Source organism: Crotalus tigris, unplaced genomic scaffold (assembly GCF_016545835.1).
Source record: "Crotalus tigris isolate CLP2741 ecotype Arizona unplaced genomic scaffold, ASM1654583v1 scf7180000020264.354078, whole genome shotgun sequence".
NCBI lineage: Eukaryota > Metazoa > Chordata > Lepidosauria > Squamata > Viperidae > Crotalus > Crotalus tigris.
The window spans coordinates 192,140-264,228 of NW_024097935.1; the positions used below are offsets into that span (position 1 = coordinate 192,140).

At 36.3% G+C, this 72,089-nt stretch overlaps 1 protein-coding gene across 3 annotated transcripts; it reads left to right on the plus strand.

Annotated features, from left to right (window-relative positions):
- Positions 1-821: 821 nt before the first annotated feature.
- Positions 822-45,962, plus strand: TRIM36 (tripartite motif containing 36). 3 transcript variants are annotated; one of them, XM_039366329.1, is made up of 11 exons: positions 17,341-17,615; positions 19,970-20,035; positions 22,399-22,636; positions 27,661-27,986; positions 31,448-31,594; positions 34,822-34,917; positions 36,290-36,543; positions 37,125-37,249; positions 39,207-39,500; positions 41,141-41,438; positions 43,918-45,962. In XM_039366329.1, the coding sequence occupies exons 3-11, from the start codon at positions 22,591-22,593 to the stop codon at positions 44,282-44,284; spliced, it is 1,953 nt and encodes a 650-aa protein (XP_039222263.1). In that variant the 5' UTR covers positions 17,341-17,615; positions 19,970-20,035; positions 22,399-22,590; the 3' UTR covers positions 44,285-45,962. The 3 variants fall into 3 exon arrangements, with proteins under 3 accessions (XP_039222261.1, XP_039222263.1, XP_039222262.1); XM_039366327.1 differs by lacking the exons at positions 17,341-17,615; positions 19,970-20,035 and adding an exon at positions 822-1,038; XM_039366328.1 differs by lacking the exon at positions 19,970-20,035.
- Positions 45,963-72,089: the final 26,127 nt, after the last annotated feature.

Sequence of the window (72,089 nt, forward strand, 5' to 3'; positions counted from 1 at the left end):
GAGATGACAGTGAATGTACTAAGTTGAGCTGTTTATGTATGTTTTTATTTTGGGATGTTTGTTTACCCAAACACCACGGTGTGTCTTAAGTACTTTTTGTTAAAATTAAAAAACCAATAAAATATATATTTTTAAAAAAGAGTCCTACTAACATTCAATGAGTACTTATTTTGGAGTGGGCCCCAATTTCAGTAGGATTTTTGATGGTGCTGTAGGTATGAATATGGGGAGACCAGATATCTCTTTTGCCCTCATACACACACAAGACCAACACTTTTATATGTTCTTCCTCCAGTAGGACAAATGCCACCATCTAGCAGCAACAATCCTCTGGATTCTATAGGAAAAACAGGACAAGAACGATTAATGGCACAAGTCTGCCATTAGGATTTAAAATATGAACAAAAGAGCATTTCCACTTTCTAGGCTGTATAATTTGTCAAATGGGAAAGGTGCTATCAGCCTCCTGAATTTATGGCTTTGGCTTATAACTGTCCTAAGAGTAAACATGGCCCTTTCCCTCTCCTGCTTAAATCATCTTGGCTTTGGGTCCATTTGACCCCACTAGATCAGAGCTATTCGCTAGAGAGGGAGTGAGGGTAAAACCTTTGCCTCCTCTAGGGAATGGGACTGTCCGGAGACGGAGATCAGCTACTCATCATTTCACATCTGGGCAGCTTCTTCTCTCTTTCTGGTTCGCTCACCTTTTCCTTGACCTGCTATCAAACAGAATTCATTACGGCAGCGCGTCTTTATTTCCGCCCTCCCCCTCTGCCCCCACCGCGGCGGTTCTACTCAGCGCCCGCGGTTTTCTTGGCACGGCCATTTCCGACCGAGGGCAGTCGAGGAGGAAGGCGAGGATGGTCCTCATCTCTTCGGAGTTCTGCTGCTTCGACGCCGGGGCTTGACTGACGCTCCTGGGGGGCGTGGAGCCAGCGGGGAAAAGGGGCTTGCCTCCCCAGGCCTTTCTTGACGATGTCCAAGTCGGAGGAAGAGAGCGCGTTCGGTTACATAGTGGAGTTATTAGCAAAAGGCAAGGTAAAGTGAAGCCGTCCCGCCTCCCCGCGAAACTCCCTTGCGCGTTTTTCGCCGGGAATTCGGCGTTCAATACTAGGTGCGCTTCCCGTGTGCATTGCTTGCAGATGCAAAGCAACTTCAGCTCAGAGTTGTGGGAATAACCGACCAGCCGCGAGAAAGGAGTTTCCGAGGCGGCGGAAGCAGGCAGGCTGCGCGAGGGGAGCGACGGGACGGGCGGCTTGTCTGCCCTCTGGGATAAAGTGTGAGTTGCGTGTGAGTCATAAGCCGCTACTCCGGGAGTCTAAGCTAGAGCACGCCGGGTTCTTGCTTATTTAACAGATCCAACGGCCGAGCTGGATTTCAAATCCTCCAGCGATTCTCTCTCCCCAGCCTACATTTAGGACTACCTCCCTAACTATCTTCGCATGGCATAGTAAGACACGGAGTAGCCAATCGCGCCTTGCGTAAGGTGTTATGCGAACTCAGCCGTGTACTTCACGGTTCAGCGAGTGTGGCATATAAAGCCTGACATCTGGGTTAAACTATGGTTCAGATAACTGGTAAGTAGGACATGCGAAAACGTCTACTAGTATTTGAAATAAGTGTCTCTTTCCTTCGTATTAACAATTATACAAGTTGTTAAGCCAAGGTTTTAAATGAATCACAATTGGCCCGGCTTATAAGGTACACTAAACCATGATGGAAAAACCAAGCAAGATATTTTTATGCAGTGCAGAGTTTGGTTAAGCACGTGGTGAACTCAGTATGGTTAGCAATTCTTGTCAGAACTCAACAAGTACTAGAGACAAAAGATTTTGATTAATGAATGGTGTCATTAATTTGTTCTGAATTAGTTTTCATTACTATAATTTCATGATCTGGGAATTAAAATAATAAAAATTAGAATGAAAACCAATATAAAGTTTGTGCTCCATGGTGATGTTCTGACTTACAGCAATTCCACAGGATAGCCCTTGAAACCTACAGCTCAAAGTGTAATATAGATAATTAATTGCAACATCCCTGTCCCAGGCTTTTACAGCTGAGCTATCACTACAGCTGAAGCATCTCTATTGATTACAACCATGTTGTTTTAATCTTTGTTTTTAATATTTTTTTTCTATGTCACTTGGAGATATTGTTGAAAGCAAAGATTTTAAAATTGTGTAAATTAGATTTAGGAGTACAACACACTGAATGCAGTAAGAATTATTTCTGAATGATCATGAGAACTATCTGATTTAGGAAGTAGAAGTTCTTCTGGATAAATGTATCTTGCACAGGAAGGCAAGATCTTATACAGTGGAGCTGTCTTCCAAAAGTGTTGTGCAGTAACTCACATTCTGCCTTTTTCAGCATAAACTATCATTGTAATGCAACACACATTAGGGGTATACATTTGAAGAAGGAAGTGATAGATCCCTTGTACTGAATCTTGCCTGAATAACTTATGTTAAGAACACCTGGTATTTCTCATGGAAACTATGATAGGATCCCATTAGTGATAAGTATCACTTGTTGTGATTGCCTCTAAAATGGCTAGGGTATGCTAAAACACAATATAAATCATTGATAAGGATCTTGAATGTGGGCATTTTAACAGCCATGTTAAAATGTTTTCCATCCTTGTGAGTAGTAGGAAAGTACAAATTGTGCTGTTGTCATTGCTGATCCTATTGTGCCTCAGTGATGAGGCTAGTGAGTAGTGTTGCCCTTACTGTTTTAAAATGGGATAAGGAAAATAGTAGATTTCCCCTGGCTTTATTCCTTCTTATTACCTGTGAGTAGGAAGATTACTCTCCTTAATGTCAGGTGGAATGGTTGAGTGATGCATCTGTCAAGTCGCTCAACTTATAACTCATAAGCATCACATGCCAAACCTATTATCAATCAGGCTATTTCTGAATATGGGTCTAGTGTTCTTCTCAAAGAGTGCTAAACTCATGTCCAAAGGTAGAATTTTAAGTCGCAGACAAAGAGTGAAAGGTGAAGAAATAAGTCCATCCTCAGTGCTGCAAATAAATAGCATTCTGCTATAAGTGGCCATGACCATCAGCATCCAGAAGCAGCTTGGGGAATAAAGCAGCATGGTTCTGCCCCCTCCCAATTAATAAAAATTAAGTGCAAAACCATTGTCAACAGAATTAGCATAAAAACTGTAATGCAGTGTCTCTTTGGTAATAGAACCCAGCTCTGTTGCCCAGTTTAAATCATTCTTTGTGCAACATGTTGAGGTAAGCATTGGTCTTTTTTTAAACAGAAGCCTAGTGTTCCTTCAAAAGAACACTAAAGCCATGTTTAAAAAATAGGACTAGTAAAACCCTATAATAAGATCAAGTTAATTTCACAATCGAATTCACTTTCTCATCAAAGAAAGTTTGGTGGCAATCAGGGGCTCCTTTTATGAGATGGATTGTAAATATTTATATTGTTGGGCTATAAGGATAAACTGGGAATTCTGGTTCAGTTTTGGGTTTTATGAGGCAAAAAAGGCCATTCCTGACCTCCTTGACTATATTTGTCTGATCTTACAATCTTCATAGCTTATGATGTTTGGTGATTTCAATTTCAAAGTCTTGGGGTGAGGTTCAAGCTGAGTTCAGGACTTTTTGGTCTTCCTTACAACCACGGGTTTGTCAAAAGTAATTTATATTAGATATAATTTTCACCTCATAGCAGTGCTAAAGAGCCGAGGTGGCGCAGCAGTTAGAGTGCAGTACTGCAGGCCACTTTAGCTGATTGTGTTCAACAGGTCAGCGGTTCAAATCTCACCGGCTCAAGGTTGACTCAGCCTTCCATCCTTCCGAGGTAGGTAAACTGAGGACCCAGATTGTTGGGGGCAATGTAAATATATACATACATTGCTTACTGGTGTACACCGCTTCGAGAGTGCTTGCACTTAAAGCGGTATATAAGTCTCATAAATAAATAAATAAATAATAAATAAAAAGATAAAAGTAATTATTTAAACTTATTTGTATAGCCAACCATCTCACATAGTAATTGTAGTTATTAGTCCGTTCCTATTATTTAGTTCACCTGGAGTTCGTTGCTCTGGAAAAATCTGTAATGGTGGAAAAGGTGTAAAAAAGAAAAGACGATGACCAGCAGTAAGATGGATGGACTCAGTTACAGTTGTGATGAGAGGATTTTTAGGGAGAATTGAAAGAATAGGTTACAAATAGGTCGTCATGGCAAAATCTATGCTAGCTGAAAACAATTCAATGGCACATAAACAGTGATTTTTCCAATGGATGTTATTTGTTCAGTGCACATGTTTCTGGTTGGGAAATTCCAAATTTTCCCCCATGTGAAATTCAAGGAAACGCAAGAACATCTTGTTTTTCAATAGAGGCCTTTTCTAGGGACCATCATTTTACAAAATCTGGATAATCTCCCTATCTTTAGAAAGATCTTGAAAACTGACCTGTTTAGAAAGATTTTTAATTAAGATTTGCCACTGCATGTTCATTATAATTTAACTTGATTATAGTAATGTTTAAAGGACTTGACAGATTTAAAAATTATTTTTTAACTATGAGTTGGACATAATTAGTTTGGTTATAATTATAACTCTTATGAATGTGGCAATAAAGTCAATCAATACATTTGTTATTCCTTGGAGCACCAGTCATTGGAAGGAAAGAGGAATACAAGTTCCAAAAAATAATAAATGTGGAGGATTCAGTACCTTTGCTTAAGATTGAACAGAAGAAAGAGTTCAGTAGAATGCTGATATGAAATTAATACAACTTGGGAACTGATACAACTTTTTCAGTTAGTTAACATTCTGTCCTGTTTATATGCTGGTCTCTGACAACAAAGAGTCTGGTACTTAGCATTCCAACTAGACCAGTGTTTTTCCAACTTGGCAACTTTAAGATGTGTGGACTTCAGCTCTCAGAATTCTCCAACCATCATGGGAGATGAAAAATAATGAACTAGAAGTTAATTATGACCATTTGGAGGAATAAGCAGTAGTTTCAAGTTACTAAGTGCTAAAAATGTTTTCTTTTGCAGTGATAACAATAAGGGCTATAATAGGAAAAACTGTCTTTCAGGAAATGATTCAGGACTTATCAGTGTGTTTCTTTCTAATTATATTCTTCTTGAAAGTCTGAAAACTTGCATTCTTTTTAGTATAACTTTATTTATTGTGGCAATAAACTTTATTTCTCATTGTGGTGCTGATGTTTTGCAATCTCCAAACAGCATATTATTGGGGGTGAGATGGGTGGGAGACAGACTGTTGAAGTACCTAATAAGTTAGAGATGGCTTTATTAGCATTTCCACTGGGGCTTCCTATTGATCCCAAGCACCTTCTTTGTAAATATTACTATGCCCTTCTTCTTATTGATTGAGTCTACTTTTGAATAACTCAATAACAGCCTTTATCAAGGCAATGCATAATTGGACTGTTTAAAATAATATTTTCAAACTTGGCAACTTTTAAGATGTTGGCAATTTTAAGAATTCTTGGAGTTGAAGTCCACACATCTTAAAAGTTTGAAATCATCTTTGAAAGACTGCCTTAGTTAGGCAAATCTTTAATCAGATCAATATATAAAATCTTTGAAGGTAAGTAGTTGATGCTTGGTTTACCCCAGAGGTCCTCAACCTTTTGCGCACCAGGGACCAGTTACATAGAGAGAGGTTTTTCCATGGACGGGAGGGGGTATGGTTTTGTGTGCTGCCTGCATCCTGCAAATGGGGCTTTGCTTGTTTGTGTGGCCCAGTTGCTGGCATGCTGTGGCCCGGTACCGGTCCACGGACTGGGGGTTTGGGACCCCTGGTTTACCCTGTCTAGTTGTGACTGACTCTAGCAGTGCTCATCTCAGTTTTTTTAGCTGAGGCAGACAGCTTTGTCTGAACACACTCCTGTGGTCATGTGGCTAGCATGACTGTATGCTGAGGCACTCGGAATGCTGTTATCTTCCCACCAAAGTGGTACCTATTTATCTACTTGCATTGGCATGCTTTTGAGTTGCTAGATTTACAGCTCACCACATCACATAGCACTTGGGTCTTGAACTGGGCTCTCAGTTTTCCAACTGACCAGGTCAGCATCTTAAACCGCAAAGCTATCATGCCCCCTTGACACTTGTTAGGATTATTCTTTTCAGTAGTCTATCATTCCTGCTATTTTCATGTCATTCTGCAACAAAATGAAATAGGTTTTTTTTATAGCCCAGAACATTTTTAAAAATCTAATCTTGAAGGAGCTTGATGTTAATTAGTTTGTCCTCATACCTCAAACTGAACTTCTCCATTTAAGACTCATAAACTACCCGGGATCTTTATGTAATCATAGCTACTCTTGACGACCAGATAGCTCTGTGGCCCAGAGGGCCTTTCCACAGGTTTATCTTGTGCAAGGGTGTGCCCTTTCCTCAATCAAAAAAACTTTCAGACAGTTATTCATAGTCATCTGTTGACTAGATTATTGCAGTGTTCCTACATGGAGCTGCCCTTGAAGACTATCCAGAAACTAAACTTATTTCAAAATACAGTGGTGTGAGCAGTAAAGTGCACCTGTTGGCATGCCAATGCATCATTACTGCCACACAAGCTATACTGGTTATTAGTTGGCTTCTGAGTGCAATTCCCTATCATATTGGCTGGAGAATTCTTGGGAGTTGAAATTCACACGTCTTAAAATTGTCAAGATTGAGAAACACTGATCCAGAACATATAGTATATGTGCATGGGGGAGCGTCAGGGAGACATAGAAGATTATAAGTAGAAGGGAATGTACCATTGTACAAGATGTTGTCGATCAGTTTCATGTGTTACCAATTTTTTTTTAAATAATGTTAAACATTTCCCTTAATGGCCATTTCTGTTGACTCACTAAAGGAAACCTACTTCCATCTTTCATTGTTTGCTTTTATGCTGCATGTCTATAATAAAAAATGTTCAAGATGGGAGGGACTTCAGGTGGTGTCGCGATGTTGATGGCGGCTATTTTTTAGCCGTCCTTCTGAGATAGCGTTAAAACTGCCGAGGATAGCAGATATCAGCTGTTCCACGGTTTAAAACCTCCTTCCTGGGCTAAAGGAGGGAAGGGAGTTTTACTCTGAATAGTGGTAGAGCCTCTGAAACCCCCCCCCAAAAGTTTTTTGGGGGGCGAAAAGAATGCTCCCACGGAGTTCAGGGAATCTCTGCTTCTCAGCTGTCTTTGTTCCTTGTCATTCGGGACAAAGCAAGACGCCGCTCCCACCTCCGCGATTAAAGAGAACTGGTGAGTTATTTTAAAACAAGCGGACAGAGCTGATCGGGGAATCTTACTTTTTGGATTTATTTGGACTTTAATTTTAAAGAATTATTTTTATTTTCTCTTTTTTTTGTTGAGAGGGAAAGTAAAATGGCGATGTGAGGCTTTTTTTTTTTGAGTGCTTGAAAGGAAACGGAACGGAATTTGGTTACTTTGTTACTTTTTCTTTTTTCATTTCTTTTGCTTTTTATTATTATGGTTTTTTGAAAGAGACTTGGATTTAGTTATTTTCCTTCTCTTTTGTTTATCTTTCTATTTTTTCTTGGGATCTCTTTGTACTTTTTTTTTTTTTAAGAAGGAGGAAAAAAGAAATTTTTTTTCTTTTGTCTAAAATGGCTTCAAAGTGTCAAGTTTCCACAGTACCTAAGGTGGCTTCTTCTCTGGCGATATTACCAGCCCAACAACCACCTTCTCCTATACAACCACTCATGGTAAAAGATCTGCAAGATGTTATGGGAAATGTTATATCTCAAATTAGAGGAGAAGTGAAGGAGATTTTAGTGGAGAATAATAATATTTTGAGGCAAGATATAGTTCTGGCCCTAAAAGGACTTGCTTCTGTTGTTAAAAAGTTGGATTCTTGTGTTGAAGAAGTAGCAGATAAAGTGGATATATTGGAGGAAAAATTTGAAGGAATGGAAAAAAAGATGGAAATTTCACAAGATGAAATTGTTATGTCTCAATACAGAGAGATGGAGTATGCTTTAAGAATCAGAGGCTTGAGGGAAAATATGCAAGAAAACTTGAGAGAGATGGTGGCAAATGACTTTGCTGTGATTTTGGACAGAGAAAAGGAGGAAATACTTGGAGAAATTGAAAAAATATTTAGAGTTAATTCTTGGGTGGCAAAACAGAGAAATTTGCCAAGAGATGTGGTAATTTATTTTGGGAAAAGATCTTTACGCAATGAAATTATACAAGCTTTTTATAACAAGAGATTTCAGATTGCTGCACAAGATGTAATAATTTTAAAGGAGATCCCATCTAAAATTCTAAGAAGAAGAAAAGAGTTTGCTTTTTTAGCAGATGAACTTAAAAAGAGGCAGATGCCATTCAGATGGGATATTCCGACTGGAATTGTGGTGAGTCACGCAGGGACACATTATAGACTTAATACTGTTCTCAAAGCAAGAGAGTTTTATACTTCGGTCCTGGGAGCGCGCTCATCACCACCTATAATGTTGAAAGTTTTGGAAGAAAAGGAGGTAGAACAGCAGTCTGAAGAAGCTGTATTGATGAAAGCTGGGAAAATACAGGCTGAGTGGTACCAACAAGCTGAGATGAAGGAGCAGAGAATGACTCGAACAGCACATAAGCGTAAGGAAAAGGAACAACAGAAGAAGGAGGTTAAAGAAGTTTTACAAGAATTTGTTTCTGAGCCTGTGGGAGGAGCAAGACCTAAGAGATCATCGGTGCAATCCTCGATGGCAGTTCTCCAAGTAGTCTTCTCTAGGCTAATGGATGGAGGAGATGGCAAAGCTCCTGACCTGGAATGTTAACGGCCTTAATTCTCCACAGAAAAGGAAGAAAATATTTCATTATTTGAAGCAACATAATAATGATATTATTTGTTTGCAGGAAACCCATATTATTTTTAAAGACCAAAAATATTAATTAATGCCTGATTGGGATCTCATTTTATATCCTTTGCTTCTGGGAAAAAAGGGGGTGTAGTTATTTATGTTAAGCAAAATTTATCAGCTTCTTTACTAGATTCCGATCCTCAAGGGAGATATCTAATGATTGAAGTGGGAATGTATGGTAAAAAAAATACTTATAGTGGGTTTGTATGCTCCAAATCAACAAGAACAATTTTACAGGCTTTTACACCAAAAATTGATTTTATTGGATTATAGATATGTTATATTGATGGGAGATTGGAATGGAGTTTTGGATACACATAGAGATAAAAAAAGGACTTTCTACTTCTTTTAAGCAGGCTAAATTACCTAAGGCCTTTTTTGATTTGAAAGAGGACTGGGAGTTGCAAGACTACTGGTGAGAACATAATATGGAAGAGAGAGATTTTACTTTTTTTTCTGATAGACACCAATCTTTTTCAAGAATTGATTTTTTTTTATCACAACGGATTTATATTTTAGGGTAAAGAATGTAAAGATTTTTCCAAGGACATTGACAGATCATAGTCCTGTGTGGATGGAGTTAGCCATGGAAAAAGAGGAGAGAAGATCCTGGAGGCTGAACGAGAATTTATTTAGACAAGAAATGAATGTTCAGAAACTTAAAGACTATTTAAAGGAATATTTTATTTTAAATATGTATAAGGGAACTCCAATGTCAATAGTATGGGATGCAAGTAAAGCTTATATGCATGGGGTTCTGATACAAATGAATAAGGCTTATAGGCAAAAACAGATGCAAAAACGTAAGGAGTTGGAAGATGAGATTAAATTAAAAGAAAAAGTTTTAATTTTGAATCCTTCAGATGAGAAGGCAAAGGTAGCTATAAATTTATTTAAATCACAGTTTAATATGTTAATGGCCGACCAGACTGCAACCAATTTGCTTTATATGAAACATAACACATTTTGCAATGCCAATGAGCCAGGGAGATGACTGGCTTACCAATTGCGGAAGAAACAGAGGTTGAGAATTATAGATAAAATAAATTATAATGGTAAATTGGTTTTTCAGAAGGAATTGATTAAAAAATTTTTTTTAGATTATTATACAAAATTATATATGGGCAAGAAAGTACAGGGTTTAGATATAGATAAATATTTACAAGATACTCATTTTCCTAAATTAACAGAAAATCAGAAACAAGAGATTAATGGACTTATTACTACAGATGAAATTATTATGGCAATTAGACAATTAAAACTAGGTAAAGCACCGGGCACTGATGGATTGACATCAATTTATTATAAAACTTTGATAGATGAGTTGATAGAACCTTTAAAGGAACTTTTTAATAAGATATTACAGGGAACAGAGACCCCCCCCCCGTCTTGGGGTAGGGCTTTTATATCTTTGATTCCAAAAGAGGATCAAGATCTTATTTTACCAAAAAACTATAGACCTATATCTCTTTTGAATGTAGATTATAAAATTTTTTCAAAAATTTTAGCTAATAGACTTATGATTGTATTGAATCAAGTAATACACATGGATCAAACAGGTTTCATAACCGGAAGATATATGAAGAATAATGTTAGACAAATTATCAATTTAATAGAATATTTGGATAAGAACAATCAGATCTCTGCAGGATTGATTTTTCTAGATGCTGAGAAAGCCTTTGATCAGGTAAATTGGCAATTTATGTTGAAGATTGATTGAGGAAATGAATTTTGGAGATAAAATTTTACAGGCTCTTCGAGCAATTTATCAAAGATAAACAGCATAACTTATAGTTAATGGAGGTTTATCTGAGGTATTTCAAATTGAAAAGGGGACTAGACAGGGTTGTCCATTGTCGCCTTTGTTGTTTGTTTTAACTTTGGAAATCTTGTTGATTAAAATTTGTGAATCATCTAAAATAAAAGGAATAGAGATTAATAAGAATAATTATAAATTAAGGGCCTTTGCAGATGATTTGGTTGTTACTTTGTCTCAACCAACTTACTCAGTAAGTAAGTTACAATTGATAAATCAATTTGGACAAGTCTCTGGTTTTAAAGTTAATAATAATAAGACTAAAATATTGCCAAAAAATATGACTAATTTGGATAAGGAGACTTTAATTAGATTGACAGGTTTTGAAATTGTTAATAAGGTAAAATATTTGGGGGTATTTTTATCCGCTTCCAATGCAAAACTGTATAAAAATAATTATGAAAGGTTGTGGCTCAAAGTACAAAAGGATTTAAATGATTGGAAAAAGTTGCAATTATCTTTGTTGGGGAGAATAGCAGCGGTCAAAATGAATGTTTTGCCAAAGTTTCTTTTTTTTATTTCAAATGATACCTATTTTGAAGAACGAGGCAAGTTTAGATGAATGGCAGAAAGGTATTAATAAATTTAGTTGGGCAGGGAAAAAAACCAAGAGTAAAATTTAAAATTATACAAGATGTACGAGAGAGAGGTGGACTCAAGGTACCGAATTTCAAATTGTATTATGATTCTGTGGTTTTAACACTGATTAGTGATTGGATTAATTTAACAAATGTAGATATACTCCTTTTGGAGGGGTGGGATTTATTATATGGATGGCATGCCTATTTAATTTATAATAAGAAGGTGGATAGGGCTTTTAAGTCTCATATTTTAAGAATTTCTCTACTTCGAGTTTGGAAGAAATATTATAGAATAGACTTAAGAATTCCATTATGGGCTATCCCGGGGCATGCAATAGAAGGAATAAGGAAAGGAGTGAAGATGGACAGTATTTCTTATAAACAATTACTTAATTGGGATGGGAAGACTTGGCAATTAAAACATATAGATCAGTGGTTCTCAACGTTTGTGTGACGGCGACCGCGTCACACAAACGTTCTGCGCATGTACGGCGGCGCCCCCATGCGTGGCGGTGCCCCCATGCGTGCCCCCATGCGCGGCGGTGCCCCCATGCGTGCCTCCATGCACAGTGCAGCCCCCATGCGCGCCCCCATGCACGGCGGCGCCCCCATGCATGCCCCCATGCGTGGCGCCGCCCCTTGCGTGCCCCCATGCGTGGTGCCGCCCCATGTGCGGCGCCCCCCATGCGCGGTGCCACCCCCATGTGCGGCGCGCATGGGCGGTGCCGGCCCCATGCGCGGTGCGCATGCGCGGCGCCGGCCCCGGAGGGGAGAAAATGGCAGATCGCCGCCTTTGGCGACCCCCGAAAAATGGTCGATCGACCCCAAATGGGGTCGCGACCCATAGGTTGAGAACCGCTGATATAGATGAATTAGCACAAGAAAATATTATTTATTCGTGGTTTCAGTATAGACAATTATTGGAAAGGTGGAAGATAGATTATAAAGTGGGTTTGATTAGAGAGGATGAAAATTTGTTGAAACAAATTAAAAATCAAAGTCGATCTCATATAAAAAGAATTTATGATGTATTAGTGGAATTGGATTCAGAAACAGAATTAGTTAAAGATTGCATGGTCAAATGGGCTCAAAATTTTGATGAGCCAGTTTTATTAGAAACATGGGAGATAATTTGGGTGAGGAATGTTAAATTCACGCAAGCTCAAAATTTACGGGAAAATTTTTATAAAATATTTTATAGATGGCATCTTGATCCACAAAAGATGTCTCGTATGTATTCAAATTTGCAACCTAAATGTTAGAGATGTGGTTGTTTGGATGCAACGTATTATCATATTTGGTGGTCATGTAAAAGTATAAAAGCTTTTTGGATAAAGATATGGTGGAATATTCAAATTTTTTTAAAGAGAAGGATAAAATCCACTCCACAATTGTTTTTGTTAGGTATTATTGTTGATTGTGATGATAAAGAAATTATTTTAATGTTAAATTTAATTACAGTGGCAAGGTTGTTGATAGGATAATATTGGAAGAAGGAATTTTTGCCTACCTTGGAGGAATGGTTTTTGAAAGTTTCTTATTTATCGGAAATGGCAAAAATTTCGGCTTATTTGAAAGATCAATTGCAAGAGAAATATCTCTTCGTGTGGAAAAGATGGATAAACTTTATACAGTATAAGTATGATATTAAAAGATATTATTTAGCTTTCGAATAATTTATGTTTAAAGTTTAAAGTTTAAGATAATAAGTATTTTTTATTATATATATATATATATTGGACTTTTTATTATATATATATATATATTGGATTTTTTTTAATGTATTTTGTTTGAGGTTTACTTAAGTTTAAATGTTTTGTATTCTTAGTTCTAGTTAACCCTGTATTCAGCTCTGGGAAGAGGGGGGGGGGGTTTGGGAGGGTAGGGAGGTAGTGGGAGAGGGATTTTATTGTAAACTTGCAAAAACTTTTAATAAAAAAAAATGTTCAAAATGGTCCACAATAATCATAGTCATTGTCACTGGTTCCAAATAAGAATGCATTCTGATAACTTGCACACCTGAATAATAATGGATTGGTAAAGTATCTAATTCAGTCTTTTTGTGAAAAGTCTAGTTTCTGTGCAAAAGAATAATTCTACTCTCCTGAGGCCTATTGATTTTTGTAGTAGAAGCATGTTCTGCTAAAAGATATTGAATAGGACTGAATCTTTGACATATGTTAATTCAATTCTTGGGGAATGAGCCTCATTCAATACAATGTATCTTAATTTTTGAATAAAAATGGGGAGACTGGGCAGTCACATATCTGCCCTGAAAGTGGCTACAGTCTGTGGTTTCCTGTATTTGGTAGGCCAGAAGAGCACTTAGTCTCTTTTCTTTGCTAACAGACAAAAATACTCTTGCTGTAATGCATTCATTTCAACAAAGTCAATTAGTGTACATCTTCAAGAGCTTTGCTGAGTCAGAGCCACTTTGTTCTAATATAGATTACATGAAGAAATGAATAAAGTGTTGCTCTTATAGTTAGATGTATAGTGTTAATATCCTTGCTGTATTTTGCTGCCAATATGTGGTTGCTTGTTAAAAATATTGCACTAATTGTATAGTTTTGGTATATTTGTTCTAAAGAATGGTATATATCTATTTCCTAATAAATATGATGCATTTTGATATTCTATACAGTGCTAGAGTTTCTGTCTAATTCCATTCAGTTTGGATCTCTAGCCAAAATGATCTCTCATTTTCTGGCAGCCTACTGTGTAATTTGGATGGGAAATGGGGAAGGGGAGAAGTAGGGAATATCAGAAAAAGAAAAAAAAAGGGTAGTGGCAGAAAGAGATTGATTATTCCTACATCAAGCTATGGTCCCACTCAGGCAATGCCTCCCCCCAAAACGAGATTCCAGGAGAACATGTTTCTCAAAGAAAATAGGCATGTGATTGAAACCAATTATTGTTTCAGAAGATTATTGTAATCTGTTAATTAAAATGATTTCAAATAACAGCAATGTTACTGCACTGTGTACTGCACTGTCAATGTGTACTGCATTGTTATAATGCCCTTCCAGCTTTGAGCTAAAGTGGGTGAAGAATGGCACCTGGTCTAAGGTGCAAATCTGGATTCCAATGTCACCCAGCAGCTCCATGTTACCAGTGTTCCTGTAGTGTATACAATGCCAGCTACTTGGTTGTGCCGTTCAGTGTATGCTTGTCCTGCCTGCAACTTACACCCTGCCTCTATGTGTTCCATTGTCTCTGATGCTCTCTCTGCATAGCCAGCACCTTGGGATGTCCTGGCCTGTCTTGTTTGGTAGATCTCTATTCCTATAAATGTGGTGCTTAATGCCTGTTCTTATGCTGCTATGATGAGTGCTGTCTTTTAATGCACCTCTTTCCAATCACTGGTAGGATTTCCCAATGTCTGCCACCTCAGGTATCTGTCAATTGTACATCCCTTGCAGGATCTTGTCTTGCCATGGCACTACTTCTGCTTGATCTTTCTCCCACATGTGCTGCTGCCTCAGGCATTCTCTCAGCAGCTCATTATTGATGTGTGTGTGTGTGTGTGTGTGTGTGTGTATTTGCAAGGAATGTTGAAGTTTTATAATCTCATTTTATTGCAAAGAATGTTGAAATTTTATGATGAGCCCCAAAGGTGCTTTTCCCAAAGGCAACTAGACTTTGTTTTTTCTTTGAAAAATGTTTCTCTTTTCATTCAAAAAGATTCTTCAGTTCAAAACTGAAGAAGCTTCTTGGATGAGAAGCAAAATATTTAAAAAAAAAAAACCAACCAAAAAAGTCCAGTTGCCTTTGGGAAAAGCACCTTTGGGACAACTATAATCTGGATGATTGAGAATCGCCATAGACTTTTATGATGAGCCCATTTTATATTTATCTGTGGATCCATATATTCTTCCTAGTGTTTTCCTGCAAGTATAGGAGTCTGCTTTTTGTTGTTGTTGTTGTTGTTGTTCAACTGAGTATTGTTCCATTGGTTGTGTGAGGAATTGACCATCTGGCTTGTCACCTTAGCTGGCATTGTGGCCCAGAATCATCCAGCTAGCATTTCTAGTCTTGTATTAAAAATAAAAATGTTATCACCAATGCGAGATGCTAAATTATTTTTAATTCACTATTCTTATTTTCTTATTAACAATGGTAGAATCACTTTTGATTATGTTTGTGATGAAAGATTTTCCCTTAAAGATATCTGAATGCAGCATAAATGTAGCCAAACATCATTTTTGCTTTTGTTTGTAGTATATGTATTATTTATCTTCATTGTGTTTCTAGTTCAAGGTCAGATAGCTTTCCTTTGATGTATATGATGGATATTTTTCCTCTTTTCAGAAGCATTGGAAGGCAATCTCAAAGTTATAACCTAATTTAAATATTGTCATCTTGGAAGGAAGTCAGGATTGCCTGACTTGAAGCAGGTTAGGGATTAGCAATGGACAGAATATCTTTTACATTGGCATATTTTCTGCTGACTCAGGGATGGAAATCAGCCTCATAGTGATGAATGGCCCTAAGATATGTCTGTGTGTGTGTGTGTGTGTGTGTGTGTGTGTGTGTGTAGCTGAATACAGGAAAAGAAAAGAAAAATGGTTTTAAACAAAGCTTTAGGTCAGATTCTTTGTTTTAATCAAATTTTTCTTTAAAAAAAAAGTGAATTGAAAACATTTGATGTAAAAGGAATTAATTTGAAGATATTTACTTTCCCAAAGTATTTATCTAGTCAGATGGAAGACTGGCGTCTATCTACAACTTCCCTCTACATCAGTTCCTAGCATCACAAACCAATGTGTATACCAGTGTTTTCCAATTCCCAAAATTCAATTCCCAAAATTCACTAGTCAGTTATAATGGTGGAGGAATTGAAGTTTACTTCTTAGGGTTGCCAAGGTTGAGTATATGTGGTATGCACCATTGCCTTCAGGCTGTGAAGATAACTTTGTCTCAATTTAAAAACCCGTTAAAGTATGGGAAGTCATAAGCATTTTATAATAAACCTCTCCAATAAGTGATATTTCAGGAGGGAAGTATATTTTGTTTCTTAATGCTATTTCACTAAGTTCACACTTTGCACCAAGCATGTGGTTTGGCTTAGGTATAATGTATTTGTAAATCATACCTTATGGCCAGCGTAGATCCCCAGCCACTGGGTGACTTTGGCACAGTCATTCTCAGCCCAACCTTCCTTATAAATTGTTTTTATGGAGAAAAATGGGTTCGGGACTGTGTTTAAATATATTTAAATATCAAATGTACACCGCACAAGCTTGTGCAGCTATTAAGAGTTAACACTGCATGCACTGAACATGCTCCAGTTAGTTATCAAAGCAGATATTTTCAGAGGTAATTTCCCCAGTTTAGTGTAATTCTTAAATTCTTCTATTAGGCTAGGGAAACTCCTCATAAAGGAGTGGAATCGAAACTAAGAAAAGAATGGCTTGAGAAACCCTAGGCGTGCAAAGTGTAACCGATCTGCGCTAATTCTCATAATTTGCTTTAGAAAAGCATCAACGAGTTAAGATTAGGGCTTTTTCCAATTCTGCCAAAAGAAAAATTATACCGGTGCTCGGAAAATTGTAAAATGCGTTAATTCTTTCTGTAACTGTCGTTTCTAAAACAAAAGTCCTATTTGCCTTGAAAACAATGTGAAAACCACGTCCTTTTCCTCCTTTCTCCCCCTCTCTCGTCCTTTTGACCGTTGAGACAGAAATACAGTTATGTGCAGTCCTTCTGGTAACGGCCATTGCGGACTTCCTTGGAGATTCCGTTAGGCTGGAAATGGGTGGCAGCGATTTTAATTCGAGCCCGACTGAAAAGCATGGCCATCCCGATGCTCTTCCCGAGAGGAGTTATAATCTCCTCCTCCTCCTCCTGGTTCTCCCACACTGCGATGTGTGAGGGAGGGAGCTCGTTCTATAGGTTCCGCCCTCCCCCGCTCCCTTCCTTGAAAGAGAAAGGTGGAGAAAACATCCTAACCGCGGCTCAACAAAGGTGCCAGGTGGCGCTGACGCTCCGCCCTCACTGTGACGCGAAGGCTGTTGCCAGGCAGGCCCCGCCCCTCTCCCCTTGCCCCACCTCTTTTCCCCCACCCGTCCACCCGACCGGTCTCGGAGTTTCCTAGGGGCAGCAGTGGCAGCTGCTGGGCGCCTCGTAGCCGCTTCGCGCGTGCTCTCTTGCTCCCTTCCCTCGCGCCGCGCTCTCGGGGAGGGGGGGAAGGGCGGACTCGACCGGTTCCGAGAGTCTGCGAAGAGGGCGAGAGAACCAGACTCGCGCGTCCCGGCCACCCTCGGCTCAACAGTCCGGGACCAAAAGCGGCGTCAGTGGTAGTGACGATTCCAGGATGGAAGGGGACCGGCTGGAACCCGTCGTGAGTGTTCCCGAGAGGGAAATTTCAAGCTGAGGAGACGGGAGGGTCCCCCGAGGTGGGGCTTTGACATGGAGGTCGTCATTTGGGAAGGAAGGAGGGGAAGAACTGAGGTTTTCTCCCGTCCTGTGGGGCTGACCGTGTCTTCCTCCCGACCGGTGGGGAGGAAGGGAGCCCTATCTCCTTTGGTTTCTCCCCACGGCTCGGCTGCAAAAGCAGAACTCCGTGGCAGCCTTTTCCGCTCGCCTCTCTGAAGCGACTGTAATTGCTTTTTCAGCAGCTGGCTGGCCAAATAGCCTCGCCCGTCCTTCACTTGAAGGCTGACTCTTCTCCCACCCCCTTGTTTGCTTTGAGACATAAGCTTGGAGCCTGGGGTGTGCTCTCACCAAAGCGCTTTGTGCAAAGTCAGTGTGTGTAATCCCAAGGAGGAGCTGTCAGCTATTTCAGGCTTTGACCACGATTTGTTTCAGATCTTTCAGGAATATCTGCATTGTTGCAGATGTGGTAGGAACACTTTATTGGAGCTTGTGTAAGAGATCAAGTGAGTATGCCAATCCTTCATATTCTCTTGATCTAGGCTGGGTAGGTGCAGTCCATCTTCCAGCTTTAAACTGTGTGTCTTAAAGTATTGATTAGACAGAGGGAATTAGTCATTCACTCATGAATTGCTTTGCACAAGCAAACAAGATGATTTCAGCCTTGGTTTCTAAAGCATATATGGAGCAAAGTAAATGAATTTGGGAAAATGAGAGGCAAAAGAAGACGAGGTTCTGCATGGTTACTCAAATTTGCATTACTGCAGCAGGTTTCTCAAACAAAGATAACCAATGCAAATCAGAATATTGGATTACACTCTAATTTGCATGAAAACAGGTTGTGGGCAACTGAAGGGAAAGTTGTTAGTAAACAAATGAAGTTGGAAAAAAAGTCACCTGGATTAGTGAACCCAAAGACAATACCTAGTTATTCACTGCAACTCCTTTAGGATTTATTTTCCAAATTGCTTTTGTATAAATAGTTTTTCAGTATGTAATGATTATTTAGTCTATCTTCACCTATGTAGAGAGCTTCCTTGAAGCCCTTAACTAATAATTTTCCAGAGATTAGTAGATGCAAAAGAGGTTGGATTGTTGATGGTATCTTAGATCAAGCCTTCCAGTAATTTCTCAGAGCTTATTTACATAAATTTTGAAAAGCATAAATAAGAGTAACTTAAGGTATTGTAAAGGCCATAACAAAAGCCTAGATATCAAAAGTCAGTGTAATGCATTCCAATACAATTTTCTGAGAACAGTTTTCTGCTGTAATATCATATTTCCCAAATAGTATTCTGGAGAAGTGATCCAGGTGGATACTATGCCCAATGGTCTCAATGATTCAGGGTGACAAACAAAACAATACTTTCCCTATTAGCTTGCAATATCTATTCTCACTCTGAGTCATGGTTTCAAAAATTCAGTTGAAAGAAGGATGAAATATTCATATTCAAATCCAAAACCGAAGATGGAAGATCACCACTTGGTGATTTATCTTTACATAAAATGCTACATTTGACGTTGAATGTCAGATGTTCAGCTCTATAGCATACAAGGTAGATTTTAAAAAGGTATTTACTGTATGTTCCAAAGTGGCAGATAACTTATTGTTCAAGAAAAACTTTATATAATCCAACATTTAATTCATTTTGTCTGCTTTCAGAAGAATAAGATTATCATTTAGGATACCGGTTCTCAACCTTTTCTAGACCGAGCACCCTTAGAATGCTTCTGACATATTCTCGCACCCCTTACAAAAGTTTGAAATAATGGCAATGAATTATGCATATACACTATAATTTTGAAACTTCTAACTTCTAAACTCGCACCCCCTGGAATATCATCTCGCACCCCTGGTTGGGAACCCCTGATTTAGAATATAAACGTTAAATCTTAATTTGCAAGCATACTGTCATTGTTCATATTGTCAAGCTATAGAAAGTAAAAGGGAGAGTCAGTATCATAGGTCTTTAAGAAATTTAAATTTAAATTATCAGTGGAAATTGATGTTTAAACAGTGGAAAATAACATAATTTTTTATTGAGTGAATTTGATATATGCAGAAGTGGTAGTTTGTTTCTATATTTTGCTTATGTCAGAGCAAATACGTTTTGATTGTGATACTTCAAAATTCCTTTGACAAAATAACTGTGACAAAAATGCATCTATCTCTCTATTATCACATTTTCAGTTTACCTGAAAAAATACTGTGTCACTAGTCAATATATTACAGACTAACACAGAAAACTATTTCTTTCATTTCCCTGTTTTCTTTGGATAAGTGGAAAGTGATTTTTTTTGTTTTGATTTTTTTTTCTGAAGAATGAACAATGATTATCCCACACTAAATCTTTGGTGGCTGAATTTGCAAATTGCCATTCCCAAAAGGTGAAGTACTGAATGTTGCAGAATATATCTCTTGATTTATTCAACCAACTTATAACTTATTCTGACTGAACTATAACTGGGACAAGCATCTTTTCTATCCATGTGCTTTCTTTTTAAAATCATTTTGGAAAGGAGGCAAAGAAAATTGCCATATGCTTACTTAATGTCTATTTAAAACACAGGCACTTCAATCTATGTAGTACTATTTTTAGAACTAGAAAATACAATAATAAATTGGATGGGATTTTCATTCTTTTGTTAAATATTTAGGCTAAAATAGATTTCTAACAAATCACATTAATTCTCATGTCTAAAGTGGTTTGATAACCTCTTAAGGATTTTACTGCCATACCATGGTATCAATATGAAAGTGCAACTCTCAAAATCAAACATTTTAATATTGTTTTTGGTATTTGTTCTCTAGTCTTTTATTTTTTTTTTCTACAAGAGGTAAAAAACATAATATAGTCAAAATAATTTATCAATTTTAGATTTTCTTTATCCCTTGTTTGTTTTCAACTCATTTATTTATTAAACTTTTATGAAGCCCATCTTGCCTAGAGGCAATTCTTGGTGACTTACATTCAGTAAATACAAGATTAAACATTAAAACAATAAATATAACATATATAACATATAACTAAAATCAATTTCAAATTTACAAAGATTTCAAAATGATTTGATTGATTTCAAATTGACAAGGGGGCAAGCTGCATATGGAAAGGAGGTGAGGTCTTTTCTTAATCTATTAACCACCTCCACAATTACAAGGCCTCACTGGGGCTCCAGGCCAATTGGCAGAGCCTATTTGGGTGGGTGCAGATCTCACCTTGCGGGGGGCACAATGTTCCAGAAAACAGGACCCGTAGCAGAAAAGACTTTTGTTCCCTACCAGTTGGAGTTCCTTGATTGACAGGGTCTGCATGCCCCTTCTGCCAGTGTGGGTGGGGAAGGCCAATCCCATTCGGGTGAGATGGTTTCTGAGATAACCTGGAGACATGCCATGAAGGACTTTAAAGATGAGAACACCTTGAATTGGATCCAGAAGCAAACTAGTAACCAATGCAATTCATGGAACAGTGGTATAACATGGGCCAACCTAGGGACCCCAAGGACTATCTGCATGGCTGCATTCTGCTCCAACTGTGAGTTCAGAATACTTCTCAAGGCTAGTCCCATATAGAGTGGTTTGCAGTAGTGCAAGTATGGGATGATCAGGGCCTGAATGACTGAGTGCTCTGGGACTTTAGAATTCAAGCAGACAGACAATTGCTTCATAACACCCCAGACTTAACAGTTGTCAATAAGAAAGACAAAAAAGTCTGGGTATGGACATGGCAGTACCTGGAGACAGCAGAATAGAAGAGAAAGAATTGGAGAAGATAATAAAATGCAAATACCTGCAAATAGAAATAGAATGACTGTGGCAAAAGCAAGCAAAGGTAATACCAATAGTAATAGGAGATTTGGGTGCAATCCCAAAACAACTGAAGCACCACTTGAACCATGTGATTCACCATCAGTCAGTTGCAAAAGGCAGCTTTACTCAGAACAGCTTACATCCTGCGACAATATCTGTAATGCTATCTAATATCTATTGAGTCCTTGGAAGGATTCAGTAGGTAGACAAAAATGCCAAATCCAGTCTGAACATATGGCTAATTCTACAATGAACCATAATTATATACTAGCTTGGATCATAAGATTAAAGTAGTCAACACATATAGTAAATTAAACCTAGAAAAAATAGTATAGACTTATATATGTTTAGTCAGTATAACTCTTAAGTAAGTAAGAATGTAATATTAACAGTACAAATGAATTACAAATAGCCTTTTGACATATAATTCAATTACTTTTCCTTTTTTCCTTTCAGTTTAGCTGTAGTTATACATCTACTTTAAATAAACATATAATACATCATGGTTTCTGCAGAGCATTTCCCTCGCTCAAAGTAATTTTTCACTAAGCTCAAAAAATCACCCTTCCTTTCAAGGCAGTTAATACACTTCCATATCCTCTACCTTATTTGGTCATATTTTATATATTCTTTTCCATTTCATTTTTATCTTCTTGCTCTTATTAAATGTATTAATTTAGTATTTCATTTTTGACTGCTCTTAATCTCTCAATCAAAACAGTAATCTTTAGTTATTAATCTTGCTGTCTTCTGTTATTGTATGAACAACTGTTTGCAATGGAAATTATAGGTTATCTGGATTGTTGAATGTCAAAATAGCAAAATGCAGCATATTTATATTTTAATTTCTTTAAAATTACCTGACTGAAATAATGTTATTTTTTTTTACTGTCTGTAACCATCATGGCATTTCTTATCAGTTTCTCATTTCTTTTTGTTATAGGTTACCATTAAGAATATTGAACGAGAGCTCATCTGCCCAGCATGCAAGGAGTTATTTACCCATCCACTTATTCTCCCTTGTCAACATAGTATCTGCCACAAATGTGTAAAAGAAATTCTATACTTAACATTTGAAGATTCGTTCAATGATGCTGCCTCAGAAACTTCCAATCACAGTAGCCCTCGCAGTAGAATGAATTCCCCTAGCTTGGATAAAATTGACAGGGTTAATAGATCAGGTATGTAAAAAAAAGTTATTTTTTAAATTCTTCTTTAACATGATAACTTACAAAACAATGAATAATAAATAATAACACCATATCAAAGTACAATATTAAAACCTTTCATGATAGCCACACCCAGTTAGGTCAAAATGCTTGAGCAGTAAAGAGGCTTTGGTTGAACACTAGAAATGATATAATCTCTTGATTAGTATCATGTGAATTGCACAGTGTATTAAATAACCAATGAATTAAAAGTAGTATAAAATGATGCTTTCTTGCTACATTGTCAAGATGGGGTTAGGGTATTAATGTTTAACAAAATAGGTTTTATGTTTTATATATGCACATATATGTAGCATTATGAAATTAGTGGTCTCTAGCATTTAGAGTAGAGCAAAGCTTAATTGTTTACTTGAATACAATGCTTGATTACTTCATAGTATGTGCATCTTTTCTTTTCTAAGAATATGCCATTCTTTTGTGCTGATTTAATTTCCAGGTCCTTGCATCTGTAAAAAGTTACTAAATTAATGCAATCCTAGGAAGACTGGCTGAGATCATGGTGTTGATTTATCCACTTGTTTCTCTGCTCAGCTGTATTTGATTTCATCTGCATATATGATAATGGCATTTTTCACAAACCCAGCCAAAATTGTGAAATGTTTTCATCAACTTGACAACCTATTCATCTAGTCCAGAGCTGTTTATTTTGACTAGAAATATGTGATACACATGACCTCTGCCCTAGACTCTTAGGGCAGAGGTCATGTGTATCATGTATTTCCTTCTTTTAAATATGGGTACCAAGAGGATGAACCTATCACCTTTTGCATATAAAACATATTCATTGGTGATTGAGTTATGGTCATTTTCATGTTAGTGCAGTCTTTCTGGTATTATCCGAGATGATAGATTGTTATCAACTAATGGATCTTTGAATCATTTTCATTAGATTACAAATATTTTTTGATTCTCAATAATTTTAGCAATTGTAAATGGAATTGAAAATTAAAAATCAGTGAGTCATGGATAACTTCCTACTGATCATAAAGTGTATAAAATATGAATATTAATTGGTTGCCTTCAACCAAGAGTTCATAGGCTCTAGTACCAAATCCCCTCATTGTTTTAGACCTTTAGTTAATACAGATTCAGCAAGTTTCATATTGCTTTAATTTAGTACAGATAGTCTTGATTTACGACTGGTCATTTAGCAAGTGTTTGAAGTTTAGTGGACCCCTTGAAAGAAATTTATGACCTGAATCCAGAGTTCTGATGACTGCTGTGCCCTTCTTGCATTCACATGACTGCATTTTTGATGTTCAGCAATAAGCCCATATTTATGGCCATTTGCAGTGTACCACAGTCATGTGACTGCAATTTACAACATTTTTGCTGAAAACTAGGATTTACTTCTTGTTTTTAGCAAAAATGCTCCATAGCAAACAATGGGTTTCCTTAACCCATTGTGGTGATTGCTTAACGACTGTGGTGGTTACTTAATGACCACAACGGTCCAGTCATTTAACAGCTGCTTAAAAGGCCATAATAGTGGGTCTGGTCATGGGGTGATCACTTTATGGCCATAGTGAGTTATGTAATGGGCAGGCTGCTAGCCAAGGATTACCTATAATGAAATAATGTTTTCAAACTACCCTGTAATTTTTTTGTCTAAATATTTAGAGAGATGGTGTTATTGGTGTTAAAGAACCACAGATGTGAGGTTAAGAATTTAGGGTTCTCAGGCTAAGTTGATATATGTTTGATTAGATTTATTAATAAAATAAATAACATTTTAAGGAAAAATGCTTGAAATCTTAGCAATTCTACAGTTAAAAGCATAAATAAAGTATGTTCTAATATAATTCTATCTTTCAGATATAGATGGTAATAGAATTTTTTTCTTCCCTCTGATACTTGCTTATTCAAATGTCAATCCCATTAATCATCAGTGGAACTTCCAAATAAATGTGCATGGCTTTAAACTTAACCAAGTTGCTGTTATGAAATGCTATATTATCTCCAGCATACCACTGTAAACCAGTACAAGAATCCTTCATTTTCAGCTTCTAAAAATGCTTCTCTGTTCACTGTTTACAGCCTCACAGAGGAGGCCTCATGGGTTGAGAGGTAGAAATGTTTGCTTTTATATGGCTGTAAATAAAACTTGGTAGAACATGGATCTTATTATATTAAGTTTAGAATAATTATTTTAAGTATCAGTGGTCAAGTCCAAAATTATCAGTTGGGCAATATTGCAAACAAAAAATACTTACATTTTGCTAATGCATATAGAGGTCACTGGATTCAGATGGGTAATATTAGATGACATAAACATGAATTAAATATTAACTTTAGAAGTAATAAATGATGTTTTGGATTTTGATCTAGTGATTCTGATGCTACCAAGATGTGTTGTGAAAAGTTTCATTAGTTTTGATATTCTAAGTTCTCCTTTGACACAAATAAATTTTGAAAAAATATAGATGTCAGTTGCAATATCTAAATTTATTAGTAAAAGAATTTCAGTCTCTTTCTATTGTAAAGGAAGTAAATAATGGTAAAAGTAAGATGTATTCCACACATTGATTTTTGTTACCAGATTTGTATTTTCATTATTTTCATAATGAGGATTGAATGCCCCAAAAGAATGAATGAAATCAAAAAGTCTTCCAGTGTGAGGATAATAGATTTTAGATATTATTATTCTAATTAGATCCAGTCACCTCTGTTCAAAAATTCTTATTCCCAAGCTGTGATTTAGTTTCCAGTTTTAGTTCCCAGTTCAATCTTTGTCTTTCTCTAATAATCTTAAAATATTATATCAATAGATAGAAAGACCATTGTTGCTGTAGGAAGAGCATTGTTAGTGTCAAAATATGAATCCAGCTGACTTACGTTTGCTGAGTGTTTGTTAAATACACTCCCTGAACGGATTCTTTTTATTTTTCATATGATATGCTAGTATACTGTTGATTCAGATTTCTACAATAAATTAAGGGTGTATTATCCCTTTTCTAATTTATCATGTGGTATTGTGAATTATTTGTGAATCCATTAGAATATTGAATAAAATAATTTCTCTCCCCCTGAGTAGTAGAAGCTCTGTTACATTACATGCATTGATACAAGAACTTTCTGCCTTGCAACTACAGCTAATATTCTTGCATGTCTCTTGGAAGCAAAAGAGGCAGTTGCAAATGAGAGCATCTTTTTTTTTAGCCATCTGTTTTTGTCAAGTTCTGTACTTTATAGGTAGAGGAAAATATAAAAATATGGGCATTCTTAAATGTTGACCTACTTCTGGTGCTATGCAAAGGAGATGTTCATTGAAGGATATCTAAAATCTTAAATTTAATGCAGATTAATAGATGTCTTAAATGTCCAGGTACCAAGCTCTTTTGTGGTTAAAAATTGAACTCAGTACCTTAATCGGAGTATGAGATACTTCAGGGACATACTGTGTTCAGCCCAGCTGAAGTTTTCTTAACTCATACTCTGGATATAAAGTGTAATAGAGAAAACACAAGGACAAATAATGTCCTGGCAATCTGTATTGATTGTGCTGGTATGTTTAAACTGTTATTAAATTCAAATACAAATAAATCTTGCCCAGACAAAGATTTGTTACAAAAAATAATAATGCATGAAGTCTATTTGTTCAAATAAGGATAAAATGCCATATAGTATCTTAGTTTAAGCACATATAAATAGACAATATGAAAAGGGACAGAATATTTTAGATGTCTTTATAGCAGTCAACAGCGTCACATCACATATTTTCATTATCATTGCTTTTATTTGTAATTAAACTTGCAACAGTTCTAGGCATTCATGCTTTAGCTTCAGTGAAAATTTTTGGCCTTATGAACATTTCAAAAGCATGTTACTATATAAACATTTCAAATCATACTATCTAAACTTGACCACTGCACTTTAATTTATATTACATTTTATTTTTCATATCTGTTTAATCATAACTTGAATAAAATGGTTTCCTGCTTAATTGTTTCTGTGCCACTGCTTAACTGCATGTTGCATTCTGTACAGTATACTCTCCTACTTTTATACATTTTAAAGGCTGGAGTCTTATATCAATTACTTTTAAACAACTCCCATTAACTCAGTGGCACTTACTTTCTCACTATATCAGTAGTGTTTGTGTTGTGAGTTAAGTTTTGCTTAGAACATGCTTTATTTTAATTTTAAGAAGGCATGTGTATTATGCTGTAGCATGTGTGATCTTTTTAGATTAAGCATGCTGTTCCAACAAATATTTTTTAATAATCATTTGAAATTACAGTAGTTTATTGATGGACTAGTCTCTATTTTCATATGCATCTGATGCTAATAGGATTTCATGAGTTATATTTTAAGGGGCTGTTGATCATGTAGCTTCAAAAGAATATTACTAATATTGAAGCCTGTGACATGCATACATTTTCATGTTTATGGGAAAAAAAACCTGTTGTATGAGACAATTTTAATGACTAGTTAGTAATTGCTTGCAGTTTGGAATGAAGTATTGTATTATTCCTCTGCTTCAAAGGCTGTTTCTTTCTTTCCCTGTTTCTGCTCCACAACAATATTGGAATCAGTAGATGCCTTATTAAAAATATTTGTGACAGATTGAGTTGGGAGACCCTAAACTGTAAAAGTTATTTGTGAGTTTCCAGATAAGGAAGGATCTGAACAAAGCTTTCCTATTATACAATCTTTCTCATTTAAATTAAACTATTTTCTATTATGGTTGTTACTATATTCTATATGTATTCATTTCAACATTTTACCCATGGACTGTCCATTTATAAAGTAGTGTAATTTTCCATGTTAAGATTATATAGTTCATTTGAGATATTTAATAAAAACTTGAAAAGTTGTTTAATAATAGTACTCTATGACACTCATTTACTATCTGCCTATAATGTACATTAATTTTTAAAAAATGCAGTCCAGTATTTTAGCATTTGTTCATCTCTTGAAAAAGTAAAACGTGTTTTATTGCATTGTAATTAAACCAGATCCTACCATCTATGCAGGTTGGAAACGCAATTCATTGACTCCTAGGACAACTACCTTCCCTTGTCCAGGATGCCGGCATGATGTAGATCTAGGAGAACGTGGCATCAGTGGCCTATTTCGAAACGTCACCTTGGAAACTATTGTAGAACGGTACAGGCAGGCAGCAAGGGCAGCCACAGCTATTATGTGTGATCTCTGTAAACCTCCAGCACAAGAATCCACAAAGAGCTGCATGGATTGTAGTGCAAGTTATTGCAACGAATGCTTCAAAATACATCATCCCTGGGGAACTTTAAAAGCCCAACATGAATATGTGGGACCAACCACCAATTTCAGACCTAAAGTAAGTGGTATTTTTTTTCAGTGTGCATTTACTCACATAGAATTGAATGTATATGCATTTGTTTAAAACCAACTATTCATTAAATTTTGCTATGAAACAATTGCTTTAATGTTCCTAACAAACAGATACTAACAGTATCATTCACAGTACTGTTCAGCTTTTGACGTGGTTGCTATAAATGTTGATGAATGAGCTGAAACGCATATGGTATATGCAAAAGCTGCGCTTTGAGGAAATGTACAGTTTAGTGTAATTACCAAAGCAGATTTAGGATAAGAAGCATAGTATTTATATTTCTTATTTTTTAAAAGTGCATATAGATGTATTTCTATATTCAAATAATCTGAAATGTAAGTATTTTAAGATCTATATTAATTTTATTACTAAAATATCATAAAATAATATTACTTTGTGGAATTAGTCTTGCTGAATTCTTAGTATTTTTCTTGAGCTTAACTTTATTACTTTATTTAGCATAATAGATTCTTATATGCTGATTAGAGTATTATATTTGAAGATGTCCCCCTAAATCTTAAATATTTTGTTAAGAAACCTAATGCTGCTAAAATGGAATTTGAGGTTTTACTGCTAGTTGTATTGGATTTTTTCTTCCATTGTAAATCACCATTTTGTAGACGGATGAGCACATTCCCCCCCCCAATGATGAATGCCTCCATTTAATATATTTTTTTTCTAAGAACATGTAGGGAAACTATATTTGATATTCTTAGAAATAAAAAATGAGGAGGTGGGCTAGTTTTTGCTGTTGGCCAAATTTGTAGAAGGAATGGTAGAACCAGGGGGTGGAGTGAAAAGAGGATTAGGCTAGAATTGTTAAGTGAACTAAATCCAACCCCCCCCCCCTTCAGTGCAGTTGGCTCTTTTCTAACTCTAGTCAGGTGTTGATCATTACTTGAAAAGATTCCTGTGATAGACTTTAGCAATATAAATCAGTTTAATTGAACCACGTGCCTGACAAAATTCCATTAAAAAAAAAAAAAGATAGAGCAGGAAGTTAGATAACATTTGTTCACACATAGGTATATCATAGATACCATGTCTCCAGCCTTATTAGATCCATATCTTATTTTTATACCTTTTTAAATAATCATGTAAAACTGCTGGAAAAATAGGCTTGTATAGAATTCTTACAGCTGAAAATGTGGCCATCCCTGATTTACTATTTGATTTTGTTTTTCAGAGAAATTGTTCTGACAGTTTTTCATAAATAGATTATAATAAATAGGTAGAAAGAAGAAATCAGATTTAATTTTTGGTAATGTGGTAAAAGCCATGCTTAAAACTTTGAGAACAGATATTCTTATATACTGCTAAATGGGAGAAAGATCAGAGAACAGGAGAAAAGTTGATATCTTGCAAAAACCAGCTCATAAAAGTGTTCTTGTGACCTCTAGCTATAGCTCACTTTATGCTGCACATCACCCAGTAGCAATTCTGACATCATGGATGAAGTTTTCTGCTATTCAACAACTTGTTCAGAGAGAGGAAACCTGCTTGATAGTTGGCTTTTAGATCAGTTGTCATTGTATGATGTGAATAGATTGTTCTTCAGAATGAATCAGATTATAACATTTTGTGGAATAGTTGTGGATTCAGATGTTAACTGGCTTCAAGTTTCAAGTGAGCATGCCGTGTAGCAAATAACAGAACATTTCCTCTTTCTTTCTGCTCAACGTCTTTCTGTTTTGTAATGCTACCCCAAGACTATTATTTTACTTATAAAAATACTTATCTCTTTGTCAATTTTAAATGATCTCCATATTTCATAACTGTAAGAAAATGTAGAAAATTCTGAGTCTCTGTGATTACTTCCTGATTTTTTAATACACATATTTTAATTCTTCAAGCAAAAAAATATGAACTGGACTGATGAATGTTATATTCTTAAGATTTGTCTATTGAAGCCTGATACTGAAATTTGTTGTGAATAATAAAATTGTGCAGTTTAAAAAATTAAATTAGGTTTAGCTTTCAGTTTTATTCAGGGATTATTTCAAGTCTTCATTGCCTAAATTGTTATCTTTTTCCCCTAGTTTCTAGTTTATAATTTGCTCATAGTTGTATCCCTTTGCATTAGCTCTTGATCAAATCTGCAGTATCAAATCTGTGTTTCCCATTAGACTAAATAGTAGCTTGCATTAGCTCTTGATCAAATCTGCAGTATCAAATCTGTGTTTCCCATTAGACTAAATAGTAGCTTGAATTAAATAATTAAATACCAGAAAGTTTGTAGAATTACAAAAACAATTGTCATAACCACCCTTAAGGATGGTGACAGTTATATAGTGAAATCTCAATTTAATAGAATCCCTTTTAGCAAACTGTAATGGACCAAAATAGTCTAGATCAGGGGTATCAAACTTGCAATGTCACGTGATGTGTCACGACGTATTGCAACTTTTTTTCCATTGCTGGCAATGGGGTAGGCGCAGTTTTGGTATGGCGCATCCAGCCCATGGGCCGGCAGTTTGACACCCCTGGTCTAGATGAACAGTTAAATTGACATTAATATAAATAATCTTTGTTGCTATCTACAATGTCTCTAACAAATTATGCACAAATTATGTTGCTTGCATCCATTTACATCTTTATTATGCAAATGATGAAAATCACCAGGAGTGACATAATTTCTACATTTTGCATAATGATGTAGTTATACAAATGACTTAAATTGCCTAAATGAAATAATTTGTGATTTAACAGACACTCAGGAGCAATGAGCAATCTTTCCGCCAATTGATCAGTGTAGTTAAACAGTGTCTGGGTTTCCCAGCCATATTATAAATGCAATAATGTCCTACCTCTTGCAAAATGCTTTTGTGGCATGTCCTGCAGCAGAGGACTACAGCTTCAGCCTTATGAATATTGCTTTATCTCTACTCTATAAATGGAGGTGCCTTCCATTAATATTAAAAAAATTCTGGCTGGAGACACAGATTCTAGCATAAAATTGTTTAATATAGAACAAGAGAAAGTTGTGTGAGGAAATGTTAATCTTTTTGGAAAGATGCAATTTTTTAATAATATGATACAATGTAGACCAGCAGTTCTCAACCTATGGGTCGCGACCCCATTTGGGGTCGAACGACCATTTTACGGGGGTCGCCAAACAACGCGATCCGCCATTTTCCCCCCTCAGGGGGCGCCGCTGCGCATGCGCACCGCGCATGGGGGGCACCCGCGCATGCGCGCCGCACATGCGCAGCACGTCCATGTGACGGGGTTGCCATCACACAAAAGTTGAGAACCGTTGATGTAGACTGAGGACAAATTCATTCATTTGTATATAAGTACTATCTGATAAGAAACAAAGAAAATCATGTTTCTATATTCATAAATATTAAAATGTGTATGAAAAACAAAAATAAAATATTTCTGATTTTAGTTCATCATTACATGATTCTTCAAGTATATTTTATATTCTATTATTTTATTCTCAGATTTTGATGTGTCCGGAACATGAAATGGAAAAAGTAAATATGTACTGTGAAATATGCAGAAGACCTGTTTGTCACCTTTGTAAATTGGGTGGTACACATGCAAACCATCGAGTGACTACCATGAGCAGTGCCTACAAAACACTCAAGGTGTTTCCCCTCTTTGTTTCTTGGCTGTTTTTTTAAAATAAATATTTTATTAATTTTCTATTTTTACAAACAAGTGCTTAATAGACAACGTGTTGACTGGATCCATTAATAATTCCATGGTACATATAAGCTTCTTCAAACTAAATCCAATATTACACCATCCAATACCTCCTCGCTTCTTCCGGAATAAACATTTTTTCACATTAAGCAAATACAATTCTTATTGTTATTGATAGGTATACAGTTGAATATCAGCATTTATTACAGTTTTCTAATAATATCAATGATATCAGTTTAAAATATCTTTTCTAACCAAAGCATATCTTAATTGCATTTGCACTCAGTATCCATTTATTCAGTCAGTATCCTATTTTCACTTTTTTTTCAGTTTTAATTTCCCATCCATATTCAAAATATCTCAATTATTTATAGTTTTAAAACAAGTTATATTTGGGTAACCAGAAGCTTCCCTTATTCAAACATCTTAGCATTTTCTTATTTCCCTTTTCATGCCAAAATATATTCTGATTACCAATCTTATCTATCTAGTTATAATATTTCTATTTCTAGCAATCTATTCTTAACAATATTCAAACATCTAATTGATACTTTAATATCCCTCTAATAGGTTAAAGCTTCTGTTTTCTTCAGTCTTACTCTAGCTTTCTTCCTTTGTCAACTAACTTTCCAAGTCAGTGCATTTGGATCATCAAATAATTCTTCCTCTATTTTTGTGCATATTATTTTGAGCAAAAGAAGCATTTTAATTAAAGTATTTTTAGAAGAGCTAGCCCATTGATATTCACTAAACAGCCTCCCTCCTCCAATTCTCCACAGTTCTGGTAACAGCTCTATTTCCATTCCATTGGCTTTCCTTCCTTATCCTCCAGTATGCTCTGAAATCTTGGTTGATAAAATGTCTTTTCCATTTCCAATATTATCATTATGTCTTCTAATTCTTCATTTGTCTGAGTCTGGCCGTTAGTTTTTTCCTTTGGTCCTCCATATTTGGGTCAGCTTTCTCTAATTTTCTTTCTATTTTCTGGGTTGATAGTTCCTTCTCTGTGGTTATTTTTTGGGTTTGTAGATTTAAATTAGAAAATTGTTCTTTTATTTCCTTTGTGTTATTTTTAATCTCATCACGAGCTAAGGCAATTGTTTCTTGTATTAATTTCAACTTGGAGAAAAATTCTTTCTGTGATTCATCAGTATTTTCTTGGTGGTATGTCAAATTGAGGCTTCTGGAGACAGACGTTAAGGATGTTTTTTTTTTAATCATTTAGAGCTAAATTTGGAATATATATTTTATTTTTTTGTAAATGGCCTTTATAGAAATCTGTTTGAAAACTTGGGAAATTTCAGTTAATTATTATTGGATCTCCAGATTATCCAACTAATTTATCAATCCTTTCTTAAGCCTCCCCTAAGCAAATATAAGTAAAATTTATTTTTTTCTGTCCAATGAGAAATATATGCTTTCTGTCCAAGGAAAAGAAAGAACCATTAAAAGTTGTTTATCAGTCAAGATTTATAATCCAAATTGTTCCACAATACAGTTCTGAAATAGTATTTGTATTCGTAGTTCAGACAGGCCTAGAATAGCTTATTGTCTCTTCCACACAGATAAGCAGCTCCCAGACCTTTCCTTTCTCAGCTGCAATCTTCAAAAGTAAAAGCTTCCAAGGCCAGACAGAGTCTTATTTAAATCTGGGCTTCGAGCCAGATTTCTTTTAGGTATAATAAGTTGTAGTGCCGTAAATTCACCACTAGATGTCATTGATGCCGTTTTCCAGTGTTTTTTAAAATCCAAACCTTATATTGCACACTTTTCAAGTCTCTTAAAAAAAAAGACCTTTAAAGCACTTTTAGTCCCCAAATTTCCAAGTCATATATATACGGAATGGGGCAGAATTTCCCTTTCCCTCTCTCAGGGGGGAGTGCTTTGGGCAGTTTTTCAGCAAGAGGTCTTAAAATCATAAAGAGAGGATCAGGTCTCACCCAGTTTCATCCACGTTGTTGTAATGTTGGTTGCTGGTGCTTATTGTCTTCCATTGTCAGCTGCTTAGAACTGGCTACGCAAATGTCATTCCCCCGCCGGTTTGGAGGACTTCCTCGGATCAAACGGAGGGCCGCCACTCCCCACAGTCAATGATGATCCCTCCTTGCTTGTTGCCTCTATGGGGCGATTTTCGACCCTTTCCAGGATCCCCCAGCGGGGTGAAATCAAACATGAAAGATGAAGCCCCATCTTTCTGCATCCATTCTGCCATGATGTCAAAACCGGAAGCTGTTTCTTGGCTGGTTTTGTGTTGCTTACTGTTACAGAGAGTAAAGCAGCTGCTTTGTTGAATTGATCCTGTGTGCAATATCATGAAATGTCACTAAAATCTGGGGAAATTTCATAGCATTCAGTCTTGTTTTTTACTTGATTCTGACTTATGACACAATTTTGTGACCAGCAGGCTCAATAATTTTCACCTTCCAAAGTGAGTTATATGTGTAGAATACTAGAAATTTCCTTAGAAATAAAATTGACTTCAATTTTGTTTAAACATCTGTAGTCTAAATCATGTTATAACTTTTAGGCACATTTGTGTATTTCTATCTATAATGCAAGGTCATGGCCATAGCTTGCAATTTGTTTAATATCCTTGAAGGAGAACATTTAAATTTAATCTGCATCATTGAATACCTTACATTGACTCATGCCATCTGTTCAAATAGATAAATATTTGATGGGACCAGTATAATTTTAAGTTAGCTGTTGGAACAGAGACAAAGCATGTAATTTGATATATATAATATTGGCTAAAGTTGTTTTGGTTTACTTCAGGTTTTAATGGACTTATTCTATACCATATTCTTTTAATAAGCTTTTTAAGCAATTAGAATTAGTGAAACTACAAGTGTTTCCATATTAGTGAAAGAACATAATTACCTTTCTTTAGTGTAGCTGTCATATACTTGACATTGGTGCCTACACAGTTTATGCCAAGGCCCATCACATTTCTTTATTCTCATGTCATGATTGAATTATCTGCACTTTTAGTTAACTCTAAAACAATTGCTGGGCTGTAGTTTCAATAGATAATATAGAACATAGTAGTTTATTGAACCGAACTGTCAATCATAAAACAAAAATATTAATATTCCTTGTATTCACTAACTTCAAATGCAAAAATAGAACTTTACAATCATTTTTAACCATACAGTATGATTTTTCATAGGAGAAACTTTCACAGGATATACACTACCTCATTAGTAAGGAGAGCCATGTGAAAAACCAAATTACAGAGCTTGGTCTTTTAGTGAAAGAAGCTGAGGTAAGAACTACTTATTTTTGCCATGGGTAAAAAAAGGCCTACTTTGTGGCTCTTTAATAGTACTAGTATTAATGTGAATTTCTACATGAACAATGTTTATTGAATTTTATTGAAACTAAAACATTTCTATCCATTTTAATTAGACAGATTTATTTCAAGATCTTGCATATTTTATTAAAAAAAAGAGCTACATAGTTTCTGCTTCTTAAATAGGTTTATGTTGTATTAGAAAATTGCGCTACAACAGGTCATTCAGTTACCGTACCTGTGACAGTTGCCTATAAGTGTATTGCTAGCTATTATGACTATCAAATAAAAATATTTGGCTGCTGAGCAGCTAACATTTAATTTTAGAATGTCTCTTATTTAAAATCAGAACTATCATATTCTACAGCTTGGTAATCTATATAAAATATTCAGAAAATTAGAAGCAGCCAGAGCCACTGCTAGCCCATTTTACCATTTTGTGCAAATTAGAAAAAAAGTAGTATAAGAATGGAGAAAGTGAAAAGTGTAAAGATACTACTGTGAGCTTAGCCTGTTAGGTAAGAAAGCATTCTCTCTGGGGCAAGCTGAATAGCTTATCTTTCCCAGAAAAGGAAGTGCTGCAGACTCCTTGCTCTTTATCACTCTTTGGTCTTTGGCCCCATGGTCAGTCCTGATTGGAAAAATATTTGCTAAATGCCTGCAAACTGAACAGGCATCTCTCACCCTTTCCTCCCAAAAAAACTTTTGTTATGAAAAGATAGTTTGTTTTAAATTCTCTTTGAGATAGTGAGATTGAAATATCCATAATTTATTATTCTGAAATGCACAGTGAAAATATTTCATTTTTTAAAGAGTTTTCAAAGGCTTCTATTAAACACACGTTCGTTTAAAAAAAATAGTCTTTTTCTATTTTTTTTCTAGCAGTTTTCCACTATTGTGACCTTGAAGCCTAACATTTCATGTAGAGAAATATTCAGATGAAGTGTTTCTTCATCCTAATATATTTATCCTAATTGTCACAGATATTCTGGTGTCTAAATTTTTAAGAGCAATTCTTTGTTCACAATTGTACTTTGCCATTGTTAGTTGCACATCTGTAAAGAGTTGGATTGTAAACATGTCTCTGTAACATAGAAAGCAAGATAACTAAATGTTGTCACCTAAAATTATGTTTTTAAATGTTTTGTTTAAAAACAACTATACTTCAGAATCATAAATATGAAAAATGTTATTTCCATGTATCAAATACTTTAACTTATAGAAAGAATTCTGATTTTGTGTATCACATTAATCTCACTACCTTCAGTGAAATTGTTGTTGAAATTAATCAAAAACATGTTTAAAGTTAATATATTATCCTGCTTTAATTTTTTTAAAAAAACAGTGCAATGGTGAAAGAGCAAAGGAGGAAGCTTCTAATAACTTCGATAAGCTGTTTCGTGTTTTGGAGGACAGGAAAAACACTGCACTTAGAGCTATTGAAACATCAAAAAGTTTAAGAATGGAGAAATTGCATTCTCAAATAGAAGAGTATCATGGACTTCTAGAAAATAACGGCCTAGTGGGATATGCGCAAGAAGTTCTCAAAGAAACAGACCCATCCTGTTTTGTTCAAACAGCAAAGCAGCTTCATGATAGGTATATACTGTAATTTATTTCTTTTCAGAGTAGCTTGAATTGTCGTAATGCTTTGCATGTCTCTTCGGGATTTTCCAATGTCCTTTTGTACTTTTGCAAAGCATTTCTCCAGTAGTACCCACTGGTTCAGGATGCATGCAGTGCAGGGGTAACAGGCACAAAAACTAGAAACTTGCCTTATGTACCTCTAGAAGTATGTTCTGCTGATGCATGTTCTGCTTTGGACCCAAAGATATAATGCAAGATGAGAGCATTCCATTCCTATCTATTTTAATTAGTTTGCATAAGAGAATTTTTGATGGATTACATTTTACCATCTTGAAAATTTTATCCCCAATGTATATGAACTTTAGTTCAGCTGCTAGTGTTAACTAATTTCATTATAATATAGGGATTTTCTTTAGTGAAATAATTATTTTTATTAATTTTAAGCTAGAAGTAAAGTAAAGTAAAGAAGTAAATAAAGAATCATGCATTTTAGTATGGTTCTTGCATGGTACGCATTCATTTTTTCTCTCATATTAAGGTCTTAAAGGTAATTTGTTAGTGTGTGTATAATATTAGTAACCTTTTCTGTCTAGAATTCAGAAAGCTACTGAATCTTTGAAGAGTTTCAGGCCTGCAGCTCAAGCTTCTTTTGAAGACTTTGTTCTTGACATAGAAAAGCAACAGGAAGCTCTTGAAAATATGTGTTTCCATTCAAATGGTAAGTTTATTAAAGGAAGAAACATTAAACCTCTTCCCACCTCAGAGAAGGAGCGAGAGAAACTGTATTTGTAAACAGTTTGCTCTTGATACAGTATTCAATATTCTTCAAAAATTGGTTGAATACACACTTGGACATCCTCAAATGAGAATTTCTTATAGGAAGAGAAATTGCCTATTTGGAACAAGATATTGCTAACATCTCTGGTAAATCTGAGTTCATGTATACTGTTTGAGTGGGTGCAGAATGTGGCAATGGCTAAGAACAGGAAAAATTGAAGAAAGACAGAGGGGTTATTTCTGACTTCATATTTCTTAAGAAAAATGCATACAAAGCCAGAATTGAGAAGACAGCAACAGACAGCAATTGCTGCCTCCACAAAGAAACTGAAGAAACAGAGGACTAACTAGTTAGGTGCTGCAAGAAAATTGTACAGATTAACTATAAACAGTAGCATAGCAAAGTAGCAACAATGGTGCATTGGAATATCTGCAAGAAATACTATTTGTCTGCAAGCAAAAACCGGTGGGATGACCAAACAGATAAAATAATAAAAAATGAGGAAGCTAAAAGTGCTCTGGGACTTTAGAATTCAAACGGACAAAAACCTGACATATACCCCAAACTTAACAAGTGTTGATAAGAAAGATAGAAAAGTCTAGATCAGTGGTTCTCAACCTTTTTAATGCCGCGACCCCAACCGGTCGTAAGTCGAGGACTACTCAACCGGTCGTAAGTCGAGGATTACTCAACTGGTGCAGCACCGTTTGCAGAATGGGACTTTTGGCGGGCTCAGTAGGGCAGAGACAGCCTGGACAATTCCTATTGGCTTTTGAAAGCCAATAGAATTAGACTCTATTCAAGAGAGTCTATTCTATTGGCTTTCAAAAGCCAATAGAATAAAAGGGAGTAGCACAGCTAAGGAAAAAGGGGAAAAAATGGCGGACTGCGTTGTTTGGCGACCCCCGTGAAATGGTCGTTCGACCCCAAATGGGGTCCTGACCCAAAGGTTGAGAACCACTGGTCTAGATAGTGGACATTGCAGTTTTTATTTATTTATCATAGAAGAAAAGAACTGGAGAAAATTACAAATACAAAGATCTGTAAACAGAAGTAGAATGACTGTGCCAAAAGTAAGGAAGGGTAATACCAATAGTAATAGGTATCTTGGGTACAGTCCCAAACGATCTGGAACACCATTTGAACACATTGCCATTGATAAAATCACCATCAGTCAATTGCAAAAGGCAGTTTTATTGAAACATCTTACATCCCATTTTGATACCTTTAACAGCATCAAATAAGAATAGTTGCCTATCTTAAAATGTCAAATCCAGTCTAAACATCTGGCTTGACTGTGGGACCAAGCAAAATATTATAAATATAATAAAATAGAAAACATAATATAGTACCGTAAAACTAATTTTAACATTGATTATGCCATAATCAATCTACAATGACCATCTGGAAGAACCAGATATTTTTCAGTCTTCTGGAAGAATAGGCAGGTTGATCCTCAGGACAATGAATGGAATGTTCCACTGGAAGGGAACCCTACAGAAAATGCTTGCCCCTATTTGTTATGCTCTTGGGTAATGGGGTGATGGCAGGTGTTCTCTGGACATCTATGCAGGCAGGCCAAAATTTTGTTTACCCCTGGTGTAATAAAGTTTGTTGCAAGGGAGAAGTTGGTATGTTATGAGCAGCACTATGGTTTGGTGAGGATAATATGTGTGGGTAAGTAACCTCCAAAATGTCTCTCAATTTATTTCTGGTTATCAAAAATGATGCCCACTTGAGAATTGAACACACCTAAAGTTGGCTGGATACGCAGGATAAAGACAACATCACTTAATTTTATGAATATTTATACATAGAGTAAAATGTATTTTTATATATAAATGTATTTTTCTTGTATCAGTATTTTTATATGTAACATCTTGTATGTTTTATTCAGGGAATGATATACCAGAATTCAGTGAGGAACAGAGCAAAATGTATAACAAAGCTTTGATCTGTTGGGATCATCCACAGAAAATAGGTTCAGCTGATACTTACATACTTGAATATCGCAGGCTTAATAAAGAAGAGGCTAATTCAGCATGGCAAGAAATCGAAGTCTGCAGTAAGAGTGAAATAATTTCTGACCTTGACACAAACAGTACCTATGCCTTTAGGGTCAGAGGATATAAAGGATCTATTTGTAGCCCATGGAGCAGAGAACTTATCTTACATACACCACCAGCTCCAGGTACAATAAAAATATATATACATGATACTTTTGTCCCTGTTCTCTTGTTGCAATTAGTGAAACCGAAGAGTCTTAGGTATAAATTTAAACAATCATACTTAAGTCTACACACAACCGAATTTAGATGATATTCACAGATTCTTGTCAGTCTTTTAAGTTGCTGTAGTGAGATATAAAATGCCATGATATATGTCTTTGTACTGAGTTTATTGAATGTTTAAATCAGAATGAAGAAAATATTTTTAGTATCTGTGAATATAAAGTAATACTTGTTTTTAGAGAAAAAAGCATCCTATAACAATTTGAATAAAAGCTGAAATTAAATAATCTAGTTACTTGGTTTATTGCCCATTTTCTAATAATGCATCAGAAGAAACATGTTGACAAAAATTATAACTCTTTTTGAGATTCCTTAGGAATGGCAGTTACTTTAAAATACTATTCCAAGTATATACTGTCTGTCTGACATCCATCATCTGTCTGTCTGTCTGTCTGTCTGTCTGTCTGTCTGTCTATCGGTAGTCCTCAAATTATAACTGCAATTGGACCAGGATTGCCATTGCTAAACAATGTAGTCATAAAGCGTAACATCACCGCATTGTTTGGTAACAGCAATCCAGGTAGTTCTGATTATCATCATAACTTAAGATGCACAAGTAGTTAAGCAGGAAACTGAAGAGGTAAGGAATGCAGGGGTGCTGCAATGGGGTGAGGGAGACCTTGGGAAGACTGGCACGGATTGCAGTGAATTGGAAGGAGGGGGTTTTGGTGTGGCATGAGTCAGGCCGGGGAAAGATGATGCATGCATGGATGTGTGGAAATTCAGAGAGGCTCATGAAAGAGGGTATGAGGTGCATGTGTACAAGTGCAAGGAGGCCAGGAAAAATGAGTGTTGGGTACATGTAAATTTGTATGAGTCCAGGGAGGCCAGAGAAACAGAACATAGGGTATGTGTGCAATTGCAGGGAGGCCAAGGAAAAAGAGTGTGGTAGTACATGTATGTGCATGCATAGCAGGGAGGCCATGGGTAGAGGGTACAGAGCATGTGTGATTCTAGGGAAGTTGGGAAAGGGGATTTGGAGTGCATGTAGGTATAGGGAGGCCATGTAAAAAGAGTAGAAGTTGTGCGCAAATGGAAGGGGTGGTACACGCAAATGAAAAAAGGTAGAGGGAAGATTCACCCCAGTAACTTGTGACTTTTCTTACCAGTTTCCCACTGACTTTGGGGGAAGCCAGCAGGGAAGGACACAAATAATAATCATGTCACTGTGGGATGCTGCATCTAGTTGTAAGTGTGAGCTGGTTGCCAGGTACCTGAATTTTGTTCATGTGACCAGGGACAGTGCAACAGCCGGAACTTTGAGGACCAAGTGAAAGACCCTTCAGCATTATCATAACTTCCCAAGATCACTGAATGTATTGGCTGTAACTAAAGGCTACCTGTATTCTTTAGAACTTTTTGTTGTTCCCTCTAAATAACACTTTTATTTTGATTTTATTGTTTATACATGTTAAGCCTCCCAAAGTCATGGAATTGGGTAGTCTAGAAATTTTGGGAGAGAGAGAGATGTTTATTATCCTCTTCTTTAGGATATTTTCTGAAGCTATAATTCTATTACTGATTGGTTATTCATTTTTAGTTTTCAGTTTTCTTTTGGATGACAAATGTGGCTACAATAGTGAACGTCTTCTGCTAAATGCAAGAAGAAATGTTGTGGAAAGTAGAGCTGGGTTTCCTCTGCTTTTGGAAGCCGAACGTATCCAACAAGGCTGTTACACTGCCCTGGACTACATTATTGGAGACACTGGTGTTGTGAAAGGAAAGCATTTCTGGGCTTTCCACGTGGAACCCTATTCATATCTTGTGAAAGTAGGAGTTGCATCTGATGCGAAGATCCAAGAATGGTTCCACAATTCTCATGAATTAAGTAGCCCCAGGTAAGTAATCACTTACTATTGTTTTCATAGATTTTATTTTAAATTCTTTGCTGTTGTAATTTAATTTAGCTTAGCTTTTATCCATTATTTCAAATACATTAATTGGATGTTAATATGGAAGATAATGTTTTAGATAACGATCTGCATCTATAGAAATACAGAATAAAGACATTCATGCTCAAGGGAATTTTAGACTGTGTATGTCAAATGGATTCCAACATGCTTTCATTGAACTGAGGGTTCCAAAAGCAGTTTGGTGATCTTTTGATGACAGAAGTCTACCATTAAAAAAATAATAACAACAAGAACAGCAACAATAATCATTGAGGGGTACATCCAGGGTCTTAACCATTACATATCATAATGTTAAGATACTTAAAACTGACACACTTAAGTATATGATTAAAAAAATATGTAGATACTTCCCTCAAGTAAGAGATTTATAATTTTATATACAGTATGCTGCTGCCACTTGAGTTGAGAGGACAACAAGGAGAAATGCAGTCAGGATTTGGGCTACTAGCTGGTCAGACAAGGAGTAAATCAGGAGGGCTGGGTGGCTGGGTGGGATGGGGAGATTGTGGCTGCTCAGGTGGCTGTTGCCATCCTGAGCAGCTTGGACACAGGTGCAAGGTGATTAGCCCCACGATGCTTCCCCGCTCAGTTGAAGGCTTTGTTCCTGCCCTCAAACTAAGGCCAGCACACACGAGTGAGCAGTGCACCCGGGCCATGGACGGCATTGGTTCCTGCGCCCAGCCAACTCCAACACTTTGCCCCATAGGCAAGCAAACAAAGCAGACACCCCCTCCTAGAATGGAAGTCTCTGGGGGCCACAATCTCTTTTGAACTCGCATAATATTAAAGCACCCAGGAGCTTTCATTGTTGGTGTGAAAAGCATTTCCAAGCCGACTCTCCTCTCCCTCAAAGAGAAAGAAACTGCAGCAGAGAGGATTTTTGCAAGGTAAATGAGTCCGGTGCAGCAGGGAGGGGGAAGGATGAGGTATCTTAGTGGGTCAGGGAGGCCTTGGGGGCCTGTTCCATCACTAGGCCGTCCATGGCCTTTCCCATCCTGAGATACCTCATGTGCACTTAACGAGCCCTGTGCGTCTTAACGAGCAAGGGAGTGATCTCGTTTGAGATACGAGATTCATTCCCATGAATTTTCAATTACGAATGGAATGGGCAGGCTCCATTACATTTGTAATTCAAAGACTACCTGTAGAAAAGAATACATCTAGCTGAAAGAAATGCAAATAGAATACTTCTAAAACTGTAGATTAGAAGTGAGACATGAAATTTAAGTCATATAAAAGGCAATCTGAAAACAAGCTAATCCCAGACAGAAAAAAATATGTCTTTATAAGAATTCTAAGACCAGTGCACGAAGTATCATTTGCGCATGCACTGGACTTAAGGTCGTGTGCGCAAAACCATACCCCCTGCCACCACCCCCTGCTGCCACCGGTCCAAGGAGCCAGAAAAATTGGGGACTGCTGATCTAAAAGAAGTCAGTTGAGGCAATAAAGTGAAATGATGAAATGATAGGTAGATCTCAAGAACAGTAAAATGTTAGGCTATATGAGGCTTTGTTAAGAATTAGGATTGTGGAAGATTGAAATACTTGTGATATGGATTAGTTACAACAAATACCATATATGAATCTGTACTGGTAGTCCTTGACTTATGACCACAATTGAGCCCAAAATTTGCTAAGCAAGAAGTTGCCCCATTTTATGACCTTTCTTGCTAGGGTTGTTAAGTGGATCATTGCAGTTTAGTTAGTAATATTTTGTTGTTGTTAAATGAATTTGGCTTCCTAGTTGACTTTGCTTGTCAGAAGGATGCAAAAGGTGATTACATGACCATGGGACATTGCATTTGTCATAAATATGAGTCAGTTGCCAAGCATCTGAATTTTGATCACATGACCATGGAGATATTGCAACAGTCATAAGTGTGGGAAAGGGTCATAAGTCACTTTTTCTGGCCCGTTAAACTTTCAGTGGTCACTAAGTGAACTATTGTAAATTGACTTGTATTAGGCAGGGTAGATTAAGAGGATTTGAAGTGCCATACAGACTGCTTGTATTCCTGGTGGCGCACACTGTCTCAGGTGAGTACTGGATGAGGGTGAATTGCTGCTTCTTATTACAGAATTTCCCCCCCAACAGTTTACACTGAAATAGTATTGCAGCCAAATTGCCTCCCCAATATGACTGTATTGCAATTCATCTGGAAAAAGCATTTTGATCACTTAAATGTTCTAATAAGTTAGAATCCTTTCTAGACTGTTTGTTGCAAGAAATATTTAATAAATCAAAAGCAATTTATCTTTAGTTATAATTCTCTGCTACAAGCACATTGTGATATTGTACAGCATTTTTAAAGACAAAATTATATTGTGTGAACATTGTAGTGAAGTCTGAAAAATTCACTGAAAACCTGAGTATTGTGGCATGACTAGTATTTATTTTTCAGATATGAACAAGACAGTGGTCATGACAGTGGGAGTGAAGACATCTTTGCTGAGTCCTTGCAGCCTTTCACATTAATAACCATAGGCATGAAAAAAATGTTTATTCCTAAGGCATCATCTGCTTCAGCTGCTCCCAAAGATTGTGTGAATAGAGTTCTTCCCATGCCATCAAACATTGGAATCTGCCTTGATTGTGACAAAGGCAACATTGGATTCTACGATGCAGATCGGATGAAGTGTCTTTATGAACGCCCAGTGGAATGCTCTGGTAAAATGTATCCAGCTTTTGCATTAATGGGGAGCTCAGGAATTCATCTAGAAGAAACGATTGGAGCAAAATACCTGCAGTATCAGGATGAAGACATTTAATACCCAAGGACCCACCTTTAGCTTTGTGTCTTAATTACATCATAACTCCAAGTGCATCTGCTGCACCCCCTGCTTTCAGTCTGTTTTTCTTTTGTTTTTTTAACTGCAGAAAAAAAAAACATCTCTACTAAATGTCTAGTGTCCAGAAAACTCTACCTGAAGATCTCTTTGAATTGTTTTTTGTCATTTAGTGACCTTGGATACTCAGATTAGCATCCTCATTGACTTTTATAAACTGGAAACCTGCCAGTCTGTTTAAGTTTAAATCCTTATTTCTGATATTGCTGCCATTTACATTCCATTTTTAAACAAATGGAAATAGGCTTTTTTTTTTGTAACTATAGACTTATTCACTTTAGAAGGAGCTAATTTTGACTATCCTGAGTGGTCAAGTGTCTCAGAAACTGTCTTTGCACCAGAGCAAAGTGCTTTGTGAATCTAAGCTATGAGCGAACTAGTAGTATTTAGGAGATGGATAATGAATCACAGTTACTGTGTCTCACATGGATTTATTGCGATTCATATGATCGATTTTTAAAACGCGTAATCGCAACAGTGATTAAAAGCAGGTTCTTATGTGTGTTTTCAGCATTTTAGGTTATCCCCTATACGCTGTATTTAATATATGTTTAAATAAGTGCAATTTTTCACCAAATCTTGAGGTTAAAACCTCTGCATATGTGATTTGTGTTGAGAGGGGGGGGATAAAATGCAGATACAATTTGGATTTTATATTTTTCTTTAAGAAAAAGGTTTGGCACATTTAATTGTTCATAAAATTAAGGCGATCAATGTGTTTAGAATAAAAGCACTGATAATTAAGTTTGAAACACTTTCACCTTAAGGTATCATCATCAGTCTAAACTTAATAGCTAAAAAGCAATCCATATAAAATTGTCTAAAGCTCAATATAATCTACTTAAGTGTGTAAAAATATTGCTTCATGTTTGTGAAGCTCTGCACTTCAGGTCATAGGGTTTTTAATTTGTTTTACATAATAGATGTATGTAGTCCACTTTATATGTTAAATACTGTTTCAAAAAATATAAACTATGCAGTAGTTTTCCAAGATTTGGTAAGCACTAGTTATTCTGAATCAAATAATAATAACCCAAAGCATTAATTTAAGATTTTTTATTTATAATGTGATATTTATTTACCGTGAATTACATTCTGCCTATTGTCAGGTTAATTAATACCATCAATTTAATCTACCAAATGGATTTGAACATTTTTATTTTGCCTTTACACACACTGTTTGAATTAAAAATAATAATTAGTGCCGGGAAATAATAGAATGTTCAGGGCCTCCTGAATGCAAAAAAGTGGTGCTTTTCTTTAGTTTAAGGGACCAGGGAAACATCTAGCTATATGGTGAACAAAAAATGAAAAAAAAAAAGTTTTATTTTCTGCACTTTACATACAGACTAAGCTAAATGTTATGTGGATTACTCACAATATAGCTGCTGTAACTAACAAGTTGGTAACCACTCTGTAATTGGTGAACTCTAGGCAAAGGTACATCATGGAGATTGTTTTACAAAATAATTTTTGAAGCTTTAATACAACCCATAAGGCCTTGTTTTGAAGATACTGTGAAGTGGAAATGTAACATGTCTGAAGATTTTCTTCTCAGTTTTTTTTCTAATAAAAATAACAGAATGGCTGTTTCTTCTTATATTTTCACCTGGTTACTACATTACTGTTATGAGAAAATTGATGTGTTGTGAGGCAGGAATTCAGTTTAAAACCACAGTAATTTTATAAAAGCTTTGATTAAATTAGGTTTTGCTTTGCACTGGTATATGGTAAAATTAAATCTTTATTCATTACAGCTTTATGGCTTTACACATTCTTGCATACACGATTAAACATTCATGCTGCATGCTACAAGTTTACCATCCATAATTTGTGTCCCATCTTATTTTTCAATTAATACTAATAGTGAAAAAAAAATCAAGGACTTGCAGCTACTAATAAAAATTTTCTAAAGAAGTTTGGAATTAATTTAATCCAAATTCTGCTTGCAAATCCTTAACAATGCAATACTGTAAGGTCTTCTGTGTATATAGTACTAATTGTAAATGATTCAGTAATTTAGTTTGTTTATGAATAAAAATTGTTTAGCTTTTTTAGTTATACACTATCTTCCCATAATTCTTCACTTCTGCTTCGATATATCTAAGCCCCTTTACTCTTATAGAGCAGATAATGACTGAAATTGCAGGGTAGCTTCTGTCATATATTCTGAGTCACTTTTGTCATGAATGGGTTGTATAGTGGCAATCTTCATGATGCCCCCCCCATTTAGGAGGTGCCTACTATAACATCCTTTGGGTGCCTGTTTTGTTCCTGCTGCTAGAATAATAAATATAACTTACTAAGCAAGCCTTCTCTAACCCCTTGTCTCTCATTCCAATTGATTGAATTTCAGTTGTGTTGCCTTGAAATTAACAGTAGTTCAAGTTCAATACTGTATGCTAGATTAAGAACTTTCCCCCAGTCATTAACCTGTAGTGATTCTAATATCAACTAGCAATACATGTTGTTCATTGCTGAATAGCAACACTAGTTAGTAGCCTTAAAGTCAAAATCTGCTTTTCTCAGAGTTAACACATTAAAAGTATATTATATATAGTAATATTTTGGGCCAGCATTCATCAAAAGCATGTCAATCACCGTAAGACTAATAACAAATAATACTCAAGTCTGCTAACAAGTGGCTGGAATCACTATGCTGTCCTGTATAGATAATACCTATCACTTATGGCATTCATAACAGAAAGAAATGTTAGGCAAAGTGCTTTAAATTTGGAGTGCTCTTATAAACTTTGACAATAGCAAGTAAACAGGATAAATGGAAGGTTAAACAATGTTTGTCACTTATTAAAAACAGCAAATATTTGTTGGGTGGGGAATGTGGGCAGTCCCTGAATTAAGAATGAATTCTGTTCCCTAACTCTGTCTTTTACCCAAATTTGTATTTAAGTTGGAATTTGTTCTTGCAAATTAACTGCCTATTACTAAAAATGGCAGATGCCATTATTATTATTCTAGTCAGTGAGGCACTATTCATATTGTTGGATGTTCTTGACTCCAGGGACTGCTTAACTGTTGGGTTGAGTGGATCCTTCCAAGATCAGGATGTCCCTTCTATATTTTGTCTTGGGATCATGATCTGAAAAATCAAATGGTGGGCAGTCTTAATGGAACATCATAGCACATCTGTCTATAGATGAAAAGCCCTTGTTCTGTCAAGAGTACCCTGGATATACATAGATAATGTAATGTTGCCTTATTGTCTCTCTTTTTCCTTATTATGAGAGAGAGAATTATAGAGATCTGCTTCATTACTAGCTTTATTGAGTAGGATTTTTTTTCTAGGAAAATCCCTGGAGGAAATTCAAATGGCTGCCCAAGTTGTAACCACTTAAGACACCTAAATGTGAATGCTTAGGCCTGCCCTGTGTAGCTTGAAATTTCTCTATATTCCCCATCAAAGGACTAATCAAGCAACAATTGGCTATGCCAAATTACTGTAATGGAGTATGTTGGTGTAATACAAAACAACCCTATGTAAACACATAGGTATTCCATGCTGAAATTTCTTCAATCTCATACTGATGAGTTTCACAAAAGGCAACTCAGTGCACATTACTAATTCTTCTTTTACACAACTGGCTGATGAACAGATAACTGCAACAGCTATAATCCAGATGTCATTCAAAATGTTTTACATAGTGCAGTTCCTTAGGATAGATTAATGGCCAACCCAATCAACAGGAAAAGGAAACAAGCTGCAAAGATTTCTGAATATTATCCTATGGCTATTAGTCTGCTAAAGGAATGCTATGTTTCTCTATTAGAGCTTCTTTCTGCAGTCCTTCATATCCTTCAGAATATTTATTGTTTTATTTGGAAAATTTATATTGCCGCCTACTTGCTCATGATGACTCAAGATGGCTTACAGGAAATATACAATACAAAAGAAATAAAAATAATAAAATAATCTTCCCATACCCATCCCTGTGACAACACTCATACCAGCCATTTAATGGGCTCTATCCAGAATAGAAGGAAATATGAAGCTAGGATAGGTGAGACTAACAGAACCTGTTTGGAGCAGGAATTAGGAAGACACAGATATTGAACTCCTATTAAACCTTATTTCGCTGTTTCAGCAATGAGTCATTTATTCATCATATGCTGTATATTTGTACAAATTGGCATATTCTGACATTTGCAGAATATAAAATTAGTATTCACACATTTACTGTCTAGCTTTTCTCCAGGAACTTAAGGCAATGTATAAGCTGGGGGAAGGGATCCTCTCTTTATTCCCATAACACAGTGGTTCTCAACCTTTTTAATGCCGCGACCCCCAGCCGGTTGTAAGTCGAGGACTACTCAACCGGTTGTAAGTCGAGAACTGGTGCATCACCGTTTGCAGAATGGGACTTTTGGCGGGCTCAGCAGGGAAGAGACAGCCTGGACAATTCAAGAGAGTCTATTCTATTGGCTTTCAAAACCAATAGAATAAAAGGGAGTAGCACAGCTAAGGAAAAGGGGAAAAAAATGGTGGACTGCGTTGTTTGGCGACCCCCGTGAAATGGTTGTTCGACCCCAAATGGGGTCCCGACCCACAGGTTGAGAACCACTGCCATAACAGCATCATATCAGGTAGATTGGATTGAGAAAGAGGGAGGCTCACAGTCAGTCACACACACTGAGCTCCATTACTGGTCCTGGATCTACCCAATTCTGGCTTTTCTAAGGAATTCTGCATATACCATTTATTCAGAAGAGCCACCGTGATGGAATTTTTACCAAAATAAGCATGTATCAATGTAGTTTCAGGGGTATAAAAACTCAGCTTTGCCTAAGCCAGGGGTAGGCAACCTTGGCTCTTTTCTGACTCGTGGACTTCAACTCCCAGAATTCCTGAGCCAGCCCTGCTGCTGGCTCAGGAATTCTGAGAGTTAAAGTCCACGAGTCATAAAAGAGCCAAGGTTGCCTACCCCTGGCCTAAGCAACCTAGAAATATAGTCCTATCCAATTTTAGAGGATTGCATAGTACTGTTTTTTTCAGCTGAAACAAATATTTCAGTTTTTACAATTTGTGGAGTGGGGAGAAAATTCAACATAAATTTTGTAGACATGCTGATCTTCAGTTTTGCCAGTAGATGGTGACTATTGACTGAACAACACTGGACAAAAGGAAATATTTTCATTCCCACCCTTCTCTTCTGTCCAGTAGACTTGCTGCTTCTTCCTTTTTTGATATTTATTGCATTGCAGAATTAGAAATAAAGCAGGAATGCTAAATCCTGTGGAACAAGCCAGATAAAATCTCAACATCTAATGTTAGATAACCAAGAAGAAGACAGCAATATTCTACAAAATCTTTGTTAAACATTGCATGAGGAGCATCAACTGTCAGTAGCAAACTATTTTCAAAATGGAACTGTATCTTTTGACCTGAACTCTTCTTACACCATAAAAACCATTGGACAATTTACATCTCTATATAATGAAAAATTGAACACCTCCTGCACAAAATGATCAAAATAAGCAATGTGCAGTCTTTACCAAAGCCAAGGATTTACTGTTTTTTTTCAGTTTATGCTCCTGTTTGATTATTATGCACAGTTTAAGCACAGTTTCTGCCCTGCCTTTGAAATGCCTATCAGATAAACTCCAAGAAGAATCAATTATTAATTTTTGCTCCCCAGTCATTTCAATTTACTCTGAAAAATCATTTTTTCAAATATCAAATTGTATGGTTTGAGTGGTATGTTTTAATTTTATTTATTAATTTTTATATTCCTCTTTTATTAATTTTATAAATAACTCAAGGTGGCAAACATAGATAATACTCCTTTCTCCTTCTATTTTCCCCACAACAACAACCCTGTGATAGGCGTTGGGCTGAGAGAGAGTGACTAACCCAAAGTCACCCAGAAGCTTCCATGAGTAAGTCAGGAGTAGAATTCACAATCTCCTGGTTTCTAGCCTTTTGTCTTCACCGCTAGACCCAATCTGCTCTATCTGGTCACTATATCAAACTGGCTCTAATGGTAATTTCTATTATGTTTCCTGTTTTAACTTTGTTTATCACCATAAATTACTGTGGTGAGAGAGGGTGACCATATAAAGGTTAACAATCAAACAGCTCCTATATAAATTGTGCGATTTAATTTGCAAAAATTGCCATTCTATTTTGAAGAATGCTTGATTAATAATATGTGATAAAATCAATTTTCCTAATTAAAGTAACACATTTGAAGACTGGAATCAGATCTTCTTAATGTTATTTAACTAGACAGCACAAAGTTTCAAAGTGGTGCTTCAACTGAAATCGCTTTCAAAATTCCCTCTAAAACTGAAGCAAGATGATTGTATTTTTTTTATTTTCCTTGATCTTTCAGTGGCTGCTCCTAATATGTTAAATACTGTGAAAGGAAGTGTTGATAGAATTCATTATATTAAACTCCAGTTTAGCTACATAAATATATTTTCACACATCCATTAAACTATAATTAAATATTTCCTAATTGTGAAAAGTCATTCACCCAACCATGCTTCTAAATGTATTATTTAGACACACTTTTTAAATTTAACAGATGATGATTCCAAGAGCAATGAATTCATACATAGACTATTGATGTTTTTCAATGAATGAATCTAGTATTGTAAATGGTGCTCAAAACACACAAGGAGTTCATTATGTCCCTAAATTTCAACTGTCTCCTCCCCCCTCTAGGTAAATATTTGCCCCCTAGCATTAACATTTCTGAGTTAGTTTTTCATGAATACACAATTATATATATCACCATAGTTTTGAAGTTGCTGTTTTGAAAGACTGGAACTCATAAATACAACCTGAGAAAAATATACATGCAAACAGAAAAGTGGTTTTGTTCAAACCCAAGCAGACTATCCAATTCCAGAGGCTTATATAAACGGCTTTGGATTAACTATGGTTTAACAAAGAATGGTTTAGTTGTACTGGAGTTGGCCAAACCCAAACCCAGAGAGATCCTGCCATGCTTTAAAGAGTGAATAGGACATGGCTTGTACACATTGCCCCATCTCTCCCCTCATCCTTCACAAGGCTATGCAGCAACCTGTCCATCCCCCATCTTTTCAGCTTCTTCCCTTCTATCTGACCTCTGCTTCCACTTAGCTAAAGGTGTCGCTGATGATGTCCATGCTGATTATCACCAAATAAAACCCTCATCCATGGTTTCTTCCTGTCACTTCTCCAACCAGTTCTACTCAGAGCATCTGTGTCTTGGTCTGTATTTGGAAAAAAATAACCTTGGTTCATTCTGGATACAGACTAAAATATTTGAAATATATCTGAATATTATCTGTTCTGGATGTAAAAAATGTTCCAGCCACTTTTGCCTAGGCAACAGAGCCTGTATTTCTCCATCAAGGTCATCTTCCTTATTCTCTATAATCTGCAGAGACACACCAAGGGGCACTTGTAATCATTTATTAAATATTATTTCTGTCTCAATTAATGGTTTCTTAAAACTGTGTATATATCAAGTCCTTTATCATAATCTTTGGAGAGGAGCCAAGCTAAACAGTTTAGAGATAAGAAATAGAAAGATGAAAAGCCTAGGAGTGTGACTAATTTACTGAATGGTCCTGCAACTGCTAATGTTATGTGTGCAAGTTATTTCCACACATACTGTAGAAAGAGTTATCTCCAATCTTGGGGGGGGGGGAAACAGAACCAAAGCACAGCATTATCTTCATCTGCTGATCCATTTAAATATAAGCACATTTCAAAGTACATTTTAAGGGAAATTGAAATTGTTAGAAAACATCCATCAAAAAAGAGGTAATGGCTTCCATGGGCATATGAATGTGCATATTTACAAACCCAGATTTAAAAAAGAGTGTAATCTTTAAAATGGATACATGGAAAACTTGGCATTTGGGAAATAGGGGAGTCTAGCTAAGCATCCATTGCAAAGTCACAAACTCCCACAAAGGCTTTGGGCTAAAAAAAAAAACTGGTTCTGCTACAAGATAACAAAACTCATGTCCCTATGAACTTCACTTTTTTGCTCCCTTATTGTTCTCCACTGCCTATCTTCCACCTCTAACCCAAACCTGTCTCCTTCTTTTTCTCAAACATTAAACTTGGACTTCACTGCTGAGGCTGTATCATAATTTCTCTACAAAGATCCAGGAGAGATATACTTTCTCTTCCCTATGTCTTTTAGCTTAGTTAATTCAAGTAGAGAATTTCACCTTAAGTAGAAATTTACCTCTATGTGCTACCTTTCTAAGGGCTCTTTCTCACTTGCCCCTAACCACAATATAAACCTTTTTTTCCTGTCATGTCCTCACAATGTCATCTTTTCTCCTAGATTGTAAATAAATCAGGTTAAAGTTGTCCAGAGCTGTTCTGGTTTTAAACTAGGACTTTCCCTCTTCTCTCAAACTTTTGCTATTGATTTAATCTGGCACTTTTCACTGACCATTTGGATGAGATTAGATTGGAACCTGCACAACCACTTAGGCTGCCTTCAGTTCATCCTATCCTCTTTCGTTGCTGAGCAAAGCCCTGCTGAACCCCGCTTCCCCCCTCGCCATTATAGTTTGATGTACAGGAAAGCCTCTGATGCACAGATGATGAATCTAAACAAGGGACAAGAATTAGGTTCTGCCAAGTATATATTGCTAATATGTCAACCTGTGATTTACAGGTTTCCTGCTATTTCTGCTGATAAGGGAGCTGTGTGGTTTTGGTCTGAGGCTGTACTTTAAAATTATTATTATCTCTGTGGACGTGTGCAAGGGCACAACAATCATTAAAACTATTTTCCTTACTAAGCGATTCTTCTAGGCTATTTCATTCAACTTCACTTTTTCACAATCTGGGAACTATTTCATTCAACTGTTCATACAATGCACCATACTTATTTGTGTCCCATTCAGGAATGTGCCATTTCCATTCCTTTGGGGATATGGGGGCGCCAGGTGCCTCTTATTACATGCAAAGCCAATAATAATTATATAAATCTAGAAGTTTGCTTTAGTGCCTGGATTTTGTCCAGCAGCTTCTTCCAGATCTGCCAGGGTCTGGATTCCTTGGAAACTCCCTACCTGCTTCCCTTTGCAGTATCAATTGAGGATGGAGCTAATTTAATTTGTGCAATTCAAGGAAACCCCTCCTCCTCTTTTCTCCACTACCACAACCTTATGAGGTGGGTCGGAATGAGAGAAAGTGATTAACCCAAAGTCATTCAACCACCATCCATGCCTAAGGAAGAACTAGAACTCATAGTCTCCAGTTTGTAGTCCACTACACCAAATGTATTATCTAAAAGTTCATACAATTATTTTGCTCTTGCAGGAAAAAACTTCAGCTCTAATTCTATACCTATCCTAGGGGTTATTTGGACTAAACAACCCTGAATAAATTTGGGGCAAAGTTGTCACTTGTAGTCAATAGAGTATTAATGAGTTGCTCCAAAGAGAAAACAAGTGAACAGGTTCACCTTTAATCTAAAATGAATTTATACTAAGTGCATTGTTATAAATCACATTGTTGTGGTTTTGCCTAGAGAAAAATTTAACTGTCCCCCCCCCATGCCCTAATGGGATTGCACTACTATTCTCAAGTAGCTCTGACATGTCAGATATTAGCGGCTGCAAGGTTTTTATTTGTGTAAATGCAATACTAGCAATGGTTACCTGTGAAACAGCAATTCTTGATGCATAAATGTGATTCATGCCCTCAGAATGCCCTTGAAAAGGAGCTCTGAAACACAAAGCAATCTCACTACAGCTCTTTCCAAAATAGGTGGAGATTGCTGCTGATCACGATTAGCTTCCTTCATGCCATGTTGAAATCAACACAGTCTGGTCCATTAACTCTGTAAGAACTCTGAGCCTGCTTTTTAGCTGGAGAAACAAAAAGAAACAATTGACATTGAAATAAAAAAGGTTATTCATGGAGCTATGCTGATGTTGAGTAGTTAAACACAAATTTATTTATCAATACTGTATGATCATTTTTAATGAGAAAATTTAAAGAAACGGGAGGGGGAAAAAAGCAAAACTCAAAAGTTATAAGTTTTTGTTATAAGAATGAAGATCTCTTCCTGCAGTCCCTATCCTAATTCATAAAATTATTGTGCTTCTAGAGTTTAATGGAGCTGAGCAGCCTAGTAAACCTAACAAAGAACAAACAAACTGTTGATGACATAGAAGAATATATGGAGGTCACATAAAGTACGATAGCTTTAAATTCATACATATGTACCTATTAGACTAGTTAATATATAAAACACAGTCATTTCTTTTGTGGGAGAAAGATGTAATGCAATATATCTTTGCATGTCCTTGTCCTTCTGTTTCAGCTTCGAAGACTATTGGCTGAGATCACCTTCAAGCATTTAATCCATATGAATAAACAATACCACCAAGCTACAAGAGTGTCTAGAATGCTTTTAGTTTAGGGATGATGCTCTTTGGTAAATCTAAACATTATCCCATCAATATCATATTTCCTCTATAGTAGTGCTCAAGGTATTGCTACACTTTTAACGATAAAATTTAAGAAAAAAATTAAATTATAAAGCAAAGCCACAGGCATAGAGCTAAAAGATAAACCATACCAACAGTTAAAGTTTATTTTTGTGAACAAGTAACCTTAAAAATAAAAAGGCTGCTGGGATGAAAAGGTCTAGGCTTGCTAATAGAAAAACATGTTAGTAAAAACTAAAACAAAAATAGGCTGGAAGTGCCTCCAAATGTTCATGAAATGCCTCTTCAAATATTTTGTAGATCCCTACAGTTTAATGCTACTGAAGAAAACTTAAGTTGTAGTAAGAGGGTTAAAGATAATAGATAGATAGATAGATAGATAGATAGATAGATAGATAGACAGACAGACAGACAGACAGACAGACAGACACAGAATCCATGAATTGTACATAGGATAATCATCTTCAACAACAACTAACATGATGCCTACAAGCAAAGTTGACTAGAAAGATAAAAGTGACCACTTGAATACTGAAAGGATCCTCTCACCCCTTCAGCATGCAAGATTCTGGGGTTATGGCATGAACCAAATAAAATGTTGAAATAGATATTGAGATATAATGTCTTAAGTACCTGGGTGCAGAAAAAAATATTATTAAAGTATTCATACCAGCTGCATGTTGCTATGCAGTAACTGATTTCATGTAGGAACTGGTAGGTCATAATAGAAAAGACTAATAAAATCTATTGGCTCCACAGATTCTGAAAAATTAACTGGCAAAGAAGCTTTGAGTGTATTTGCAACTTAGGTAAATTAGAAAGGATTGTGTATGCCATCTTGTAACTTCAAACTAGCCAGCTGCCCTTTAGACTAGTGGAGGACAACATTCTACTTCTTAAATTGCAAGAAGGTTCTATTGCTAGTTTAGCTTACCCTTCTTGTCTTTCAAAAACACACAAAAATGACTTCAGCTGACATTGATATGACATTATATGTTATTTCCTAACTTATTTAATCAACATCTGAAGCCTTGTTCCAGGTATCTTCACTGAAAGAGATATAAAGTGTTGGATAGTTGCCAGGAACAAATACTTTTAGATGATGTCCATCACTATGAAAAACACCGTATGTTAGGACATTTGCCAGACCTTGGTCAATTATTATTAAAACAATAGCCACAAACATTTATTTTCCAAGGTTGTAGCCAAAACATGCGTATGGTAGAAGGCTTTTAACTAATTATTTATCTTAGCTATTATTTGACACAGTTCCCTTTGTACTTATTTGTAGTTATTGTTGGTTATTTATGTTGACTATATGGGAAGGGTGATGTTATATTACATGATGATCTCAAGTTCATTTTTTAAATGAATTGTAGACCTTTTCTTAACAAAATTGAATAGATAAAAAAACATAATAGAAGGCTGAAATTATTGCAAATCATTTCATCCCACGTATTTTGTGGGAGGCTCAACACATACATCATATTGAAAGGCTACAACCTTACCTTTGTTTGTTCTTATAAACTTAATGTGTGTAGGGGGTTTGGTAGATTTATATAAAATAACATTTCTAACTATTTGCTGTTTGACATTTGTTTTGTAATCATCACTCTGGCTTCTTGTCTAAGATATCTCATCTTTGTCATGGAAAGACTGTGTGAGGACAGAACTCGTGGCAACTGGAAGCAAAAGCCTTCAAGAGCTGGTTTGGGGCAGATATTTGAGCCATTATCCTTTATGGCAGAGGTCCCCAACATTTTGGGCACTAGGGACCAGTTATGTGGAGAGAGGTTTTTCTGCAGACTGGAGGGGGTGTGATTTTATATACTGCCTGCATCCCATGGATGGGTTTTTTCTTGTTTGTGTGGACTGGTTGCTGTCATACCACGGCCCGGTACCAGTCCACGGAGCAGCGGTTGGGGACTCATGCTTTATGGTGACCTTTGCTTGGTGCCTTCTTCACATTATATTGTATTATCCTGTATTTCTTTTATTTTTTTTTCTGTTTTATGTGTTTATGGATTGTTAGCTATGCAGTCACCAGGCTGAGATAGGTAGCATTGTAAATTTTTGTTGCGTTACTGAGCCATCATTATAGAAATAATAAATATCTTTATTAATGATATTGTCACAGTGGTACTTGGATGGTATTATAAATTGCTTGTTCAAAAATGCTCAGGAGTTAAGCAGATATTTTAGCTGGAATACTGAGCTACCTCCCCTTAAGTTGGATTCACATATAAAATATGGTTTGTATATGGTTGAATATTCCACATAAACCAGCCAATTGTGGTTATTCAATAAACAGTAGTTAAACCAAGTGTGGCTAAACATATTGCATGAATTTCAAAATCTTTATCAAGGTAACTGATACTTATAATCCATTTGGAATTCCACACACTATTTTGGATATTTTCAAAATTTCAAAACTAATTCTTGTATCAATTTTCTTCTATCAGTTTTATCAGGGAAGCAGTAGCCAAAATTATTCTACTTAAGTCTTCTAGTAAAACTGTGGGTGAAACCAATTATTTGACCTCTTTCCTAGATCCAAAATATAGGAAGATCTCCTTGCAAAATATATACTTCATAAAATTGGTGAAACATATTGGGGGTGATCACTCCTTCCCCTTTTCTCAATCAACACAAATTAATATAGAAAGTACTAATTTGATTCTTGCTAGCATTCTAAGCATAATTTGGCACTCCAGTTATTTCATCATCTTTTCTGACCAACTTACTTGATACTTCAACATGTTTCCCAACTATTTAGTTAGGTGAGCAGTTGGTTTATTTACAATTATCTAAGGTAGTTTGCCATTATGGCTCTTATTATACACCATTAACCCGTGTTATTTTTGGATTTAGAATTGAAGTTGGGATGTGAGTTTTCAGAAATCTCAAGAGGAGCTTGTTTTCTCACCAAAACTGTCTTATGCCCAAGAGAAAACAATAAAGACATGAATTGCCTTGCTTATGGTTGATATAAAAGTAAGAGAGAAATTGCCCAATAAACTCAATTCCCTTTTTGAACATACTTGGCTTTAAAAAGTTAAAGCTATGACTTCCTGTTATGAATAAAATGCCTTTGTTTAAGGACAAACATAGCAATAAATAGCATGTAGACTTATATACTGCTTCATAGTGCTTTAAGCCCTCTCTAAGCAGTTTACAGAGTCAGCATATTGCTTACAGATATCACACATGACATTGTGTATGTTGTGCATAAATACATTTTTCAGAAACAAGCCAGATCAGCCACATTTTCAGAGCTAAATAGGGATTGGGAGGCCGGAGTGAGATATTTGGTCTGGCTTTGTGCTCATCCTGTCAATCCTTTAGCTGTAATTTGACTAATGTCCTTTCTGAGACATAAAAGTCACAACATGTGGCAGGCATTCGCATAGGTTAGCTAGAAAACTTCTTAAGGTAGGTGGAATGTTAAAGTACAGAATCCAACTCTATCTTTCATTGCCACAAACTTGAATGGCTGGAGATGGGGAATTGCCTGCTATACTTGGCTTTGATGCAGCAAGGATGGTTTGAAATAATAGCATATTCTTGTTTCAATTTTAGTGGGAGGAACAGAAGAAGCTATGGTGGCATTGCCTGTTTGGAGGCAGAGGGAAACCATCTTCAATTTCTATAATGCCCATGCTTATTAAGTTTACAACAGGTAGTCCTTGACCTATGACTGTAATGGAGCTGCCCATTATGGTTGGAAATGGTCACGGTCATTAAGTGAGATAGTCTTGCTTACCGGTAATGATCTCCAGCCCCTAATTTCTCTGATGTAGCTTGTTAAACAAACATGGTGGTCTCAGGGATGTGGGAGGCACAGGGAAGCCTCCTCTACCACCCGAGACACCCTGTGGTCTGCTTCCCACCTACAGCCACAGCCCTTGGGTCTGCTTTCTCCCCCCAACAGGTCCCTGTAGTCTTCTCTTGCCCCCATTCAATTTCTGCAGGGCTTGGGTCTCTTCCCCACTTTTTTCACCCATCATACACTTACCTTTTGAAGATGTCCAGAGCTCAGGAGTTTCCTCAGCACTAAACAGACCACATTAAGGAAGCAGAACAGAGTGGTTTGTCCCTGGGCAATGCTGCAGCTTCCTGAAATCTGATGCCATTTCAGAGCACAACTTCAGGGAATTGTGGGTGGACTAAAAATGGCATATGCTTCTAGGAGGCAGTCATTTAGCCCAGGAATAGGTGGCCTGTCCTCCTTCCCCAACAAGAGGTCTGAAGATTTAACTCAGTCAAGATCTTTTGGTTAGAAATAGGCCACCTAGCCAAATTATTATGTTTGCATTTCAGTAAAAGGGATGGGAATGAAAAAAAAAAATGGCCTGTCATGCAAATACAATTCTCCTTGTGTGCTATTAGAACAATTGAGTATGAGAATATAAGATTTTAGTTGCATGATTTCATTATGGCTGCAATGTTTAAGAATGATGATTCAACACTGATATTGGTGTTCTTGAACCAATTCGCTGGAGAAGGAAGGCTGTGTCACTGAAGGTTGTATATTCTTATCTACAATACAAACTCTGGGGGTGAGAGAAACTAACTGGCCCAAAATCACCAGACAATTGCTATGCCCAAAGTGGGCTAGAATCTGAGACTTCCTATTCCTAAATCAGCACTTTAACTACTATACCACACCAGTTGTCAAACATTTAAGGCTATTTAAATTGATTTAATTTTCATGGGTAGATATTGTAGAATCCTGACTCAATTTGTAAGTCATAAGAATCAGCTACAATATGATCAAATATTGTGTAGGACAGATGGGGAGGAAGCTAACCATCAGATTGCAAGAACACAAGTGAATGGTCAGATGAGGAGACCCAAACTCATTGGTAGCCTCACATTGCAATGAACAGGAACATACATTCAATTTTGCAGCTACTAAGATTGTTGACCAAATAGGTATAAAGATAGCCAGGCAAATGATTGAAGCCAGGGACATAGATCCCTTGACAGTCAGCAGGAGTGCTGATTTACCACCAGCTTATCAAGTACTTAAGAGCTAAGGACTTGGCAGCACAAGAAAACAGCAGCCAATGACTTAATAACTGGCCATCAACACCTCAATCAACCAATTAGATGCCCAATGAGGCATCACACAAATACAATGCCTAGAATAGCCCAAAGCCCATATTCCTTAGAGAGAAGTTCTCTGACATGAGTCTGAAAGCTCAGAAGACTAAAACTCTGGTTCCAGTGACTGACCCAGATTGGATCCTGATCAAATATTTAATGAAATACAGTACCATTCACAATAGACCTCATTCCAACACTAGAATGTACATAGGTGGCATCTTCAACTGGATATACTTTCAAAACTATATGTATTCAGTGTTTGCAATTTCCAACCCAGAATGTATGTCCAAAGACCAGATCATATGCATGTATCTATTTACTGTAGCTAGGTAGGTTATATATGTCTTTAATATTGTTAATATTATAGAAATTCCTTAAAATCTTCTATACATCGTAAGTTTGTAACTAAAACTGATGGAGTAAAGGGAAAATATCCATCATTTTGAAGTACATCATTGACTTAGAAAATAAACATATACCGTACTAATAACATTATTTAGTAACTAATCTCTTTAACTGAATTATCATGAACAAGGAAGTAATCATTCTTACTTGTGTATATTTTAACAAGTAAGGTGACTCATGCTGAAGAAATAGAGCAAAAGATAAGCATTTAATTTCCCTCCCTCTCATTTAGTCATAGCTGGAAGCCATTTATGTTTTTTAATTTGGAAAAGTAACAGGAGATGTATGTGTGTGAGGGTCACCTTTCTGTTATCCATGTCCTTAAAGGGGATTGTAGGTGAAGTTTATTGCAAAGCAAAATTCAGCAAAAAATATCAGTCTTGAGATAACACAAATTTGCAAGTTAATAATGATCATATCCCAGAGTTTTGTAATACTGTATTCATGAGTATTATGGTACACAAAACTCCTAATAGCTCCTGTGAAGCTTCATTTTTAAAAAAATCTAAAATATGACCAGATCATCAGATAACTTTCAGTATTTTCACATAAGATCTTATGAGATTTTGGCAATTCTAATGATTTAGTGTCCATGAGATCTTGGTAACATTGCAATGCTAAAGTTGCTGACTCTGTCATATATTAAGAAAGTATTTAAAGCATTTGTTAAATTGCTTCTTCCGGTAACCAATTATCTCTCCATATAAATTATTATTGAGGGCTTTTTCCTTCTCTTTCCTGGTGTCATTATATCATCTGATGTGAAAAATATAAGCCCATTCAATAATGGTTCTTCATTAAAGAAATAACTTCCCCAAGATGACCTAGCTGGAGCCTTGCCAGGCAAAAATATAATTCTGCCCCTCTCTCTAGGTTTGAGTAAATTAAATATTAGTACTTTTAACTTTAAATAAATTAACTTAATTTTTTTATTTTAAAGCTCATTACTGTTATTATCACTGATATTTTTTTCTTAGGATCAAAAGATTTTCTTTTTAATGTTTTACTTTGCTTTTGTTTAGTTCCTCTCTGTATGATACTGTTCCTACAGTTCCTGTTGTATTTTATATAAATGATATATATACATTTTTGTTTTTGTAGGTCTTTGGTTATTCGGGTTTTCTCCCGTGTCAAATCGGAAGTGTCTTGGTGACGTTTCGACGAAGTCTCATTCGTCATTTTCAGGCTGGTGTCTTCGGCTTTGTGCTTCTTGTTTTTTCATATAGAAGGCACCAATAACTTTTCTCTTAACTTTTTGATATTGACCAATATATTTTTCTTTTCTATGCCAGATAAGTTGTTTCATTCTATAAAGTAATAATTTAAAATATGTTAAAATCCTATAAAAAACTAGTAGATACACGAAAATCCTAGGTTTTATCATTAAAACATTTTAACACGTTCACAGTATATTTATTATTCATTCTTTTCACAAATATGCTTTTATCTTCATAGTTTAAAAATAAATTTTGCCTTCATTGTCAAGATATGAACAAATACAATCCATTAACCTTTTAAACCTAATCTTAATCATAGTGGCAATACCCATTAAGAAATAGAGTTCACAGCGTTTCTGTTTATTTTCAGAAACTAAGAAACCTTACAAAAGCAAAAGATAAAGAATGTTAAGTGATCAATTTAGGAGAAAATTGTTAACTAGACTCATTTTACTGCAAATTCCAGAGATATGCAAAAATTTTACAGGAAAGTATTTATTTGGCAGAAAAAGAATGTTCAGTGGGCGTGAAAGGCTAACTCAAAACTTCCAGGCATTTTAGGTCTTTTTATACCTACTTAAACGCCTAATCAATTGGTTTTGTATCATTTTTAAGATTGTTCAGTAATCCCAGTCTATAAAAATGCACATAGTGAATTTGATACTATATTATCAAGGGAATCATATTTTATTATGTTACATATTACAGAAAGTAAATAAAGAAATATGTTCAATAATAATAATTTATAGCATAGCTTTCAGCAAAGCACATAACAACAATAACAAAAAGAAATTCAAAACCAATTACAGGTGGTCCTTGACTTATGACTACAATTGAGCCCAAAATTTCTCTTGCTAAATGAGACATTTGTTAAGTGACTTTTGCTCCATTTTATGACCTTTCTTGCCTACAGCTTTTAAGTGATTCACTGCAGTTATTCAGTTAGTAACATGGTTGTTAAGTGAATCTGGCTTCCCCATTGACTTTGCTTGTCAGAAGGTCGCAAAAAGTGATCACATGACCTCAGGACATTGCAACCGTTATAAATATGAGTCAGTTGCCAAGCGTCTGAATTTTGATCATGTGACCATGGAAAGGCCGCAATGGTCATAAGTGTGAAAATAATTTACTTTTTTTAGTGATGTAACTTTGAACAGTCACTAAATGAACTGTTGTAAGTCGAGGACTATCTGTAAAACACCAGATCCTATAAGTCAGGGATGTCAAACTGCTGGCCCGCGGGCTGGATATGTCATGCCAAAACTGCGCCCACCCCATTGCCGGCAATGGAAAAAAAGTCACGACACGTCACGTGACGTTGCAAGTTTGATACCCCTGCTATAAGTCATTAGTGGGGAAAATGGCTTAATACAGTTTATAGTCTTCTTTGCCAAGATATCAATTACACAGTTCAATGTAGTTTCTCCCTAGCACAGGGGTCTTCAACCTTGGCCCTTTGATGACTTGTGGACTTCAACTCCCAGAATTCCTCAGCCAGTGTGCCTGGCTGAAGAATTCTGGGAGCTGAAGTCCACAAGTCATAAAAGGGCCAAGGTTGAAGACCCCTGCCCTAGGGTGATCAGATTTTGCATAGGAATGGTATAACTAAATGTTATCTGCATAAATATGATTCTGAAAAACTAAGAAAATAATGACTGACAGCAAAGGGAAAGAAACACATCGTTACTGTTGAGACAATTAGATCTGTTTGGCCATACTGTGCTAGAAAGATTTTCATAGTGGCCTATCATTTGCTTTCTGGTTTTTTTGATCCCCCTTCCTCATTAGTTCATAAAACTTTTTCTTCAGGAAACCAGGTAACATTGGGGCTTAAGATTTTCACCTTGAAAACAATCATTAAAGACAGTTGTCTGCCTTTGATATCCTACATTTTTGTGGAGTTATACCCTCTCTAAAGAGTAATGAGAATTTTATATAGTTTTTAGAATGATGGCCAATCAATTTTAATTATTATTAAAACAGAATGGTGAAACTTATTTTCTCCCAGCAATGTCTTTTTGTTATTTTGTATTTATATCAAAAATTCAGAGAAAGAGAATTTATTAGGAAAACCTATATGCCAAGTGGTATTAATTTTACTGCATTCCATAAGGTTTAGATGACCTCAACAGGATGTTGATTAAAATTCAGATTCTACACTATCACTGTATTGTACATAAATACAGTGATATATTTATTGGTTGTATAGTGTGCCACACATTATAAGTGGCAGAATTGGTACCTTAAGATACCTGCATTCTGATATCCACCACTGTTCCTATTCTAAAAAAATGTACAAATAATAGTGTACAAATGTGGTTTTACATCTCAACAGGAGAGTAGACTGCTCTTCTCCTTCAGCATGTAATTTTAAGTGTGAAAATCTTAATGAAGTTATCTACATTCCTTTTATCCAATCAGTGAAAAGTTCTAAGAAGGCATTGCTCTTTTGTTCCTTATTATTATAATTATTGCATATACTCCAGAGCACCAAAGCATAACTGAAGGGTATTTCCATATTGCACCTTTAGGTGCTATCCCATGCCAATGTAAACTGAACTTTTAAGCAGGCATTAGAGTAAAGGAAGTGTTCAAAATGAATATCCTCCTATCAAAGTTCTTAGAATCTTATAAGGGATCTGAGCATGACCAACACAACAGTTTTTCTTGTAATCTGAATGGTTTGCTTTGAGGAGGGAAGGAGAAATAATGGGAATTCATCCCCCCCACCCCCGAACATAAGGAAATGATCTCATCTTTAAAGCAAGAGGTCATAAAATCTGAAGAATAATGTTATGGACAGAAAAAACAGCAATTAAGTGACAGTGGAAATATAATCGAGAAAAGTGGTAAATTCAACTGAAGAAAAAGCAAAACAAACATCACTAACAGAAGAATAAAAAAGGGGAAATTCGGAAATAATAATAATAAAAAAGAAAGTGACATGCAAGCAAGAACAAATTTAACAATAAAATAAACTAGCAAACATTTTTTTAAAAAATGCCCAAACATCTCAGAAGAGAGCTTGGAAATGGATTTTTGAGAAAAAGAAGATTGAAATTTGTAAAGGGAAGATTTGCTTGGCAGAACATACATGTAGGAGAAAAGCATAAATTTATAATGAGCAAAAATGAAACAGTGGAATTTCTATGAATAATTTCTGATGAAGAGAAGAAAACAACAGTATGAACCATCATGGCTGAGGGGAAGCGAAAAAAGCAAAAGAAAGAATGGCTAAGTGACAAATACAAAGATAGGACAAATGCCTCTGAGGAAATGATTTCAGGCTGGACTACCAACCCTTAATCCCAGAGCACATTGGCTGGCAAAAAAAAGCAGTTATAGGGCACATCTAGTTTAATATGCATTCTTTCAGTCTATGACATGGTATAAGCTTGTGTTTATACCATATTTCTATTTTGCTTTGTTAATTAAGCTTCCAAATGGTCCTGCGCCAACAAATTGAATGTAGGATAAATTAAGGATGCGACTGTTGGATTTCCCTTTGTTTCTCCATCCTCCCCTAGTAGGAAAAACATCCACCCATATTCTGATCTCTGCGGTGGTTGGGGTTTTTCTGCTTCTGTTTTACTCCCACCCATATCACAGGTTACATACTTCAGTCCCCTCACACGCCATATGATCTATGTTTTTTTCCCTCTCTCTCTTTTGTTCAATCTTTCTCATTCTATATGTCTCTCACTCCCTTGATAATTCTCTCTTGCATGCTATATTCTCCTCTTTTTCCACTGCTCACAATCATTTTCTTCTTTCTTACTCTATCTCTTATTTCATTTGCTTTCTTAACCACTCTCTCTCATACGGTTTGCCTCTTGAACTCTGCTGTCATTCACTTCCTCTCTCAAACTGTTTTTCATGCTTTCTTATTTGGCCATTTGCTCATTCTCACATGTTCCCAGTGGGAGGAGCTGTTGACAAAATGGTAAGAAGACACTATAAATTTCAGGAACTGGCAATTGTTTAATGTACTGGAAGAATTATCCTTAGTGTCAGTATCACTTTCGACTGGAGAGAACTTGGTTTTCCCTTGGTTTTCTGTCCCTAGTTGGTGTTGTGTAAGGGAAAGAGATAAAAAATGTGATCAAAACAAGTAAAAATAGTGACCTATTAATTGTAGAATGACAGATGAAAAGACCAGCAAGGCCAAGGAAATAGCAAGGCACAAAAGCTTAACTTGGCTGTTTCTAGTCATGACAGTAACATAATAAGCTAAAGAAAGATAGAAGTAACAAATAAATTGCATAATGGACATGTGAAATACATCAGTGTTTGTCTACTGTATGTCTATATGCCAAAGAAGAATTGCAAAATAATCTGACTTTAGTGTATATCTAGAGAAAGATTTCCAAGAGGGTAAACCTCTAAATACTACTCTGGAAAGTTCTCTCCGCTTGCAAGGCTCAAATAATGTCTTTTTCTATTTACTCCTATGCATAATAATCCAAACTAACAAAAGGAGATCTTCTATTTAAATTATAAGCAGATATCCAAACTGGGCTGGTGGATGTCATAAGTACCTGGGGGAAAAGAGAGTAAGTTACAAAATGTATGTCATGACTTCATCATGTAAACCCTGCCCCGATGTGCAGTATCATGAGCAACTAAATAAATATGGACACTTTTATTTTGTCAGGTTATTTTTTTGGCATCAACATGGTTAGAATGGACATATATGGTGGGCACTCTGAGAGCTTTTAAAGCATGTTATTCTCTTTCTCACAAAATGGCTCTTGAGAAGGGTTTGTCTAGTCACAAAATGCTGCCAGAAAGGAAATTGGCAAGATCATTGTCTGCTGCTCCATTAACCCCTTATGATGTTCTCCATCCTCCCAATGTTTTTCTGACTGACTCTTTTCTTAATAGATAGACACAGTCCAAAATATTAAGGTTCATCTGGCCACCATTTTAAAAAAAAATTCTAAGAATGTAATTGGTACCTAGGTAGAGCCTTCAAAACACTTTAGGAACAATGATACCAGGGGCTGACACATTTTTTTTTTGAGTTATGCTAGCTTCTAATTTGAGGGTCCTTGGTACTCTCTGAGCTTGGTTGTTTTCTTGCAGATGTTTTATTACGCCAATCTAGGTAATATCATCAGTGCTAATCTAATCTTCCAGTACAGATGCTAATTTGTCTGTTGTAGTGAAGACAAAAATGAAAGTTAGATGGGGTAGGAGGCCTTGCATGGAAATGTATGTAGAAATAATACAATCAACAGGCATCATAAAAAACAACCCTAATGTTTATTCATTAGATTTCTATTTTGCCTTTGCTGTAGGAGCAATTTCCCAGTACAAGAATCCTATAAGGTAGTTTGAAGTAAAAGATAGTGATATGACATTATGCCTTGATTAATCATTGTCTTCAAAAGTAATAATAAGGCCAGAGCTAGCAAGGCTGGTAGTAGAGGGAAACCTACAAAAAAGGTAAGCTATATAGCAAGAAAAAGCAAAAATAGTAATAAATGATATGGAAATAAATGTTTCCTACTGAAGGCAACACTGAATTCCTAAATATGGTATGACTTTTAGGACCCATGCTGGCTCAGGAATTCTGGGAGTTGAAGTCCACGAGTCATAAAAGAGCCAAGGTTGCCTACCCCTGAGGTAGACTAATCCCAAAAATATGGCCTGACCAACTCATGAACCAGAAAGAGAACCAACCAAGAGCTTTATGTATTTAAGGAGGAATGTTCCTTCAAGAAGATTCTAAAAGGTGGCAACTCAAAGAGCCACAAAATCATTATCTCTATAAGAAAAGAGAGAGCCGCCTCCATTTGCAACTGCCATTGGATAATTTCTTCAGCAGCTCATTTTCTTCATCCCATTTCACATTCATTTTAAACTGGCAGTCCAAATGTCTAGGTTTACAAAAATACATGTATCACTTGCGATCAATCACACAGTTACCAATAAACATTACATGAAATGCAAACAATTTATAGATTAATGGTCTTTCTTTAAATCTCATTTTAAGGTATCAGTGATTAACTTAAAATCACTTAGTGAACTTCTGTATGTGGGAATGGACTTGAACCTGGCTTAAATAAATAAAGTAAATAAACTCTTCTAGATGACCCAAATGCTATTTCCTTCTTTCCTTCATCACTATCCAAATCCATTCAGATTTTTTTTTTAAAGCAAAAGACACAGTGACATTCAGCAAACTGTACTGGCAGCAATATATGCAATCCTATTCAAAACAAAGCAAAGAGGACCAATTCTCAGACCCTCCAAGATCCCATCCATTGTTTTCTTCCCTTTCAATACTATCAGAAAACATGCCCAGGGATCCAAGCATTTCTGATTCAAATATTGCTAGCATTGCATGCCCTTCAATGGAAATGAGTTATGCTCTGAATGGAGTCACATGAAGCTATTCCATTTTGATTCAGTGAAGCAAAAAAAAACCAAACAAACCCACAAACAACCCATGTGAGCTCCACACAGGGGTCCGTTTAATTAACTGAGGGCCACTCATCTTTTAAAAGTAGCATCACAGAGTAATCTATGCCTCTGGGGACTTCTAAAGGCTAATTGAAAGCATTTTGGAGCATTAATCACAAAATAGTTCAAAAGCAATTTCTAAATTGCTTCCTGTAGAGGTCATGTTATAGATATACACATTTAAGCCAGTTGGCTTATAAAGAAATCAGCATTAGAGCCAAGATCAATGGCAAAGCATTTAGCCAAGAACCTACTGTAAGACATACTTTCTGTGGTGTAAGTGTTAAAGAATGTAAACCTGGCCATGGAAATGAGGGAGAAATAAGTCAATGCAAAAGAAGCGATTTGCAGAAAGTTTATATAGTCCTGAGAAAGAGGAAAGCATGAGAAAGAAACTGAAAATAACTTCATTTTTATTTCCTTGGTATAAGATAGTGTTTAGAGAAAGTCTTGACAGGTTTTCTAGATTCTGTTATTCTGCCTATAAAAATAGGCAGATTTTTGAAACCCTGCTGTGTCTGTTTCTTACCCTCACCTGCTTTGAAGGGATGTCAGTAAGTGACGAATAGCAAAGAATGTAGTCAGAAAATCAGTAAGTTGGATTTGAAAATGACTTCTGCTGTTTTGAAACACTGGGTCATCATTTCAAAGAAATTTCCTTACTTAAACACAGAAACAGAATGACTCCAGTGGGCAAAAAAGCAGTGGAAGCAGGAGCAACTTCTGACTGCTTGCCAACTTCCCCACTGATTTCTTCATGAAAAGCTGACAGGGACCTTCAGAAATTTTTCCTTCCTTCCTTCCTTCCTTCCTTCCTTCCTTCCTTCCTTCCTTCCTTCCTTCCTTCCTTCCTTCCTTCCTTCCTTCCTTCCTTCCTTCCTTCCCATCATGCGACTGCAGCAACTGTCCGACCACAGCAGCAGCCTGGAGCAGCCACAACTTTCTCATTTCCCCCCCCCCTCAGGAATCATGGATCCTGGATTTTGGATGCATTCTGTACATTAGCACATTTGAGATTCCTTCAAAAACATTTGTTCTATGATGCACTGTGTTCCCACTTAATGGTGATGATGAGAGTTTTAGTAGCATGTAGATAAGCTTATTTTCTAAGGTTTTTTTTTTTTCTGGTTATTATGACTAGGCAGGCCAGTCTTCTTCCTCCTCCTCTTCTCTTCTTGTATGTCTCTTTAAATTGGAAATCCAAGGCACAGAAGGTTCGGATCTTTTCAAGACACAGTGGGAACCTTTCAGTTTGAAAGGTGGTTATAAATAAGCACATGAATAAACATTAAGTTGTGGTTATCTACAGCTGGTCCAAAATTTCTTTTCTGCATTTTTGGGAGGGAGGGAGGGTAAGGAAATGAATCAAATTCTGTCTTATCTTAACATTCCTGAACTTCCCAATATTTTCCCTTTCCTCCCATTCATTTTTCTCATATTTTACTTCCATTTAATGCCTGACAATAGATGCTTATTTTTTCAGGAGGAATTAAATGAGTAGTAGAAGTATGTGCTGGTTTAGATCCAATGCAGTTATGCTTGAAATAGATCCACTGAAATCCCTGGGAGTTCAGTTCATCTTAAATGATTTGATTGATTTCATTCACCCAAGTTCAGAGATATGTGATTCCCGTATTGTAGTTATTAAAATTTCCTATTGAAATTTGACAGCAATTTACTAATTTTAAATTATGTGATTATTTTGTGACAAAGAAAGAATAAAATAGATGTGTCAAACTCCTAGACCCCGTTCCACACTTTTATATAATGTTTTATCTTTAATTATCCTCAGTGTCCCTCTGTAAGATACATTCAAGGCACATATAATTCTGTCCTTGCCTCTTGATAAATCATTACCATTAAGGTGACCAACTGTCCTCCTTTAGGGAGGACAGTCCTCCTTTTGTAAGTTCTGTCCTCCCTCAAAAAGTGTCTTCCTACATGTCCTCCTTTTTGATATTTGAAGACTAATCTGCAGGGCTTTTTTTTTTCCTCATAGAATGCTCAGAACGGCGTTCCGGCACCTTTTTTGGATGGTTTTTTTTCAACTTTTGCATGAGCTGTGCTACTCCCCCTATTGGCTTTCAAAAGCCAATAGGAATTGCTGCTGAGCGCGCCAAAACACCTGGCCGGCAAACTTTGCACATGCAAGTTGTCTGCAGTGAAGGCAAATTGGCAGGAACTTTGCACCCCTCCCTGCTACCCAACTACACCATCTTCTAGTTAGTTCCGAATATACCTGGAGGAGACTGGAGCGGTAAGTTTCTTTTGATCTTTGGCTTTGCTAGGGCAATAATGGCTGCAGGCACAAGAGGCAGGTGTAGCGGGGGTGCTGTGGGCGGGGGTGTGAGGGGTGGCAGCAGCCGGCTGCCCCCTGTACTGTGGGAGCCGTGGGGCCCTCTCTACACAGGACTGCACAGGGTGAGCGGTGGTGCTGGCGGGGTGGCTGCAGGCAGGGTGTGTTGATAGCGGGCTGCCCCCCGGGGCCGGTGCCAGCATGACTGGTGCTTTGGGAGCCGCAGCGCCCGCTCTACATGGCGGGGCAGTGGTGCTGGCAGGGTGGCTGCGGGCGGGGGTGCGGCGGGCAATTGAACTTCCATGGGCCGGGCCAGCTTTTACGATATTTTTTCTTCAATTTATTTGTGTCCTCCTTTTCATTGTAAAAAAGTTGATCACTTTATTACCATATCCTCAGCAGTCTCCAGATGGACAATATTTACACAGTTGACAAACCTGTAAATCCACTCTTTCTTTTTCACTTTTAAAGATTATGAAATCTTCCCGATATTGGCTTGAAAGATAAGTATATGTCTCTGTGAGAGAGACAAATAAACTGAACAATACTGCCTACTTTGGAGTCAAAATAAAAATTACTAAGATGAAATAGGTTACACTGAACAGAATGTCCTAAATACCTTTTTTATTGGTGAGAAGTCTAATGGAATTTTGTGGTTTACAAATTTTGCACAAAACCTTGGCAAATAAAATCTAGATAATAGCTAAGCATTCAGCCTCTACACAGGTGTAATTACTTTCTTTCATGCATAATAAAATAGAAGAAATTAGAAGTTCAGTACTATACCTTTCCCTACTAGTCCCATTAACTGCCATGTTGAACCCTTATGAGAATAATAATTCAGGTCTCTTGGCAGCCATTTGTGCACTGCAAAACAGCACACACTTCCCTAACGCCTGTTGTCAGATCACCTACTGTTAGGGTGTTCATCATAATGACATTTTAAAATCCTTTTTTGTGGTTGTCAAGAATGGGATGGCATGCAAATTACTTCATAAATTGTATGCATCAAAAAAAGTGGGACGTGGCTCTTTATAACTCTTTCATATCAAGTAACCCCCTTTAGAATTTTATGAACAGAGATAAGCCATCTGCATAACAATTTTTGAAGTGAAAATGGGGCAGATAGAGTAATTCATTATAGTGGTTGATAATGGCAGATAAATGATTTGTATAAATCACCTGAATGTGCTGCAGAATTCCTTTATTTTATTTGACTCTTCAAATACAATTGCAGATCAGAAAGCTTACGTGGAGTGTCCTCTTATTTATTACAGACCTCTTCATAAGATTGTTTTGCTTATGAACCATTCAATATTTGAAAGGAGGGTCTTCAGTCAAGGGCAGGACACAAGCTGGACATAAAGAAAATCCTGGCTATCTATCTATGATAATAATAAGAATGTTGATGGAAAATTCTCTGTGGGAGATTTGGAAAGCTAGCCTATTACTATTAACATGTGTATTTGTCCACAGACAGAAAAAGCTCTCCATCTGTAAATGGTAAAAATCTAAACATCTAAATGTAAAACACCAAACTAAATTATCTGAGTTAATTTGTATTACAGCAAAACCAACAGTGAGGATCATGGCATTATAAAGTTTAATGAAACTATCTAATAGACAAGTTTTTCTCAATCACCAGAACTTTAAGATCTGTGGACTTCCATTCCCAGAATTTCCCAGCCAGCAGGTAATAAACTATTGGGTTTCATCAGATGCAATGTAAATAAAACTTATCAGTTTTTTTGGTTAGTAGATTCAACTAATTGCAATATGCTGATTTTATATCTTT

Bases quoted from the DNA above. Each gene is read 5' to 3' on its own strand.
- TRIM36 (XM_039366327.1), top strand. From the start codon at position 976: ATGTCCAAGTCGGAGGAAGAGAGCGCGTTCGGTTACATAGTGGAGTTA. The intron at 27,987-31,447 runs GTAAGTGGTATT...TTTTATTCTCAG, and splicing joins CCACCAATTTCAGACCTAAA to ATTTTGATGTGTCCGGAACA. The intron at 41,439-43,917 runs GTAAGTAATCAC...TTTATTTTTCAG, and splicing joins CATGAATTAAGTAGCCCCAG to ATATGAACAAGACAGTGGTC.